The following is a 72,089-nucleotide window of genomic DNA, read 5'->3' on the forward strand; positions in this document are numbered from 1 at the left end:
ATTCTTGACTCTTCTTAGTCAAGACAAGTTTCTTTAATTCTTCAAGAAAAAGTAGTAAGTAAATCTTATCATTAGTTTTCTCAAAAAGAAAAATAACTTATCATTAGCTGGCTTCTCACTGTCTACCATTTTTATTTTATTTTTTGAAAAAATTCTCACTGTCTATTACTCCCTCCGTCCCAGCTTTTTGTATCCACTTTTAGTTATATTTACAACTAAAAGTGGATACAAACAGTTGGGACGGGGGAGTATATATGATATTGTCTACCATTATACATGATATTATCTTATTAATTTGCAATATATTTTTCAGCTCCTATCTCTTTTTTTAGATATATCATGGGAGCCCAAAATTTTTTTAGGCCAAATATAGGACAAATTTTTTTGGGCTGACAATTATAGGACAAATTTTCAAAAATTCGACATAAATAAAACAAATTGGAGCCCGAAAAATCAATTTGTCCTGCAATTGTAAGCCCGAAAAATTTTGTCCTACATTTGCAAAATGACCAAAATTACGGGCCTAAAAAAACGAGAGAGGTGATATAATTTTTTAAAAAATTTAATCTTTAAATAAATATAACTTTTACAATTCAAATCAAATATTTACATAAAATATGTCAAATTAAAGCTCTTATTGTGATTTGTAATTTGATATGCATATTACATATTTTATAATTAGTCAAATTTTACAATTTTAGAAAGAAATTAAATAAAATAATTAAAAGATAAAAAATATAGTTTATAAATAAACCTTGAATTTTATTATAACTCCAAATTTTCCACTCAAATTGAAATCTTGTCTTTTATTTCCTTTTTTCTTCCCCTATATTTTCTTTTCTTGCATGGCAAAAAATTTAATATCTTGTCACTCCAAAATTGCCACTCAAAATATTTAATACACATATCAAATTAAAGATCACAATAAGAGCTTTAATTTGATATATTTTATGTAAATATTTGATTTGAAATGTAAAAGTTATATTTATTTAAAGATTAATTTTTTTTAAAAAAATCTTTCTTCTCTCTTTTTATAGGACCGTAACTTTGGTCATTTTGCAAATGTAGGACAAAAAATTTTGGGCTTGCAACTGCAGGACAAATTTATTTTTCAAGTTCAATTTGTCCTACTTATGCTCAATTTTTGAAAATGTGTCCTACAATTGCAAGCCCAAAAAAATTTGTCATACATTTACAAAACAGTCAAAGTTATGGGCCTAAAAAAACTTTGGGCTCTATATTATGGTTACATTTCTAAATATGTAGAGACGGTGGACATGTAATATATTGGTTAGGTTTCAGTGAGATTGATATTTTTCGTGAGATGTGAGATTAGTGAATAAGTTAGTATATAGTGATGAATAAGATATATATAATATTGAATAATAGTATATTTAAAAATTAATAAATTTTTGCTATCTCCAAAATTCAAACCCAAATAAAAAAAATTCCCTCCAGATAAATATCAGTCATAGCATATATTAAATCAACAGCTACAAATCAATCTAAGATCTCACCATGAGGGTTCTCATTGGAATCATTCCATATATATGTATATATATATATATTGTCACACCCCAATTCTTGAAGGAATAAACTATAATCGAGGTGCGACTAAAATCATAGAAATAAACAAGGGAAGAACCTTGTGAAATTCAGATAATAGGATAAAAAGGTTGGGCGACGCCCTTTGAATGAAGAAAGATAGAAATCAAGTGATACTAATCAATCAACAACATTCTAAACTTCAGGATCACAAGTTTGGTTTCATGCTTCTGATAACCAACGTTAAATAACATAGAGCTAGAAGTTGAGAGTCTACGCTCGATAAGAAACATAATTCAGAATTTAACATAAAGGTCTTAAGTTAGAGAAACATAAGACAAATAAGAGCTAGTGCAACAGCGGAAGACAAAATACGGAGTTGAACCCTAGCCTCAGCTCTGCCCCGTCAGCACCGACCAATCAACCTGAAAACATTTGAAAGTAATTTTGGGCTAAGTACTAATGTACTTAGTGGGCTAGCATTTTTATAAACATTTCATAATCATAAGAGCAGTTTATCCAATTATACTTGACATGACTTAGAAGGTTTTAAATTGAAATAACTTCTAAGCATGTTAAAACATTTTATTATATTGCGCGCAATTGTCACACTCCCTTTCCGTTACTCGCTGTGATCCCGGACCTTTTAGCCACCGACGGATCCATTACTCCTGCTTTACTTGAACTGAGGGCGTAACCCAGCCAAGTTCCCATTTGGGACCCAATGCTCCGGAACACATCCCGTCGAGCACCCTTATAACGCCTCATACATGATTAGTGCCCGAATGGAGATCAACCCACCGAGTCAGCTAATAGGTGTACACAATTCTCAAATAACGTGTTAGGTCAAGAGAGAACCTCGATCGATTAACTTATGCGAGCCTTAAACAGAGCAGAGTGCACAAAATATTTTATCGGATAAACAGTTTTCATTTCATTGAAATATTTAAGCTCAATAGCTAAATCATACATTTGGAAAATAAGCCCACCTGTCTAGGCAAAGCCTGTCGTTTAACCTTATCTCTGAATCGGAATAGCAGTGCTAATCCTCCTGTTGCTCAAAGCCTACAAGAAATCTATTCTCAATAGGTCTCCTTGAATCTAATCTTAAGTCACGGTGAAGTGCTTAATATTCTATGATTCACTTAGCCAGGTTTTCAAAATTTAATGAATAAATAATGAAAACAATTCTCTTGAGTTAAGAACACCAACAATATTCTTACTCATCTTTCTTTAATAATTGGAATTATAATTAAAACCAATTAAATCATAAATACTCTTATTGCAAAATATAATGCAATTTCATGTCATGCTTAACATATAATAAGTAATTACTTATAATATGCACATAATAATAATTTAATATTATTATGAAAACTAGTCTTTGAAAATAATTAATTAAACTAATTAATAGCTCAATTAATTAAAATAGGGCAGCCCAATTAAATTAATTGAAGGCAGTCCAAAGTCCTTAAATAAAAATAAGGGCCCAACACCTTTATTTAAAACAATGGCCCAACTGAAGTTTTAAAACCAAGGAAAATCGGCCCAATAGACTCGGCCCAATTCGCAAGCCCACCCTCAAGCCCAAACCTAGCCCAAAACTTCTCCCTCTCCTTCTACCTAAGCTGCGCCCCCATCAGACGCACACACGCAAACACCAACGCATATCTCACTCTCTCTTTCCCTCTCTCTCAGCCATCAGTCCCGCCGCCGCGGCTTCGTCTCCGGCGAAGGGCCACCGGCCTCATCTCCCTCTGACCTAGCCACCCGTCGATCTCCCTCTGTTCTCTCTCCTCCTTGGCGACGACGAAAATGCCGCCGCCTCCCTCGGCCTCTCGCTCGGCGACAGCAACCCATAGCTGCCGCCGTCCTGACCTCAACGCAAATCAGCCCGGACCAGACCACCTCTCTCTCTCCAGCCGTGGCCGGGCAGCAGCGGCACCGCCGCCGTGCCCTGCCTCCCTCCGCTGAACCCACAGCCGCCCATCTCTCTCCACCCCCCTCACTCTCCGGCCGACAGCAGTAGATGGAGCAGACTGCCGCCGCCGTTCTCCCCCTCTCACAGACAGCGTGCCAGCAGCAGGGGAGCCACCGCCGCCGACCACAGTCGTCTCTCCTCGACAACGGTGAAGACCACCGCCGCCGCCTGAACTCCCTCAAAAAGAACTTCCGGCGACAGCAGCCATGGTTGTCGCCGTCGACTACACAACCTCAGTTTTCCCGACTCAAGCGCTCCAAACACTCAGATTCGACAGCAACAAATAAAGTTCAAGACTTCTTTCTTTTCTTTGAAAACAGAAATCCATGTACAAATGAATAGATCGTGCATAACGAAATGAAATCTGTACAAATAGATTTTGTTCGAAAACCTTGGTTCAATTCACATGAGTATGAGTGATGTATATACGTATATGTGTACATGAATGTTGGTGTTCTTTTGTCTGTTGCTCATTACAGAATTGATAAGGGTGATGAATTGAAATTCATGATGCTAACCGTGAATAAGAAAAAAATGGGTAGAGGTTAGCGGCCTGACCTGCTGTTGAATGAATCGAGCTATGTTGCTGCTCACTTGAATTCTTGCTGTGGAGAAAAGAAGTATGAAAATTCTGGATATTGAGAATGCCAACTGAAATTGGCTTGAACGTGCTTAAAGCAAGGGAATTTTGACAGCCTGCCCTTAGGCATGGCTGGAAAGTGAAATTTGGGGCTGCACTATAGTCTTGAGTTGGCAGAGGAACATGGCTTAAAGTTGGAGCTAGTAGCATAGTGTAGGGTGGCTGATGGGATTGCCTTCGAAAGCATGATTAAAAGTTGAGTTGGAGGTACACATAGAGTGGCTGGTAGGGTCTAGAGTATGGTGAAATGAGGTTATTGATTAGACAAATAAAATCCCTCAGGATAAAATTGTCGAAACTGTAATAATTCTTCAGAGTTTGCTAATTAAAAGCTCGTGAAAATACTTGAATGCTAAATTAAATAAATATGCAATGCATATAAATTTAATAACTAAATTTACAAATGCTTTTATAAATCATTTTTGTTGGAATTAAAATAAATTCATTTTCTTTTATCCGGCGTGAATCATCTTAAATCTAAGTTCAAAATTATTCTAAACTTAGCTCGAGGAAACGGGGTATTACATATATATATATATATATATATATATATATATAGGGAAAAGATCAAATGAGAATGAACAAATGTAGTGAGAATGGAGTGAAGCCAGACTTTCGGTACAGGGGGATTCAATTTTTTTTACCCGATAAAATTAATAGTTTAAAAAAGTAAAAATAAAATAAAATAATAACCATTAAGAATGTCATTTAAGTTACATAACAAGTCAAAAAAAATAAAATAAACATAACATTTCTTTCCTATTGTCCATGTTCTAGAACCTGTTTATAATAACTTCATTACTACAATAACATTTATAGATATATTTTGAGAGAGAACTTATAATTGGCAGAAAAATAGAACTTAATTCTGTGTAAACACTGAAAAATAAAAATAAAGAATATAGTACTAGAAAAAACTCATAATATACATATGTAAAAATTATTATTTGGCTGAAATCACGAATGGGTAGGTTAACAAATATAAGACCAATTCTGTTAAGTTCTAATTATATTTTATTTTAGTATTTAAGAGTATTATACATATAATTGAAGACAAATATACATATGTATATCGACATATATGCATAGCATTGCATACAAATATGCATAATATTATACTACCCGTCAAATGCCTCTCGTCGCTGCTCATCGCCCTATTTATAAATATAATTTAGCACAAATATGCAAATATATAGATACATAGCGCTAGGGTTGGGTTCCGGTGGATCCCTATGCTTATAATAGATCCGTAGATCCAAATCTAGACCACACATTTATGACATGTGGCGCATCAAGATGGTGACACGTGGCAAGGCATTTCAAGGCAAAATCTGGAGAGGGGTAAAATTGGAATGAAATTTTCGAAATTAAAAAAAAAATAGATTTTCTCAAAATAGGTATATTTTAGATGCATAAAGTTTCATACGAGAATGCATGAACTTTCATATAAAAATGCATAAAGTTTCATATAAAAATGCATAAGATTTCACCCCACCCCAACCCCACCCCCCACACCCCTGAACCCCACCCCACCCCAGAACCCCACCCCCACCCACCCCCACCCACCCCCCACCCCCCACCCCCCAATTTTTTTTTTTAAAAAAAACTGATTTTCTGACCACTGACCCACCCCTACCCCCCACCCCCCCACCAAAATTTTTTTTATTTATTTTTTTATTTTCTCAAAAATTGATTTTCTAACCCCCCCCCCACCCCCACCCCACCCCCCAAATTTTTTTTTTTGAAAATCAGTTTTTAAAAAAAGAAAAAAAAAATTTGGGGGGGGGTGGGGGGTGGGGGTGGGCCAGCAATCAGAAAATCAGTTTTTGAAAAAAAAAATTGGGGGTGGGGGGGGGTGGGGTGGGGGGTGGGGGGGTGGGGGTGGGGCAGGGGTGGGGTGGCGAAACTACCAGATTTATTAAAATGAAATGCATTTTTTGTATAATTTAATGCATTTTTATGTGAAAACTTTATGCATTTTTGTTTGATTTTATATGCATGTGAAACATGCCTATTTTTGGGGGGTGGTAATGGGGAGGGTTGGGGGTGGTGTGGGCTGGATTGGGGGGGGTGGTATGGGGTGGGGTGGTGAAAATACCAAAACTGGAAAAATTAAATGCATTTTTCTGTTCAAAGTTATGCATTTCATGTGAAAACTTTATGCATCTTTGTGTGAAACTATATGCATCTAAAATATATCTATTTTGAGAAAATCTAAAAAAATATATATATTTTTTTTAATTATTAAATCCGAAAATTACATTCCAATTTTACCCCTCCAGATTTTGCCTTGGAATGCTTGGAAGCTCCTTGCCACGTGTCATCATCTTGATGCGCCACATGTCATAAATGTGTGGTCAAGATTTGGATCTAGGGATCTATTATAAGCATTGAGATTTATATGATCCCATTCCCATAGCGCTATATGCGAACCATTAGGTGGGTGTTTAGGTTATAATTTTACACACGCACTCAAATATATATTTAAGATAAAAGTTTATTTTGTATGATTGTATCTGTAGTTATTCAAATTAAGATTTCCCCTTGAAAATTAAGATAACATTTATTTATTAGAGATTATATATATATATATATATATATATATATATATATGGAGAAGTTCAAATAAGAACCACTAATAAAATAAGAACGGAGAACCATTTTAAGTCATTCGATCATCAAGATCTACGGTGGATGTATCATCTTGGTGGATGGATGCAGGTGCTGGGTTCGAATCCTGAAGGGAGCAAAAAAATTATTTTTTTCGGATGCATTAAATTTAATAACGGATGCATTAATTTGTATAGCAGATGCAGTAATTTTATTGGTTCTTATGTTCTCACGATAATTGTGGTTCTCACTATAACCGCACCCTATATATATATATATATATATATATATATATATATTGTTTTAATTTGTAACTTTTACGCACCTAACATTTGGAATGAGATTCAGTATATCATACTTTATATTCCACTTTGTGCCTCACTTTCAATTTTATTTATTTATTTATATATTTTTTCTTCAATTTCAACTTTGTATGCTTTATGTCACAACCCAAATCCATTTGTTTCCTTTACTATTTTTATTTGAATTATTTAATTATCTGCTACGAAGATTTTGAAAAATAAAGGAATATTTGATAAATCAAATTTGTGTTAGTATAGTCGTATCCCTAATTAAAATAATAATAATGCGATGGGTCCAGGACATTAAAGTTAAGGTATGCCACAATGCGATTTCATGTTACATGTTACAGTTAAGGTTGCAACCTATTCGCCAGGGGCTTGCTCAATGGGTCCAGGACAATAAAATTCTTGGTATGCCACCGTGCGAATTTCAGTTATCAGTATTACAGTGCAGTACGTATGTGTTGACCATTTTATTAACGTGGACAATGATTGCATGTTCCCACACTGACTATATTATATATGCTCATCCCATATTAATCATTTTCAGGTATTTTAACATCGGAGGCGCGTGGAAGGTCGAGTAGTGCAATAAATTATTTTAGAAAAAATGATATTTTTATTTGTAATGTATTTTATAAAACTATTTATTTCATGATTTTCACATCAAATATTTGTTTTATATTCATGATTTTTCACATGAATATTCAGATAAATTTTAGATAGTTTTGGGTGTCACACTTTAGTTTAAATCTGTTATTATTAACTAGGTTTTATTCCAATGATTATTTTTATCATTTAATTTCACTTTTATTAGCTTAATAGGTTGATAAATTCAAAGTTATACTCCCTCCGTCCACGAAATGAGTACCCATATTTCCTTTTTCGTCCGTCCACGAAATGAGTACTCATTTCCCTTTTTGGCAAGTGTACCCCACACATTTCTTTAATTAATACACTCAAAAAGTGGGACCCTTAAACTAATTCACACTACACTCCATACATTTCTTAAAACCCGTGCCGTCCACAAATGGGTACTCATTTTGTGGACGAAGGGAGTACTAATTTATAGTATTATAATAAATTTTATTTTTATAAAAAATATTTTGAAAATAATACTCCCTCATTCCATTCTAATAGGCTCATTTATTTTGGACGCGAAGATTAAGAAACTTACTTTTTAGGAAGAAAGTGAGCCTATTCTAATAGGACGTTTTAAAAAGAAAAACGAGACTATTAGAATGAGACAGGATGGACATAAAGCCAAATACATTTAGCTATTTGTTGGCTTCTTATCCAAGGTGGCCATGGCACACCCTCGCCCTCCCAAGTCCCACCTATCAAAAGCCAAATACATATATCCACCCAAAAGGAGAGAAAGAAGTTAAGAAAAAGAGTGAGAATTAGTAGAAAAATGAGGAATATAGTATTATCTTTCATTACGTAAGAGCTCGCGTAAGCGTAATTACTCAAAATTAAGTTTATGGGAATTGACCTAAGATAATCGGATTAGTTATCAGTTAATAGGAAGTCGATCGACTAACCGATGGCGATGGGCTTTATAAGTACGTGAGCCACCTTCAAAATTGATTGCTAGGATAAGCCATTAATTTCTCTAGTTAATTATCAAATACGTATCTCATTCTTATGCTGGGTCCCCACGACTAGAATTCAAATATTTTATGCATTGAATCCCATGAAAGTTTTCAAGCCCACACTCTTAATTAGCTTTTAAAAAACATAACATAAGAATAAAGAATTCATAGAAATTAAGCTTGGGGCAGTATTATATAATTGCTCAGCAGGCAAGATATAAATAGTTAAAAAGTATAAAATGCATAATCTAACCAATAAATAATTTTCAAATGTACGGAAATACAAGACTTGTGGATCTCCTCCACTTATCCATTTTGTTATTCGATTTGGCTCCGCCTCTCTTCCTAAAACGGGAAGCCACTGATGAAACCATTAAATCAAGCATCCTCCTCTTCACCGACCGCCTCTTTGCCGGAAAAACACTCCCTTTCTTCTTCTTCTTGCCGTCAGCTGCCATGGCCCGCGTTTGATGGTTTTGCTTTTTTCGAGTGTTACTTGACTCAGGGTCTGGTATTTTATAGGGAAGAAACTTAGAATGAAAGGTTTCTAGAAAAGGTTGAATGACACGTGTCCTTCGATACAATCCAGTACGTCACACATCGTACCATACCACTCACTGTCTGAATCTTAGTATATACAGCTGGACTCATTAAACTAAAAAATCACTCAACTAATAGTCTAAGGTTTTTTTGGTTCAATGGATTCAATTAATTTATGGTAGATGTCCGTATTCGGAGTTCGCTCACAAGACTCGCAACTCTTTCAGAAGAACTGGTAATAGGCTAAAGTTTATACCTAAAAATAGTGTGCGTCCCCTACTTAAATCTAAAATTAGATTTTGTTGAGAAAAATGTCCATCTTCTACTACCTCCGTCCCATTTTAAGTATTTTTTTATTGTCTTATTTGAAATGTCACGTTTCTTTTTATGAAAAAAATAGTCTAAAAAATGAGTATTTTTGGAGTCCACGTCACCTTTTTAATTCTACATTGCACCACTTAATAATCTAATTAACATCTTTCTAAATAATTGTGTAAAAAAAAAAACACTTATAAATGAGGAAGTAATGTCGAATTGAAAGAGTTATCAATTAGCTAAGATCGTCCATTAAGAGTCAGTTCTATATTTGGATGCTCAATTGAAAGAGCTATTAGTTAGTTAAGATTATCAGTTAAGAATTAGTTGAAGTTAATTGAGACTCAATTGAAAGTAAAATTTTAACTCAATCTTGGTGGTTGAATTCTAAAAAGTGTTGTCGTATGTGGGAATCGATCAATATGGTTTTGACAAAGTTTGAAGTTGAAAAGTTCACTGAAAAAAATGGCATATCTCTTTGAAAATTAAGATGAAAGCTCTTCTAATTCAATAGGGTCTACACGGTGCGTCGATGGAAAAGAAATTGGAAGTATGTCAAAGGACAAAAAGACGACAATACTGGATAAAGCACATAATGTGATCATCTCATGCCTTGAAGATAAAGTCTTGAGAGAGGTAGCAAGAGAAAAGACTGGCTACAATTTGATTTAAACTTAATAGCTTTTATTTGACAAAATATCTTGCTAACCGTCTTTGTTTGGAACAAAGGTTATATTCGTACAAGATTACTGATGATGAGAGGAACATCTTGGATCAACTATTAATTTATTTATATATAGGGTATGGTTCTAGTGAAAATCACAATTTTCGTAAGAATTTTGAGAACTATTAAAACTACCGCATCTGTTGTAAAAATTAATGTATCTGCAAAATTTATTGCACTAAAAAAAAAAAATTCACTTCCTTCAGGATTCAAACTCAAGTGCTGCATTCATCCACCAAGATGATGCATCCATCATAGATCTTGATGATTGAAGGACTACAAATGATTTTTCGTTCTTATTTTATTTAGTGGTTCTTACTTAAACCTCTCTCTCTAAGGGGTCGAATATGATTCATATTTTTTTTATTCTAAAAGATGTTTTTATTTTAGCCCACCCTTGATATTAATATGTTAAAAAAGCAAAGTTAAAAATATCAATTTACATGTAATTAACTTGACGTAACAACTTTTCTCTCTCAAAAAAATAAGGGTTAAGTATCAAATAAGCCCCTAACGTGAAAGCCCTTATTACATCCAACACCCTATGGCAAGGGGTGTGTCAACTAAGCCCCTGAAGTACCTAATTTTCTCCAATTAAACCCTTTGCCCTAACGGATAGTTAACTCCATCAGTTTTTTTTTTCTTTCTAATTCTCTCCCCTCTTTTGTTTTGTGTCTCCGCCGCCACCAGTCTCCAGATCTCGGCCTCCCTCTCATGATTCCACCGCCGACTCCTCTCTGTTCTCTCCTCTCACTCACCTCTCTCAGATCACCGGCACCTAAATAGTGGCTACCACCGCATCTCTCCAATTTCCGGCAACCATAGTGGGCACCATGGCCGCCGCTCGTGGTTCAAGCCCCGCCGCTGCCTGTAAGCCCTAACCCCAAAACCAAGCGCTGCCATCTGTCTCTCTTCCTCTCTCCTTGGGTCCGACCGACAGCAGCGAGGATCGCCGTTGACCGACTCATCTCTCTCCCTGGCTCTGACTGGCAGCAGCACTTAGCCCACCGACGGTCGCTCTTGCTCTACTCCAGTAAGCAACAACAGACAGCCACCACCGCCATCCGCCGACTCCAAAATCTGCACTATCTCTATCTAGTTTAATAAAATCCGGGTTGTTCAACATAAGGAGGTGCACCAAACCAGACAACAAGTTTTCTAAAATCCAGGGGATGCTGATCCAGGGGATTTTCTAAAATCCAGACAAGAAGACTCCCAGGGGATGCTGATCTCTCCCAAGAACAACAAGTTTTCGATGCAGCAGATTCTCCTCATCCTGAAAGTTCCGGAATCCAAAATGAACAAGTTGATGTTGTTCTAGAGACCAATAATTTGGAAGAAGGTTTGTCAATTTGGGCTTTTGGGAAAGAAATTGGGCTCCATAGTCATTTAGAAGATGATGAAATGGCAAAAACTCTGCAGGGGAACCACGACACTAAGAGGGTCGAGGAGACGAAGACTCGTGATCAATGAAAGTTCTATCCTTCAACATTACAGGCCTGGGGAGTAAAGTCAAGAAGAGAGAGGTTCGAGAATTGACCCAGAAAGAAGACATTGACATTTGTTTCATTCAAGAAACAAAAATGGAAACTTTTAGGGATCAAGATCAGAAAGCGATTTGGGCTAAGGAGTTCGGAGGAAGAGCAACCCGAGAAGCTGAAGGTAGATCAGGGGGGATCCTTACAATGTGGAACCCCAAGAAATTTGTTGTCTCGAGTCAGTGGGACATTTCTGGGGCGGTGATTGTGAATGGTAGATGGACTACAGATACAGGTAATTTTGATTGATGTTTCATTAATGTTTATGCATCGCAAAATTTGGTAGAAAAGGAAGAACTTTGGGACAAAATCGGTTTGGTGGCTGAACAGAACAATGAGGCTTGTATATGTATAGGAGGAGATTTCAACTCGATTAGAACAAGCACTGAGAGAGCGGGAGCAGGCAGTCAATTCTCAAATAGAGACTCTCAAAGTTTTGATAACTTCATCAAAAGCTGTGATTTGTTCGAAGTCCGTATGCAGGGAAGAAGTTACACGTGGTATCAGCCCCAGGGGAAATGTAAATCCAAATTGGATAGGTTCTTGGTTAATGAGAAATGGATCAAGACTTGGCCTTTTTCGAAAGCAAGAGGTTTACAGAGGTCAGTTTCGGACCACTGCCCTATCGTGATGGACACAAAATCAGTCGATTGGGGCCCGAAGCCCTTTAGGTTTATTAATGCTTGGACCGACCACCAGGACTTTGAAAGAGTGGTGACTGAATCGTGGCAAAAAGGAGGCATTTCAGGTTGGAAATGCTTTGTTTTTAAGGAAAAACTTAAGAGGCTTAAGAAGGACCTCAAGAGTTGGAACAAAGTTTCTTTTGGTTTTATTGATAATAATATTGCAAGTTTAAAGGCTGCCATCGAGGAGTGGGATTATAAAGATGATTCAATGGGGCTCGATGACGGAGAAGTTTGTCAACGAAATGAAGCGACAGCCAACCTCCTTATTCAATTGAAGAATCAGGACAACTTGCTCTCGCAAAAGGCCAGGGACCGATGGTTGATTGACGGTGATGTGAACAACAACTATTTCCACAGAGTTATCAACGGAAGGAGAGCTAAGAACTTGATCTCGGGTCTCCTGGTTAACGACTCATGGATCGAATAGACAAGCGAAGTTAAAAAAGTAATCCGCTCCCACTTCGAAAACCAATTCTGCCAGAAAAGGGGCCCCAAACCGAGTCTCCCAGCGGACTTTGTGCACAAAAGAATTTCAAACGAGGAAAGGAAGAGATTGGAGCAACCTTTTTCTGAAGAAGAGGTTAAGGAGGCGGTTTGGAATTGCGAAGGAGGGAAAAGTCCCGGGCCGGACGGTTTCAACTTCCTCTTCATGAGGAAGTGTTGGGCAATCATCAAGGGGGATCTTTTGGAGGTTTTGACTGAATTTCACAAGAACGGAAAGCTTGCTAGAGGATGTAATCCTTCTTTTATCACCTTGATTCCAAAAAAGGAGACAACCTCGACTCTTAAGGATTTTCGCCCAATTTCTCTCATAAATTGTCTCTACAAGGTTATTGCTAAGGTGTTAGCCACAAGACTGAAACAGGTGATGCCAGGTATCATCTCGGACTACCAAAGTGCGTTTGTTGAGGGAAGATACATTCTCGATGGGGTTATCGTTGTGAATGAGATCATTGAGGAAGCAAAAAAGAAAAGAAAAGGAATGATGTTGTTTAAGGTGGACTTTGAGAAAGCTTACGATACAGTTGATTGGGAGTTTGTGGATTTGATGCTTCAAAGAATGAATTTCAGTGATAGATGGAGACGATGGATTAGAGGATGTCTCTCATCGGCTTCCCCTAATGTGCTGGTAAACGGTAGCCCGTCGGGGGAGTTCATGCTCGAGAGAGGCCTCCGACAAGGAGACCCTTTATCGCCTTTTCTGTTTCTTATTGTGGCCGAGGGGATTAATTTGCTTGTCGAAAGAGCCATCAACAAAGGCTTTCTTGAACCAATGATCCTCGGGAATGGAAGTTTGGCTGTCTCTCATTTACAGTACGCCGATGATACTTTGTTTGTGGCTCCTGGTAAGATAGAGAATGCTAGGGCGCTCAAGAACATCCTCAAATTGTTCGAAGCTCTCTCGGGTTTAAAGGTTAATTTTGATAAGAGCAGTATTTTCGGCATTGGTCTTCATAGTCCAGTTAAGGACCAACTGGCTGCAATCCTCAAGTGTCAAGAAGGAAAACTCCCAACAAAATATTTAGGAATCATGATCGGGGCGCGGTTGTCAAGGGCGGATGATTGGATTTATGTTGTTGAAAAGATCAAAAGGAAAATTGCAAGATGGAACAATCGCAAGATGTCGCTGGCGGGAAGGATTACGCTGCTTCGATCGGTCTTCTTCTCCATTCCGATTTTTCAACTCTCCTTCTCAATTTTACCAAAAAAAGTTCTGGCGGAAATTCGGAGTTTGATGAGTAATTTTCTTTGGAACGGAGAAGGAACAGGAGTGAAAAAGATCCACTGGGTCAGTTGGGCAGATATTTGTAAAGATTTGAATGAAGGGGGTCTCGGAATTAAGGATATTGAGAGCTTCAATAAAGCTCTTATGGCAAAGTGGATTTGGAGATTTCTCACAAAACGAAACTTGTTATGGGTTAGAGTGGTGAGAGCTTGTAGGGGCGAGATGGCGTGGGATGAGGACGGGTTCTGGTTTGGGAGGAATAGGGAAACATTTTTGGGGTGGTGGAAGAAAGTGGTAGTTCTTAGTCAGGGAGAGAAAGGACGATGGTTACGGCAAAATTTGGGATTGAGAATCGGGGAGGGAGATTACTTCCTGTTTTGGCACCACCTTTGGGCAGGGAATATGAGATTGAGAGATAAGTTTCCGAGAATTTTTCGCCTTAACACTTGTCAGGGGGGTACGTTAAATTCGATGGGGGAGTGGGAAGAGGGAGTTTGGAAATGGCGGCTGGAGTGGTCACGTGAACTGAGAGAGCGAGAGGTTGAGTAGGTGGCTGAGCTTTACTCCTTCATCAACTCTTTTTCTTTGAATGCAAGGCAAAGTGACGGATGGACATGGAAAGGATCTAAAGATGGCAAATTCTCGGTCAAATCGGCCTATAAAGCTTGTAGAGAGGAGGGGCAAGCCCGACAGAATCCTATGGATCAAGAGGTTTTTCAAAGAATTTGGGAAGCTCCGGTTCCGTATAAGATGAAGACTTTGGCGTGGAGAGTTATCAAAGGGAGAGTGGCAACTTGCGACAAACTTCAAAGAAGGCAGGTGCAACTTTCTCCCACAGACTCTCAATGTTTTTTCTGCCAAGACAAAAGTGAGGAGCTGAACCACCTCTTCTTTACCTGCCATCTGACGAAGGCAATTTGGAATGAGATCCTCTCTTGGCTTGGGCTCTCTTCAGTTTTGCAGCAAAAGGCGAAAGAACACTTCAACGCATTCACTAATCTTGGTCAAAAATCATCTCAAAAATTTCTCTCAAGTGTTTGGATAGCTACAGTGTGGAGCATCTGGAAAGTTAGGAATGAAGGAGTTTTCAGCGGAGCCAAGTGGAATAAAGGAAAGCAAGTTGCCGAGATTAAGTCACGACTGTGGAGTTGGAAGCAAGTTTATAAGACAGAGGCTCCTCCCATTGATTTTAAAGCTTGGATGCAATTCGTTCCTCTTTTTTGTCCCTGACTCTTGCTCTTGTCTGGTTTTCGGTAGCTTTGGAGTGGGCTTTGTGCCTTGGTTTCGACTTGGGCATATGTGGTTTTTGCTTCGTGGGTACCACTGGTGCCTCGCTGTTCTCTTGTCTTAATAAAATTATCTTTTTCCTGATAAAAAAAAAAGGAGGTGCACCAAACGTTCACCTATCATCTTTGGTCCATTTGGTTTGCTCGAAATATTCTCTTATTCCACGGGAAGGTGGAACGTGACTCTGGTCTGGGTGTTTCGTACTCGAGACGAGCAGATCCGTATTTCTTGCGATGCAGCGGTGGAACGTGACTCTGGTTTGGGTGTTGGGGCGTTCATCTCTGAAGGTTTTGTTGGAAGTATCTGCTGTCGTTTTAGTTTTATTCAGGGGGCTTTCTCGGCTATGGAGGATGAAGCATTGGCGATTCTGGAAGGTCTCCGGTCGGAGAGAGGAACTGGGCGAGTTGCCTGTTCAGTCTATGTCTTCCGACAAGTTGCCTTCTGTTATTTTTCCCTCAAATTAAAAAAATTAAAAAGTTAACGGTGTTAACTCTCCGTTAAGTCGGAGGGCTTAATTGTCCGAAATTACGTAGTTTAGGGGCTTAGTTGACACACCCCTTGCCATAGGGTGCTGGATATAATAAGGGCTTCCACGTTAGGGGTTTATTTGATACTTAACCCAAAAAATAAAAATAAAAATAACTTGCACCCTAATAACTAAGAGCGTGCGTATATTATAGAGAGTCAAGGTGGGCTCTTAAATGTGGTCCCCACTGTTTAAGAGCTCACTCTTCACTATGGGAGAGCCAACATCCCAACTCTAAAATTTTTGATTTTTTTTTTTAATTCAAAATATGGGACGTGATATACACGTGCCCATCACTTTTTCGCTCTGCACCGGATGCGTGGGAGAGGGGAGCTGCGGAATTTGGGGGGGGGGGTGCGTGTGGGCCTGGTGCGCACCCCCAATAGAGGGTGCCTAACACAGAAATAAATGCAATGACAATCTTAGAACTAGCAATGGAAGGATAACGAAAAGGCAGAAATCAAAGTTCATTTCCAAAATCTTCAAAAAAAAAAAAAAAAAAAAGAAGGAAAAAGTTGATTTCCAAGTTGCAAGTTGCAAGTGAATCTTTCGGAACATATTTTGTCGTCCACGTGCGATTGATTCACACCAGTTTTCATTACTTCAGAAAATTCATAGAGATTTTGATTCCTCCGCCACCCCAAGCCACATGATATTTTTGCTTATTTTACCCTGTAAAATCATTGGAGTAATTTTTTCGTTAATGTTTGTCATGTCCTATACGTAAATATAATATAATGTTTTTTAAAATTATAGTACGAACTTTAATCTCTATGAATTTTTAGTCAAATTTATAAATATTATAAATTGCAATAACTGGTTTAATATGCATTGAAGATTCTATACATAGTTCTCATTTTACTCACTATAATAAAATAATTAAAACATTTAATAAATTTACTACTTTATCCTCATAGCCCCAAATTAAAATGATATTAAATCAATCCTTATCATCGTACCCTATTTTTATGAATTTTTATGCTTGTGAGAGATCTCCAAATTTTCAATACGCAAATTCCTGATGATTATTGGAGTGCCCACAATTCGTGAGAAAAAGAATGGAGAATGTCATGTAATTGGGCTTGACAGATTTGGCGACAGCGTGGACTATCCCAAACGCCTCCCAAGTTAATGTGGGACACTTCAATACATCCCCGCACGCGCAGCGTGGACTATCCCAAACGCCTCCCAAACGCCATCTGTTGACAACGATATTGGGGCTCATTCCTCCCTTAAAAGGCCTGAGTTGCCTCACCATATAAAGTGGCTCATGCCACCATTGCCAATCCAATGTGGGACACTTCAATACACCCCCCGCACGCGCAGCGTGGACTATCCCAAACACCATATGTTGACAACGATATTGGGGGGCCATTATTGGATTGGGTTGGCTCTGATACCATGTTAGAAATGAATATTGGGTCCAATCCTCCCTTAAAAAGCCTTATAAAGGAGAGAGTTGCCTCACCGTATAAAGTGGCTCATGCCACTATCTCCAATCCAATGTGGGACACTTCAATATGCTGGTATGGACGGTGCCGCTTGTCCACTGATTCACCAATTTACAATCCCTTATTCCTCTAGTTTCCATAATACTAGCAGTGACCCAAAAGGAAATAAATAGGAGAAAGAAAATTCCAATCTTTCGTGCTTAAATTCTAATTCCCTTTTCTTTTATAATGAAATCTATGACACGCTTTAAGTAGTTAATTATCACCTTACATTACTGCATGTTGGGTGAGGAGATTTTGATGGTGGGGTGGTGCTTGATGAAGGTGTCGAGGTTGTTGGATCATTTGAAGTAGAATTCGTCGAGGTTGAGGTTGCAACGGCTTCAACAGAATTTCGATGGGGAGACAAGAGTCGAAAGTGGTAGCGAGGCGGTGAATGACAAAGGATTCACAGATATGAAAAATGGGGGTTATGGTGATAGTTATTATTTTAATAAAATTTTAATTTGGGGTTATGAGGATAGAATAATAAATTTATTAAATATTTTAATTATTTTACTCCCTCCGTTCCAAACGAAATGTCCTAGTATTTCTTTTCGACACGGAGATTAAGAAATGTGTATAAAGTAGATAAAGTGGGTTGGTGGAAATTATTTAAATATTAAGTATAGAAAGAGAGTATTGCCAAAAAAGAAAACAGGACATTTCATTTGGGACAATCCAAAAAGGAAAACAGGACATTTCGTTTAGGACGGAGGGAGTATTATATAAGAGCTAGAGTGAGTAAAATGAGGAAGAAAGGAATCACCCATAATCAATAGAAGAAGCCCATAAACCCAAGTATATTAAAATTAGGGAAAAGCCCAAAGCATATCTAGGGCTAATTGAGAAATCTTCTTGACCTAGAAATCAATCATCTAATTCTCTCAACCGATTCTGCCATCACTATTTTCGCTTCTCCTCAGATATATAATATTGGAGTATTTCTCTATTTCTTGAGATTCTGAAGCAAAGCTTACCATGTAGTAATTTTTACGATTTCTATGTTTGAAAACAAAAAAAATAATACTACTACTAATTATGTAAGTGTATAGTAGGAAAATCGCTGCTGCTGTTCTTTTGCATTTGTGGGTTGTCGAAATATTAGAATTATTTGTAAATTAGTGTGTAATCCGTTGAAATTTGACGGGAATCATTTGATATTATAATTTATAAAAAAAGGTGCAAAAATTATTTAATACTACTATATTTATACACTATAAAGACTTTTCACTAATTAATCATTCATTATCTAATTTAATCATATTTATATAAATTTTAAATATAAATTAGTACTCCTGGCTAAAAAATAAGTTTTTTGAAGTCAAGTTATTTAAGTAAAAAAAATGTTCTATTATGTACTGCTCTACATTAATTTTTTGCTACATATATCACGTTTACTTTTTTTCTTTTTAATTTATCGAAAAAAGAATATTCCATGATTTATTAGACACAAATATAGAGATCCAAGAAATTAAATCGTAAATTTAATAATTAATGATGGGGAAAAAAAGAATATTTCATGATTTATTAGACACAAATATAGAGATCCAAGAAATTGTAAATTTAATAACTAATAGTGGAGAAAGAGACCAACAAAATAAATCAATCTTAAAATCCTCAAATTACTCAACCACTCTCTTTTTGCAAGTCCTTAACAGCCAATAATAAGCCATTGCAAAAACATAGTACAAAGATAAATCATCTATAATACCTCTTCTCCATTTATGAACTAGTATAAGAAAAAGCTTCTTGTTTTCGTAAGTGCCCAAGAAGCCTTTTAGCCTGAAAAGAAAAATAAATAAAAATCAAACAAAGTAAGCAATTCATACTGTGAACTCCTTCCCTTCATTGCTACCATCCTCAATCGCCTCCATCAACGCCATGATCCCGTCTTTCTCAATGATCGCCTCTTGCCCTATCTCAATCGTTGTCAAGCTACTCAAAACAACCATCCCCTTCTCCACCAACACAGTCCCCTGTTCAGCCACCAGCCATACCACCAGATATAGATAGACAATAATGTCAAATGAATATGTATCATATTTGCATGAAAAGGCATTAATAAAAATAGCAATGCTAGAATGATACTTAAATTTAGGGGTGGGAAGTTCGGGATCGGGTACCCGATTACCCGACCCGAAAAAATCGGGTATCGGGTACCCTATACCCGAAAATAGGATCGGGGTCGGGGTCGGATATTTAGGGTGTGAAAAAATCGGATATCGGGTATACCCGAATTACCCGATTTTTTAATTAATATATTTTAAATTATATAATTAAATTTATATTAAACTTAGCAGTGCCCACTGCCGTTCCCATTTGCCATTTCAAAGTAAACCCAATCCCCAATCCCAACCCTAAGTAAACCCCCCCCTTTCCTGTCGCCGCCGCCCACCCGCGGCGCCCCTCGCCGCCCGTCATCGCTCCCAGCCCCCCCAGCCGCGACCTCGCCCAGTCGCCCCTTTGTTCCGCCGCCGAGCTTGTTGCCCCGCAGCAGCCGTGCCGCCAGTGGAGCCCCGCAGCAGCACGCAGCAGCTTGCTGCCCCCGCCAGCCGCGACCTCGCCCAGCCCCCCCAGCCGCTTGTTCCGCCGCCGAGCTTGTCTACGCCTTTTCTTCTTCTTCTTTTTTTTTTTTTTTTTTTAAATACAAATTTTCTATGTTAATGTTGAATTTGCTGCTTTGAATTTGGTCATTGTCTCATTGAATTGGAATTGATTTGTATGATTTTCTTGATCTGTATGAATTTCGATTGAATTGGCCCCCAACCCAGCGGCGCCCCTGCTGCTGCTTTGAATTGGTTCGGACTTTAGGGAAATGGCGTAAAAACTATCGGGTATTAGGGTACCCGAATACCCGACTCGGGTACCCGATTTCGTTTTCGGGGTCGGGGTCGGGGTCGGGTATAGGGTTTAGGGGATTTTCGGGTTCGGGTACCCGATTTTTTCGGGTAGAGTACCCGAACCCGACCCGATTCTCAGCCCTACTTAAATTATTATATAGTTGTAATTTACTGACAAGATCATTAGAATGATGCAACTCAAATATAATGCAAAGCAAGTAGTTTAAAGGTGTTAAAGAAAAGAAAACAGAGCAAGTAGTTTTCTTAGAGCACCTTATTATGACTCCAACAACAAATATAGCGTATTATATAATGATGCAATCCAAATATAACGTATTATATAATGATGATGTTTATTGAAGAATTGATGATATGATATTTATGTTAAATTCAACTATTCCTTTTCGTCAATTAAATAAGTGAACATTTGTTATGTAAAAAAAAAGTAAGCATTTGGAAATAATAGCAAAATTAAAAATAATTAATATAAGTAAATAAATATATAAATATTAGTATAATTATAGGAAGTCCGAGATGGTAGGCAAAATTTAAAATAAGGCAATCAAAAATGCTATACTTATTCCCAGGTTTACTGGTTGAGTAATGCTAAACAGCCACATTTTGATTGGCCACAATTTACTTAAGTAGAAAATAATTTAATTTATTTAACTTATTTTTTAAAATAAAAATAAGATTTAGTCATTTTATCATATTCTCTACATTATAGTAATTTTTTTGCAATTTTTTGGTAACTTTTTTATTTTTATTAAAAAATAAATTAAAAATAAAAATGCAAAAAAAATTTAAAAAAATAAGTACAATATAGAGAATATAATAAAATAACTAAATCCTATTTTTATTTAAAAAAATAAATTAAATAAATCAAGATTATCCTTATTATATTAGTATGTGGGTGGCCACAATGTGGCTGCATAGATTTATGAGTAAAATTTTGAAGTAGCCAAAATGAAGCATAAAATACAATTTATGGCCACACATTGAAAAAACACAAAATTTGGCCATTTTTATTGATTTGGACGTTTTTACCCTTAATGAGGCGGACCGGGTAGGATCAGGCACGCGGGTCGCGTGCCGGGTCGGGTTAGGCACTTATGGCACTATTAGTGCCATAAGTGCCAAGATTTTACTTTGGTTTTATTTTGGATTTCTGTTGGCACTTATGACACTAATAGTGCCAAAAGTGCCAACGGAAATTCAAAATAAAACTAAGTAAAATGGTCATTTGGGCACTTATGGCACTAATAGTGTCATAAGTGCCATACTGTTCGCTATTATTTTCACCACGCCGCAAGTATACGGTGTAGTTGCAATATAAGGGAAGCAAGGTCGTATTCCACAAGGATTGGTGAATTCAAACTTCTAAATACTATTAATAAGTTGTTTTCAATCTATTTAGACAACCAAAGATGAAGAGATATTGAAGCTTAAATCAAAGTTAAATTAAAGCAAGTAAACTAAATAACAATAATAAACTTAATTAATAAATTGGGGAATGACTCGAAGGAAAGTTATCCTAGGGACTAGATTTCGATGGATCGTAATGAACTTCAATCTAAATCAATATAAATCTTGATATGGCCTACTTATCTAGGGCAATCTCCCCACTAGTTTTAGCCCCCTCCCGGACGACTAAAACAGTAGATTACGGGTCATAATTGCCGTCCCCGGTCAATTTCTAACCTATAACTCCCAATAGCTCAAAAGATCAATAAGCCCTCACCCACCTCTCAACCTCCCGGTTTACTGAGATGATATGTATCAAACTTCTAATCTATTGTAATTATCCTCTCCCGATTCAAATCAAAAATTAGAAATGCATAAAAGGTGGCCAATCAATCATACAAGAGATAAATCTAGGACTTGAAAAGATAACAATAAGCACAATCAAGATATATATTAAACAAAGAAATCAATCCATTACAAATCCATCTAATCTAATCCCTAAGATAAGGGATTTTAGCCAAGCATATTCATAATAAAAATAAATCCCAAGTCATAAGAAAACATAAATAAAGATATAGAGAGATAGAGATTCATAGACAAATCCTATAATCTTGATCTTCAATCATGTAATCTTGATGAGCTCCTTTCCAAGCCTTCCCCTTCTTTCTTTGATTTTTGTGTGTGGAAGAGAGAAAAAATGGTAGAGAATGGAGGCTAGGGTTTGGAATTGGAGAGTTGGGGAAGATGGAGTGGGTGTGTGTGATGTTTGATATGAGAAAAGAGGGGAAAAATGGAGTTTTGGGCTAAAAATCACGTCTGAGCCCACCAAAAGGCGGATCCCCGCCTCTTCCCCGCAGTCACGGCATGAACTGCGGTTGAAAACGCGGCTGGAAGCAGGGAAGACCGCGGTCATGGGCCGCGGCCGCGGCTCGGACCGCGGGTGACTGTAAAAAACGTTCTGGACTGCTCTGAAGCAGAGGCCCGCGGTCGGGCCCGTGGCCGCGGGTTCCTAGGCTTTATGCGCAGTCCGCTTGTTCGGCTCCGTTCTACCTCGTCCGGACTCGGATTTGGTCGCCATTTGCGCTCACGAATTCCTATCGAGACGTACTTCGATCTCATATCTTCAAAATCCTCCAATTAATCCTTGATTTTCCCTGAAATCACTCCAAAACTACACCAAGTAATCAAATCTTCATACAACTCAACATTATGGTACAAACACGCATTGGCAAGCAAAATATGAAGGGAAATGACAACAAATCATGTGGAATTGAGGTACGAAAACCATGTTTGTCACATACGTGCAGCACAAATACAGAAATAACATCATTTAAACCCTAAATAGAAATCTAAACCCCAAATGGATAATCTAAATCTAAATGGAATATCTAAACCCTGGGGGGAAGTGTGCACTTATGGCACTTATGGCACTAATAGTGCCATAAGTGCCATACGTGCAGCACAGATCAGATCAGAACAAATCTGTCGATGGCTGAAATCGAAGGAGGCGGAGATCAGATCTGCCGATGGAGGAGGCGGCGCAACGATCAGATCAGATCCACCGCCGCCGCCTCATCAGATCAGATCAGATCCAAAAAATCATCCTAGACACGCCCAAAAAAATTAGAAAAAATCATAAACTCGAAATTCCCCCAATCGAAACGATGTCGTCGAACAACGACAACCCATCATCGCCCACTGCGGCAGCCACCGTCGACACTACGCCTTTGCTTGGCGACCAGAGCCCCAGCAATCACTCCCGCTTCCTCGGCCTCCGCGGCGCAACTCGTTTTCTCCACCGCGCTAGCAGCCACGGCCGCTCTATGTGAGAGCCCTCCGTCTGCGTCTGCGAAACCACACCGGAACAAATCGAGGAGCGCCAGAGCGATTGGGCCAAATCGAAGAGCTGCAGTGCGATGGTGGAAAGGGCAAATTAGGCATCCCACCTAATTAATGGCTAAATTTTGATGTTTTTAAATTTAGGGCTAAATTTTGATTTTGTATTCTGAATAGGGCCATTCGGCACTATTGTTTCTAGAGATTTATTGTTACTGGTTTCACACACAAACTAGGGATTTAAAAGAGTTCACCGATTCTCCGCCGTGTCCGTCCTTGGACAGACTTGCCCATGTCTCTTTATTTTCTTCAATTCTGCAACTTTGAAGAAATTTAGTTTTTTTCCTCTGGTTCGACTTTTTCTCTAGGTTTTTTCCAGTTTTGAGGGGAGCTTTTCGCTATCTTCTCCTAATTTTTTCTGCTATTGGTGTGTTGAGCAAGGAGCTTCTGTAAAATCCGTAGCCATGTCGGTGACGGCGGGGGTTAGCGATACAGTGATTGCGGTTAGGGATAAGCTTAGGGGTAAAATCGGGCAGACGAAAGTTAAAAGGTATTGGCCGGGAAAAGCTCCGGAGTGGGCGGACGACTACGATGAAGGCGACGATATCCGGATGACGCGGGCGGCCGCCCTCGAGAAAGCTTTCCCCATCAATGAGGGTTCCCACGTTACGCGGAAGGATGATCCTAGGTTGCGCCGTTTGGCCCAGAGTAGGATTGATAATCGCGATGAGGTTAGGGAAGATCATAGGAGGATCAGGCAAGCAGAGATTGTTTCGACGGTGGAGGAGGAGAGCAGGAGGCTGGAAGGGATGGATGTTGAGGAGGAGGACGATGAGGCATTGGAGGAAAGGAGGAGGAAGATTAGGGAGAAGCTGCTGCAAAGGCAGCAAGAAGAGGCGGCGCTGCTGCCGGAGGAGGAGGAGGAGGAGGAAGGCGAGGAGGAAGAGGAGGAGGAGTCTGAGTATGAGACTGATTCGGAGGAAGAGACGACTGGCATTGCCATGGTGAAGCCAGTTTTTGTTCCAAAATCAGAGAGGGATACGATTGCAGAGCGTGAGAGGCTGGAAGAAGAGGAGCGCGCACTTGAGGAGGAAGCAAAGAGGAGGATTGAGGAAAGGAAGAGGGAAACAAAGGAGATTGTGGTTGAGAAGATTAAGGAGGATCTTGAGATTCAGAAGAATATAGAGTTGGATGCCAATATTGCTGATGTGGATACCGACGATGATGTGAATGAGGCAGAGGAGTATGAGGCTTGGAAAGCTAGGGAGATTGCTAGAATTAAGAGGGATAGAGACGACAGGGATGCTATGTTGAAGGAGAAAGAGGAGATTGAGAGGGTGAGAAACATGACGGAGGAAGAGAGGAGAGAGTGGGAGAGGAAGAATCCAAAACCTTCGGCACAATCCAAGCAAAAGTGGAGATTCATGCAGAAATACTACCACAAGGGAGCTTTCTTTCAGACAAATGCTGATGATCATGCGGGAACAGCTGGGGCTCATCCCATTTACACTCGCGATTTCTCTGATCCCACTGGAGAAGATAAGATGGACAAGACTATATTGCCGAAAGTCATGCAGGTTAAGCACTTTGGCCGAAGTGGGAGGACGAAATGGACCCATCTTGTTAATGAGGATACGACTGACTGGAATACTCCGTAAGTACTTGTTCTATGCTTGAGATCTTGTTGGGTTTGAAATCTCTCAAATGTGTTTGTGCACCATATAATTGCTGCCTAAACTAATGTTGGTGATATAACCGATGGGTGACTAATATGAAACTTCTTGGTGCTAAATGAACTGCTGGAACTGTTTCTTTATATTAGTGCCCCAAGTTCATGTTGATCATAGGGCATAAATTTTACTTGATTGAACTTGTTAAATTGACACTAGTTGAGGGTAAAATTTGGTTCATGCACTATATGCTTTGCAACTTTTGTAAGCTGTGATGGCTCAATGATAGTTCAAAGAACTAAAATTAGGAAGATTATGGTCTTGGCTGACACCTTGAAACATGAGTATAAAGACCCACTAATGGGTTAATTGCTTTATACATTTCATTATAAATAGATGAAGCTTCCTGGTACTTCATGAAGTTGGCAGTAACAACCATTAATTTTTGTGTTATGTGTATAATGTTTAGTATTATGGGCCTTTTTGGTAAGCCAGCTTTGAGTTGTATCTGATATCTACTTTATGAATCTACTTCTAGAACTCATGTTACTAGTTACTTCACAAAAAGCTAAATCATAATTTGTATATGTATTATTGGTTATAGAGATAGACTTTGTTGTATTTTATATCTTTTATAATGCAACTTCAAAAACTCTTGGTTTGTAATGCTTGTGCTATCACGAAGGGCCATTGTAGTACCATTATTAATGTTAGCCTGTCATCAATTATTTGTTCTATGATATCCGCATCTTGTTCAGAAAAGTTGAGCAAGACCTGCAACTTCTATTTGTACATACTGGACTATAAATGCTGTGTTTCCCTCTTTCTTAAGTGAGAGTCGAGATCACCTAGTTTGTAGGGCCTTTACAGTGTAAATCTTTAGGAACATGTTCTTTGTTATTTTGTTTTTAAAGGATTAATGAGTTTTTACAATGATTGAGATTGGTATTTTTGGACTTTTAATGTGTTGGGTTGTATTGTTCCTGTTAATGCTACACGATACTACACTTCCTGTCTGCTAGTGACACAAAATCACTAATATTTTTTTATCCCCCTTCCAGTTTCTTCCTGTACGTTTCTGTTTTTGCATTGAACTATCTACCAGCCTTGAAATCATTTTAAAATATTGCTTCATTGAATCTTCAATTTATAAGTTTATTTTAAATTATCGTCACTTTGTTCTAGGGGAGTTATGGTCGCTTTTGGTCATTAGGCTGACTAGGGTGCAAGTGTAGTTATACTGACAGTAGTCAACTATTAATCGCTGGTGCATTTAATATTTGTTTGAGGATCTTTATTGACCTCTGAATTTTGGAACCAAAGCTATGTTTTTGGTGTATTGTTATTGTATCTGCAATTCTGCATTATATTGCTTTTTTGTTAACAAAAGCTAAACATTCATGAAAGAAATCATGTTTTTGTTATATTGTTATTGCATCTGCATTATAGCATTTTGATCAAGCATGATGTATTTGTTAATTTGAACTCTTGTGTGGATTATGTTATGAGGTATAAGATGATCTTTTGATGGTGCTTTAAATTCACTTTTCAGAACATTAGAGGCTGAATAGCAGGTATAACATGTATCAGAGCTCGACTAATGGTGTTTTGGTGATTATGCAGGTGGACCTACAATGATCCTCTTCGAGCCAAGTACAATCAAAAAATGGCTGGAATGAATGCACCTATAGCAAAACCTAAAGGGAGTAAAAAGATGAAGGATTGGGAGACGCAATAAAAGCTTCTGCAATTGTAGATTGCATCCTGCATTTGGACACAAGCAAGCAGCTAATTTGTATGCATGTCTTGTGCATCCGGGAGTGACAAGATATCGAAGCACCGTTTTCTTCCAAGATGAAGTCTCTGGCCAAGTGCTTCGAAGCGGACCTTTGTATCTCGACTTCCTTTACTGGCTCCATACTTAGGTATTGATTGAGTTATAACATTTTAGATGCACCCTCATTTACTGATATATTTAGCATTCGCCATCTTCTGGAATCTGGTGTTCGATACGATGAATTGAAGGCGTATAATGACTTGTAAACATGCAAGTCTTGTTCATATTGATGGTGTTTTGTATTGCTAGGACATAGGTTTGGAGTACCTCAGATTTATGGGGTTTTACATGATTTAAGGCTATTTTCACATCAACTAGTGTATTACCCGTCGAAATTCGACGGGTACATATTTTCTTGCAATTTATATATTTTATGTTATTCTTATGATAATTATATAAAATAATTTTTTATGTAAATTATTTATATAATTAATTAAATTATATTAGTAATACATTTTAAATTATATTAATCTCAACAACTTTTAGTAATTAAATTATTAATTTTGTTGAGATCATAAAAATACCCATTAGTTTTCATATGAAATTTTATAAAAAGTTGATGCGTAAGAAAAAAAAAAAAGTAGAAATACATATAAATTTGACATAGGTATGATGGAGGATTGATTTGTTGCATTTGTTGTTACAAGATTTATTAATTTTGTTCAATTTTTTTTATTTTGCCTTTTGACCATAATTTTATATGGTGTTTGAAAAATCATAATTGAATTGTGAGTATCATATAATTCCGAACTTCTAAAAGCATAACTAATTATGAAAATAATCTCGCCTTATATTTAAAAGACCATAACTGATTTATCAAACATCATATCATTTGGAGTTTTAAGACCAACCAAGTTGTGGGCATCATCTTGTCGCAAACTTGATAGATCACCTCTAACTTCTGAGCATCATCTTGTCTGAAACTTGAAAGAGAATCATCTCGTCTAAAACTTGAAAGAGCATCGTCTCGTCTGGAGTTTTGAGCATCATCTCATCTAGAGTTTGAGAGAGCATCATCAAATATGAAATTATATTCAACCATGTCTCCAATTGTCAACTATCTAACAAACATAACTCTAACAATTTAGATATTTTATTTATATATGTAATTTTATTAGTTCAAACTCTAGAGAGAAAGGAAAGAGAAGAGTTCTTAAAGCAGTAAAAGAGAGAGCGTGTGCTTTATTTCATCATCGTAGGTATTTATAGGCATTACAGTCGGGGTAAAGTAGTAAATTCGTTTGGTCATCTATTCTGCATGCTCGCCATTAAACTAATTAAAGCTATTATTAGATTATTAGATTATAACTTGTCAAGTCGTTGTCCCCTAATTACAGAGCTGGATTATGTCCTCATCATCCCGCTCTGTCTAGTAGCTCTGGATTTCCTTCCTTGGGGCAGACTTCTACTCTTTGGCTCCGCTCTGCTAAGTAGCTCCGCCTTCTGGCGAATTGTCTCTGGCGTGTGGCTCTGCGCTCTGGCTCCAATAGCTTAGCTCTGACTCTGGATCTGGCGATTTGGCTCTGACTTTGGATCTGGCGACTTGGCTCTAGCTCTGACTTTAATGACTTAGCTCTGTCAGCTCTGCTTTGGCCCTCTGCTCTGGAAGCTCTGCTTTGGTTAGCTCTGGCTCTGGCAGCTCTGCTCTGGAAGCTCTGCTCTGGCAACTCTGCTCTGGAAGCTCTGCTCTGGCAACTCTGCTCTGGAAGCTCTGCTCTGGCAACTCTGCTCTGGCAGCTCTGCTCTGGTTAGCTCTGGCTCTGGCATCTTTGCTCTGGCTAGCTCTGGCTCTGGCATCTCTGCTTTGGCAGCTCTGCTCTGGCAACTTGGCTCTGGCCTTCTGCTCTGGAAGCTCTGCTCAAGAAGCTCTGCTCTGGAAGCTTTGCTCTGCCAACTCTGCTCTGGTTAGCTCTGCTCTAGACTTTTCCCTCTGTTTATTTCTCACAGCTTCTTTGCTCCCTGCTGTTCATCTTTGGTATTCCACTTTGGTATTCCAAGCAAAGCCACGTGTCCTGATCTTAGGACCTTGCATATTTCACCCCTCATCAGAGTTGATAAATCATATTGCTTCCATGCAACAATCACAACACGCTTGATAGCAGATGGCAAAATTCTTCCCAAAATTTGCTCTTTCTAAAATAATAATCATTCTATATTTAAAATAGTGAAACACGTTATTAAATTAGGAAACTAATTTAATACTTACCATAGGTGTGTAGGAAGAATCACGACAGATCAGAAAATGGAGGTATCAAAATAGAGAAGTCGTCGGTGGGGTGGGGGTCGACGGCACGGTGGAGGAACTCCAGGGCTCAGCGGTGACTCGGCGGCGGACGAACCGCAAGCTCAGCGGCGACTATTTCGCCGGAGTCTAGTAGAAGGAACGACAACGGGTTATAGGAAAAAGAAATCTTAGGGCTCTTGTATTAATTGCTTCGAATGGAGAATTCTCATGGGTTTAAGAAGTGGAAACAGAATTGAACTAATTAAGGAATGGAAAAGGGAGTCAGAGATGAGGCGGAGCAACGCCGCCCTTAGGACGGCGGCGACGCCTGAATTTAGAGGGAGAGAAAGGCGGACAGTTTAAGGGGGGAATTAGGGCTCGATTTGAGTGTGCAATCGACTTTAGAGAGAGAAAATGATTGAGAGAAGACAGAGACAGTGAAGGGGGAGACGACGCCGACCGGATTCAGGGACGGCGGCGATGGGGTGAGGAAGAGGGAGGCGTGACTTTTGTTTTAAAAGTGAGAATGAAAATATATATATTGGATTCTCAAATGCCACGTTGGAGATTGAGATTGAAAAGAAAGAATTTGAGGCTTGCCACGTAGGCTAAGGCCTAATCGTATTATAAAATAGATATTATTATTATTATTATTATTATTATTATTATTATTATTATTATTATTATTATTATTATTATTATTATTATTATTGTAGTAATGGACGAACAGAAACAAATAAAGTTTGCAGAAATGAAAAATATATTTTTCTTCCCTATATAAATAAAATGTATGGATTTATTTTATAAAAAATAAAAATAAAATTTTAATTATTTTGATAGACATAAAATAAGATTTTGTTTTAAAGTAATTAGTTTATAGAATTTGTGCCTTATTATGCAAACATGTAAATCAATGACCGGACCCGTTTATAATTTACATATACGTGCATGTCTCAATTCAAACTTAATTTAAAATTAATTTTTATTGAAAATTAGAATATAAATATTATATATATATATATATATATTCATACAATATAATATATTGCAACATATACATATAATATGTACGTTATTGAGAAATATAAAATTAATAACAAATATACATCTAATCACTAACATTCAATTAAAATAATTTATCGTATATAGATTATAATTTTTTTTCTTATCAGACATGTAAATCTAATTTTTATCTTGAAAAAATAAATAATAAAATTTATTAAGTTAGATTATATGTAATGTTAATATTATTATATATATATATATATTGTTAATTATATTTATTATGATTAATGAATCTTTATATAGAATGTAATAGTTAATTAATTAATAAATAATGAAGATTATATATGGTAAATTTTGAAATGGTGAGATTTTAGATATGCCACATAGGTTAAGGCTTAATCCTATTATATAATAGATAGTTTGGTATTTTAGATTTGATAAGGAATGATTTCCTTGAAATCCTCTAGCCAAGTTTACTTGCTAATTGACCACAAATGCAACACAAGGATTACCGCGGATCAAAGTAGACTTCCAAGTTGCAAGTGAATCTTTGTCGTCCACGTGTTAGTGATTCATACCATTTCTCTCGGCTTCAGAATGATATTTTTTTCTCTTCTTTTACCCTGTAATAGTATAATCTTTTTTCATGATGTTTGTCATGTTGTAAATATAATTATTCCCTCCGTTCCATTAAAATATCTTATATTTTATTTTGAATTGTTTAATTATAAATAATTTATTTTCATAAATGATACTCCCTCCGTTCCACGAATCTTGACACGTTTGATTTCGGCACGAGAATTAAGGAGTTGTAGATTAGTGTTTTAAGTGTGTAATTAATAAAGTATAAAAATGATAAAGTAGGAGAGAGAAGATAATAAAAGTAATAAAGTCGGAGGGAGAAGATAATAAAGTATGAGAGATAAAATAATAATTATTACCCAAAATAGAAACGTGTCAAGATTCGTGAGACAGTCCAAAAAGGAAAATGTGTCAAGATTCGTGGAATGAAAGGAGTAAAATTTAATCTATATATCTTTTTTTATTTTACGTGCGATAAAATAATTCGTCATTTTTATTTGTGGAAAGGGCAAATTCATTCGAGTTGTATAGGAGTATATTCAATTCATTCATTTCATTCCAGTTGTAATATAAATCATATGTATGCATATAATAGGAATTTCCAGTTGTATTTGTGGAATTTTTTGTAATATAGGAGTATATTCAATTCATTCCAGTTGAGCTTTTGTAGAAAGGGCAAATTCATTCGAGTCTAACTAAAAGCCTAAAGATTAAAATCAAAACATTCTAAAACCCTAGAGAAGAGTGAGAACAGAAGTCTCATTATCTCAACTCACGCCTAGCCCGTAAGATGTTCAACTTATTTTCTTACCCAATTTCAAACACGCACGCACATTAGCTTCAAATAGAGTGAGCTAAAAATTGAAATACAAGGATATATAATCTGTTTTTGTTCTGAAAAAGAAAAGAAGCTCGAAACGTATAATATCCGCTTGGGTTGTGATTCGATTATTATATTTTGGCGAATTTCGAGTTTAGGTGATCGGTTCGGTTTATGAGCATTCAACACCCAATTGATATCCCATAAACGGAACCGAATAAAAGTCAGTGTTATGGAACCGCGGTTACGTTTAATTCTTTGGTTTACAATTTTGCCCCCTCACTAGTTCAAAATTTTTGTCACCAGCTCATTTCACTACTTCCCCTGCTTAGGGCGAAATCTTCACAACCCGCCATAGCTAATCCCAAATGCTCCTTAACTCCTTTTATCTTTTTTCCTTTTCTTCCTCCACCAACTGAATTTGTTTCCTTTACTTCTCTATTCTATTGAAATTTGTGGGGCTTTGTTTTCTCCTACATGCATGTATATATGTTTTTCGATTTTCATTTTCAAGATAATTGGGTTAATACATGAACTTGAACGTATTTAACTTTGATAAATTCCCTGTGATTTTATCAATATTTATATTTTAACTTTGACAAATCCCTTATGAATTTTTAAGTATTTTTTCTCTGTTATTTAAATTTTAGTTATACTTCTAACATTTCTTCATATAAAGAAAGATGATTTTTTAAATTATTACTATTATGCAGGATTTTTTTTAAACTTTGGCGCATGATTTTTGAAGGATTTTTTTTTTTTGAATGTAATTGAATCAATATATTTTACTTTCATTTTCATTGAATTATAGGTTTTAAATAATTAAATATTACAAATTTTAAAAATAAAATTTAACTAAGGTTTGAATTATAAAATCATAGTGGTAGCCATGAATAGACTACAATAATAAAATATTTAAAAAAGCAAAAAGAAAAAAAGAGAGAAAAATCGTAGTCAGTGACAAACAATATTTACGGCTAAAAATCGTACCATATTCATATAAATTGTAGAGAAAGTGATAAATACACAACAATTATGAAAATGAAATATCCCCGCAAAGATATTGATCAGATTTTAGGTAAAAAAAAAAATAGTGAAATGAATTGCAAATTCACAAAGGACACACTCGTCTTTTGAAAATATGTATGAGGATAAATTGGTAATTTTCTTATTTTTATCCTATTTGTAATTGTGTCTATCAAATACCCAAAACTAATTACCTAGATCTATAACATAATTACCAAACAGAACACCCACACTATGTATCATGCCTTGTGTACAACGGGTTCTTGATTTATCTATCATGCCTTATCCCATAGAGACTATCAAACATTTTTTCTCGCTTGCCTTTCTAGTTTTGTTGCACTGGTCCGACCTTTTCTCTACGTTTCTTCCAGTTATGATGGGAGTTTTTCGCTGTCTTCTCCTAAACCTTTTGCTTTCATTAAATGCAGAAATCATGGGAAAGAAGGGAAAAATCGAGAGAAATCATGGGAAAGTAGCCAGTGAGGTCTTGTTTCAGAAGAGTAAGTTAAAATTGCTTTAATGATGCCAAATTCCAGACTTTGCTTTTCAGTTGGAAGTAATGTAGTACTATATGTTTACTGTGCTAGCTTTGTAGAAAGTTTTGGTCTTTGTGATTTGGATATGCTTGGAAGAACTGTCTTTGCTGAGTATTGATATATTTTTCGCACTCTAACATTTATCACTAGATATTGCCAATAAAATCTCAAATTTCTGATTGTACTGTATAAAACACCTACAAAAATTTGTCTGAAATAGCAACGTTAAGTTGAACTCCCTTTACACACGTTGTAGTGTTTTATCAGAACTTGTGTTCTATTTTTCAAGCTAGCACTTTCTAAAGAATCACAGTAATATGGTCCGTGCATGAATGTATTTGTGGTGTAGAGTAGTTCTTATTGCTGAGTTGCCATATTGAGAGGTCTGCAGTTTGCATGTGAAACTGAGCTGCTCCATCATGATTTTCCCTTGTTACTGAGAGTGGTCAGGGTAGGGGAACAATCTTATGCTAGTTTCGCAAGAATTTTCCCAAAAATTATTCTCATTTCAGTTTTTTTGAAGTATCAGTCTGAACATTTGACAGGTTGATACTGATTTTCATTTACGAGTTACTTCAGGATGGTTGTTTGTTATGAAGTTATTGGAAGTTGCCCCCTCTTATCTATCTTGGCTCAAATGCTTTTACTAGTTGGGGATACTAATAGAGGGGATTCTACTTTTAAAGATAGATAGGAGTATACCTTTCTAGAACTTTGAAGGATCATCTAATTTCCTTGTGGGTCTAAGGTATTGGAGATAAAGATGGATTTGATGTTGTGGATGACTTGAGTGAACCAACCATGGGTGAAAAACTTGCAAGCCTCAACTTGGAAGGAAATGACAATGCCCCTAACCCTGAAAATGCAGACTCTTCTCTTCTGGCAAAGCCACCTAGTGCAGACTCGGTTAATATCTTAGTTAAGCAAGCACTGCATGCTGATGACCGAGCCCTTCTCATAGATTGCTTATACAGACAAGATGAGAAGGTTGCACTCCCTTCTCTTTATTGGTTGTTCTATTTTCACATTCTGTATGAAAATAGATGGTTAGAGCTTCATTTTTGCGTGATATAGTATAACATGAGTTGTATGCAGGTAATTGCAAACTCACTATCACTGTTGAATCCTTCTGATGTTCTAAAGTTCTTAAAGTCGCTTGTGCCAATAATCCAGTTAAGGTAAGAGTGCGTCAAAATTAATATCTAGCTGTGATTAAAAACTTGGGAATGAGTGTATATTCTTAGTATCAAAATTTGAGGATCAAACTATTAATAAATCTATGTCTTCCAAAAAGTTTCTTTGTCTAATATCTTCTGTTTTTCATTTAAACTATATATTTGTTTCATAACTGGATAATAATTTATTCTGTTGTTGAAAGACTTGATCCTGGCTGATGTTAATACAACTTATACTGCCACATGTCAAATATTTATATTTTTGGCAGATTCTGGAAGCCTGTTTCGTCACCATTCCGATTATTGGTTTTTGGCTGGGTGTATTTTGTTTCAAATTCTAGGGATACTAGAGATAGACGTACTTACCTAGTTGTGATTGTCCTCCGAAGATTACATCAGTAATTTTTATTCCTCACAGGAATAGGAATTTCTTCATCAATTGTGTAGAATGAACCTTGGTGGTTTTTGAGTTTTTTTTATTGGGGGGGGGGGGGGGATAAATTAACAATTAATTAAACAAAGAAATCTTCAAAACTCTTATTTCTTGCATATAATTTACAGGGGTGCTGTTTTGGCCTGTGCTCTTCCATGGCTCAAAAGTTTACTTCTTCAGCATTCTAGCAGTATAATGTCCCAAGAATCTTCCTTGGCCGTTCTAAACTCGTTGTTTCAGGTAAGAGGATTTCTCATGTTTGGATAGGAGAACGTCCTGGAAATGAGATTCTTAGGGTACATTTGCATGGATTCGGGAATAATTCCATTGAATAATTTAAGAATAATCTTTCACATATATATGCAGATAATAGAATCAAGAGTCTCAACCTTCAACCCTGCTCTTCAACTGTCATGTTGCTTGGACTTGCTTTATGCAGATGTGAGTGGACGCTGCTGAATGTTTTATATATTTCTATTTTAACATATGAGAACTATACGCTCAATACCAAATTCTTGGTGCAGTCTGTTGATGACGGAGTGGAGGAGAATGATATAATTGCACCTGTTATATATGAAGATGAAGATGAAGATGAAAGCGATGATGATGCATCTGAAGATTCCTCCATGGAAGTTGACACTGTAGAAGATGGTGAAGAGCCTATAATCTACAGCGATATCAGTGATGACGAAGAGGATGGTGAAATTAATGACTAAATTGATCATTGAAATTTTGCTGCCTGACATGTATGTATAAGAAAACTGCATCAATCTTAGTTGGCAAAGTGTAGAAAACTGAGCTTTTCTTTTATTTCTATCCCTATCCCCATGTTCCATTTTTGTCATGAGATTTTGTAATGTCAACGAGTCTTTTATGTTAATAGCAACTTTTGGTCTCGTTCAATATTGTCCCCTGTTTGGTCTAGAAAATAATTGACCTACTGGCAAAAAAGTCCAAATATTTTGAATTTCATATGTTATTACATTTGTAGGCGAACATGTAAGTGTATTTAATGTCTGAATCTACTGTGAGGAAATATAACATATGTCTAAAATTGTAGTACAACAAATTCTGGGAATTATAATATACCTTTCTAACATAGACAGTACAAACAGGAGCAGCCCATTTAACAGTAATCTGCTAGATATTGTGTAAAAGCACTTCAATTAGTATTTGAAAACACATATGGAAACTAGTGGAAACAGACTCCATCAACACATGAAGATAGCATCATATACTCCAACTAATTATTACTAGTATTAACTTTTGCTTTGTTCTTGTGATCCCCTGCAACTTTAGCAAGAGATTTCCCAGCTTTCCCAAAAGCTCGAGCCATTGTCTTGCCCATCATCGTTGAGACATGCTCCCTTTGTTTAGGAATAACACTTGCGTTTGTTCCCTGTTGCGGTGCATAGTTGTTGCTGTTGCTGCTCTCGTCGTTGTTGGAACCCATGCTGGCTAGCTCTTGAACGATGTTCTCTGCGTATTGTGTGTGTTTGTTATGCATATATATGTAAGAAGTGTGTTTTCTTTGATAGAAGGTTGGAGCTTTTATAGACTTAGGCTTGTTAAGACTTTCTCAACTTTATAAGAATGTGGAGAACAACACCCAGTGTGTGTATATGTGAGTGACTGACTGTGAAGAGAAACACTTTGTGTGTGTGTGTGAAGATGAAATAGGCGTAGGTCCGCGGTGATGTAAGGATGCGTATAATACATAATGTTGAGATTAGGAGTGAGCAAAATCCGGTTAAATCCGAAAAGCCGAACCGAACCTAACCGAAATACTAATTCGGTTCGGTTAATTTGGTTTTCGGTTCGGTTTAGGTTTTGAATTTTAAAATTTTCGGTTTTTCGGTTCGGTTATGGTTTTTATCAAAAAATATTTGGTTAACCGAAAACCGAACCGAAATAATAATTAATTTAATAATTTTTATAATATGTATATAGTATTTAAAAATTAAAATGATTATTTATAATTATTCAATAAAGTAGTTAGTAATTACTCTTTATTTGCACTCTTAATCTCGGTCATCTTTAAAAAAATAAAGAAACTTTTCATTTCCTTTCTCCACTTTTTCTCCGACTCTCAATTTATGTTTGGATTATTATTTTTTTGTGGATTTTGAATCTTGAATATTGAATGTTAACTAGTTATTTAAAATTTAGAAAATATATTGTGTATTTATTTTGGTTATTTGGTTTTAACCGAAATCGAACCGAAATATTTCGGTTCGGTTTCGTTCGGTTTTAGACATGTTCGGTTCGGATTTGATTATTAATTATATAATTCGATTTTAATTTGATTTTTGTTATTCGGTGACCGAATAACCGAATGCTCACCCCTAGTTGAGATGAAATTGTAAACACCAACATTTGACGTGTGGATGTTTGGGGTATTGAACATAGAGAGGGAGAATGATTTTACGCGTTTTTTGTTGCATCATAATTACATGTTGCATACTAACAACATTATAATATTAATAATTTAAAGTCTAACTAAGAAGACATAACAATGTTATCACCCGTCTTTGACGTTTTAGAACCATTAATTAAATCTTTGAATTTCATAATTCTAGCTTTGTGTATGTGTTTTGGTGTGATGTTTTTTTTTAATATTTTTTTTGTAATTATTTAATTTCAATGGGTAATTAGTGTCGACATTTATGGACAAAAATAATGTGACTTATTTCCACTTTTTCATTTCTCAAGTTCAAAATTTGCTCGCTACTGTTTTGGGAAGGGAGGATTTAGATATGGAAGTTCAAATATGATCTGTTATTTCATATGTTATTATAACCAAACCCTATAAATTTTTATGAAAAACAAAAAAGTATATCCTTGTACCGCTCGTATGGTATATTGATGAATCTAGAAATCAATGTTCGAAACCTTAAATATTATCCTGAGAGGTCTTCTCTCTCTCTCTCTCTCTTTTTTTTTTACACTTTTCTGTAAATTATTGTGTTTGCATATGCTGAAAACGACAAGTAATGTCCGTTGCGTTGAAATATTGCAAGTGCCCTTGAAAACAAGTCTCCAGTAAAATAATAGAAGTACATGCATTTGAATAAAGTACTCCCTCTGTCCGCCAAAAGTATATTTTGACTAGATATAATATGCTGAAAATACGAATTCATCGTGAAAAAAATGATGAATTGTCAACTTTCTCAAAATTTATACAAATATGTTACCATACATCTTCATCATTTAAAAGTTGAAAATAATTTTTATTTTATAATTTAAAAATGCTATGTGTGCGAGTGTATTTGTTTTGTATTCTCTTTATCACGTTGCAAATTTGTATCTTATTTTATTAACAAACATCAGACATATTTTTATAAAATTGTACATGTACACATGATACGACTTGACACGAATAAGGATATACTTATTTCCCCTTGCTTTTTCTGGAATAGTTGATCAACGAATCTACTATAGATCTTCACTACTTAGTATGTATTTGCATATATTAAAAATATTTATGGAATAAAAGATTCACGAAAATATGAATCTCTCTCTCTCTCTCTCATGTAAAGAGAAAAGGCAGAAAGTTAAGTGTGTGGCTAATAATCATATGTCAATTAATAGATGGCATTGACCGATTGTATGAAATGTGGATTAGTTCTCAAAGAAAGTTTTTTGGTGACTTTTTTTCTTTTTTCTTCCTTGGTTTTCTTTATTTCTCTGTAATTTCATTTCCACATCAAAGTAGTTTCTTTGTAATAAGAGAAGGCCCCTACAAATTAAATTGTCCGTGTGGGTCTCTACACTCTATGTGTTATTTTAGACGCCTATGATTGAGGTCGTCTTCTTCCAAAACAACGAAACAAATAAAATTAAAGAATGTATGAAGATTTTAATGTTTATATATTCTCGTATAGATTTTTGGTTTACGTAGTTTCTAAGAACACGAGCAGAAATTTTGTTGTAGAAATTTGGAGTTCTTGGCAACATTTTGAACAGTAAGTAACGAAGCTAGAAAACATTTTTTTCTTTATAATTCAAGTCTGCTAGTTAAATTAAGTATTTCGGGATTAATGGGCATATATCTAATTAGCAAAAGTATAAAAAGGCTTGTAAAGAAAGGATATTTAAAATTGTCTTATGCTATATATGTAATAAATAAATCAATGATGATTAGCTATTCGTGCCATATTTATTTTAATTTCAAGAACATGCAAGTAGTACTCCATATAGGAGCTGCAGCTATATAAGCGTTAATGTTTTGAGATGTGAGCGTTGATGAACGCACAATAGAAACAAAATTTTAATGAGAGAATTCATAAAATAACAATTTTAAAATAGTAGAGATAAAACAAGTCAAAAGATTCTTTAATTAAAAAAAAACATAAAAAAGAAAAAAAAAATCAACCTAACCATTTTATCTCCTAATTCACAACCAAGAATAGATTTACGTAAGAATAGATTTACGTGAATTAGTAAAGAAGACGACATTTTTGTGAGGCCTAAATGACACCGTTTCGTACAATTTCAATTAAATTTTTTCTCAAATTATAAAGGAACGATGTCCTGTATCTGCACCTCAATTTCTAATATTAAGCAATTTTATTGCGAACAATGTCGTAACATGAATATTAATTATGTGGTGAACTAATCCACATAAACTCCAATCCAATAATCCTGCATCCGAAAAAAATTGGGTGGACGAAATTACAAAAATTGAAAATATGGTGATCTAATTCGTCATATTTCAAAAGTCACTTTAAAATTGCAATCTTGAACTAGTTCGTGATTTTATTTGCCAAAACCCCTTTTAAATAACGCAATTCACAATCAAGGATAGATTTGGACCATCTTCAATTAGCCAATTAAGGGCAAACAATACTTTAACATCAGAAAATGACGGCTATTTTATCTTTATATCATAAAAATAGCAATTTTCATGATTAACTAGATACATGCCATAGCGCTAACTTATACATGAATCAAATGTATATTTTCTTAAATGGGAAGGTAAATTTTCGAAAGAGTACTTCTCAATAATTTTCTTGAATAATTGAAGTTTAATTTTACCGGTAAAGAGAACAAAATTACTGCATGCTAGTATTTAATAAATTCACAATCAATACATATGTTTTGATAAATGCACACAGAATTGAACCACTCTTAACGATTTGCTAGAATTCTATAAAAATACATTTGTGACAACCCTAGCTATTTTACAACACACAAATTTGAAACTAGTATACACACGAATTAACAATTAATCATCAGAAGGTTTAACTTTTCCTTTATCTTTGTGGTCCTTATAAACCTTAACAAGCTTGTTTGAAGCTTTCTCTCCCAACTCTACATATTTCTTCACCGCCATTTCTGTGATCTTTCCCTTTTTAGGAAAACCACTACCTCCCTTCTTTCCTGATCCATTGCTGCTCCCTTCGTTGTTGGGATTCATCTTCAGCCTTCTTAATTAAATCTACAAACACAAATCAAATAATATCGAAGAATTATAGGTAACTAAATTAAATTTTACTCAAGCATAAGTGGTGCATGCATGCAACTCATAAACGAGACACAAAGTTCAAAGTCAATGATAAAATCATAGCAACTCAAGACAAAGTGATAGATTATATATTAAATCACCCAAACTGAAACAAGCAATATTAATAGAAGGTAAATTTGAAAATCAAGACCATACCTTACTCTAATGAGATTTATTCTCTTGATTGATTTTTTTCTTGTGTTTGGTGTATATCTTTGAAGCTAGATTACCTATATATGTATTTATAAGAGCACTGCAAAGTACCCCTACTCTTTGTTTTAATTTCTTTTCTTCATTTTCCTACTAATTTCCATGCGATTTCCGACATTCCAAAAATATAGAAAAAATAATTTGATCATTTATGTATTTAGTTATGTGTGAATGTGTGGTACGGTACGTGTCCAATTCAAGCTTTGTTATAATTGTTGTATTTTTCTAAGTTAATAATGTGAAATTCCCTGCATGCAGCGTGCAATCAATTAATCTTGAGAATTTTGAATTGCATTATACAAAAAATGTATTCACCTACACATCTCTTGTGTTTTTGCACATGTGTGTCTGAGAGAGAGAGACATTAACTTTCCACACGTACACACACACATCACAGTTTCCACGAATTTGAAAGGAAATCATAAATAAAAAGAGGTCTCAAATTAACATGGACAAACATTATCAGTGTCGTGGATGTTGTTTTCCACCTAAATGGAATATTACAAATTATTATTAGAAATAATCCTAAGGCCTACTAAGATCTTTTATGAATCGCTAGACGTAATGTTAGAGTTATTTTTTTTAATGGATACCCATTTCAAAAAAGAAGAGGCTGTAAATGAATCAAGCTACTCAGAAACTATTCGAATATTTTTTTGTAAGCATATATCACTTTTAATCTTTCTTTTTTTTTGAAACGGAACTTTTAATCTTTCTTGTGTGCACTTTCGCTACCATTTCTACGTGATTTGACGATATTACATAAATATAGGTTGATGTTTCATGCAAAGACAGATTAATTTGATTTTATGAGTATTTATCTAATTGTGTGTGAATATGTGTGTGGTATTCCATTATCTTGGTTCTGATTTTCTTAGCTAATAATGTGAAATTCCCTGTAGGGTGAAATGCAATCTTTTGGTTTTTAAACTATTGCATCGCATTGTACGAAAATGTTGATAAGTACACATATCTTGTGTTGTGTTGAGAGGGAGAGATTAATTAACATTTTATATAGGGTAAATATCATGAAAACCCCTGAAGTATACCCGCTTTATCAAAAATATCCTGAAACTTTCAAAATGTTCTTTAAACCCTCAAACTATCAAATTTTTATCAAATATATCCCTCATTTATTTTCCGGTCACAAAAAACGTGATGTGGCTCACCGGATGCCACAATATAATTTATATTCTATTTTTTTAAAATGCAATGACAAAAACGACGTCGTTTCGTACCATATCATTTAAAAAAAATCCGCTCTAAAATTTAAAATTCACTCTTATCGTGTTTGAAATTCATGCTAATAACCTAGAATTAGGGATAAACACGATTGAATATAGTACGAAATGAAGTCGTTTTTTCCATGTCATTTTTTTAAAAATAGAATATAAATTACATTGTGCCATCCGGCGAGCCACATCACGTTTCTGGTAACCAAAAAATAGATGCGGGATATATTTGATAAAAACCTGATAGTTTGAGGGTTTAGAGAACATTTCGAAAGTTTCATGGTATTTTTGATAAAGTGGGTATAGTTCAAGGGTTTTCATGATATTTATCCTTTTATATATGGTGAAAAAATAATACATCTTTCATCCACGAAAAGTGATGCATAATTATTATTTTGACATTTACGAAAAGTGGGACATTTTTTTTTTAGTATATGGTCTCATATTTTATTCTTATATTTTATCTTTACAAATACCTCATATTTACAAAAAAAAAAGAAAAAGAAAAGAAACTCACTTTTAATTAATTTAATCACAGTTACTTATTTCATACAACGGTGAGACCCCAAAAAATATGCCCTATTTTTTATGGATGATGGAAGTACTTCAAAATTCACAGCTTTTATGAATTTTGAAAAAAAAAAAAAAAGTCCCATAGCTTAAGACCTTGGAGGTCTTGGACTCTCGACATGGACGAGTACTATCGTTATCATGAATGCTATTTTCCCCTTAATTAATGGAATATTGCTTATAATACTCATATAATTTGATAAAGTTACCCATTTTTATAAAAGTATATTAAAAATACTTTAAATTATTACATGGACACCACCAATGTTTCCTCCATTTCATCACAAGGATTGAAGACTCTGTTCAAGTTATTTACCGAGAATTCGGCTACGAATTTTATTTAGGATTAATGGTTAGAAAATTCATATACTTTTGTAAATTTTGATCTTTTTTATGATATTTAAATTGTCAAAAAATTCATATTTTTAATTAAATAATTACAGAAAAGATCATCTATCCATCATGAGCAAGTATAATGTGCCCACTACTGATGTGGTAATCTTAATTAGAATAACATATGGGCAAGTATAATGTGCCCACTACTGATGTGGTAATCTTGATTAGAATAAGATATGTTAATTCTCTTTTTTAATTAAAATTACCATATCAGTGGTGGGCATGTTATGCTTGCCCAGATGGATAGGAGATCGATTCTGTAAATAATTAATCACTATCTTCTCTCTCTCGCTCCGTTGATTTTACTTTTAGGTGGTGTGTGTTTGAAGATAGGTCCGATATTTGTTTGGTGTTAACTTTGTGTGTTTCATGTCCGGAAACAGGGGATGAAGATCGCAAAATTAAGACGAGACTTCAATAATTCAATGAGTTGGCATGGAATAGCCACAGACAATTTTCTCATATATTTGTCTTAAACAAAATCTTTTTGTAAGAAAACAAACCAAAAAAAAAAAAACAAAAAAAACAAAATATTTTATAAATACTAATTTCCTCAAATATATTCTCAATTGTGGGTGAAAAGAGCTTATAAGTTTTCCTTTTAGCTACATTCTTATGCATGCAAATAACTTCATGTATTATTTTTTTCGTATTAATGTAATATGTCAATAGATGCATAATGTCACGTAGCATACATTGCATAACGTATTAAAGGAAATATTACTAAAAATATATCTTCAAATGGGGAGTTTGGACTATTAATTTTACCAATCACTATCACTCCAAATTTTTTGAAGGCAGTGTCCTGCTCTTGATTTTCAAAAAAATTATGTTGTGCGTGTTTTTGGGCGTGCGCGTGTGGTTGTTTTTCTTTTTGTTTAATTTTATAAGAGTTCCATTTTTGGGAGAAATAATAATGCTATTTGGATATGTTCAGATAAAAGATAATTAAATTTAATAAATCGATTTACTTAAAAGTTTTGGTTCAAAATAAAAAAAGGATTTATCTAGGTTTGTTGTTATACCCACTTTATAGTTTTTTTTTCGAAAAATTTTAATTATTAAGTAAAAAATTATTAAAAATAATAATAATAATTATTAAAAGATTACCAAAAAATGACAATGTGGAGAAAACAATAAAATTAATTAAATATTTTTTAAATTTAAATCAATATTTTTAAATAATTTTTTTTAGTATTTAATGTTCTATTTTTTTATCCGAATATATTTTATCCAAATAGTGATATTAAGAAAACAGAGTTCACTTTTTTTTTATAAATTACACAATTCACTTTTTATTACTCCATTCGTCCATGAAAAGATGACCTAAAGGAGGGTGACACGAGTTTTAAGAAAACTATTGTGTATTTAGTGAGTGGAGAAATGAGCCCACAAATTAAAAAAAAATGAAAAAAATTAATTAAGTTAGTGAGTGAAAAAAGAGGCTACAAGTTAGTGAGTGAGAAAAAGGGACCCATAAATTATTATTAAAATAAGTTAAAATATTTTTATGAACATATCCAGAATGACAAATTAGGTCATCTTTTTATGAACGGAATGGTACATGTTTGTTGGTTATTGGGGGTAACTTGACTTTAACCATGACAAAAGGAAACACATCAGTTGTGGTAACCACTTCTAAACAACCAAATTTATTGTATTTCCCTAATCGGAAAATAATGGATAATGATCATTGTCTTGAAATTTTTTCGCATGTTCTCTCTCTCTCTCTCGCGCGCGTAAATGATGTGCCGGGGTTGTTGTGCGCACACAACCCCTACATTAATATCACCTATGTTTGGATAATTTTTTTTAAAAATATTTTAAAATTTTAATTTATTTAAAAATTTTAGTTTAAATTTATAAAGAATTTAATCAGTTTTATGGTTTTCTCCATATTGCAGTTTTTTTGTAATCTTTTAATAATTTATGTTAATAGTTAAAGCCAAAGATAAATAAAATTACACACAGTATATTAATTCACATTTGTCCAATGTACAAAATTACATGAAACTGAACCTCATCATCAGCTAGCTAGCTACCAATGATCAGTTTCTATAATTATTACATTGATATTTATGACAAACCCTATTTAAAAACAAAAAGTTAAGGAATACATAATCTGCACGTTTCTATATACTATATGTAACGCAATCAAGATCCTTTGGTCGAGACCATGTCTCTAAAAATGAATCTTACCTACGTATAGTATTTAATTTCAACTTTCCAAATATGAAATAAAATATGGAATCAAGTGTGGATAAAACTAAGCATCATCAGATGGTTTGATTTTTCCCTTGTCTTTGTGCTCCTTATAAACCTTGACAGCGGTTTTGACAGCACTCTTTCCAAGATCTCCGATTTTCTCAACCGCCATTGTTTTCACACTCTTATCCCCTTTTTAGGAATAACACTACCTCCTCCATTGCTCCCGCTCCCGCTCCCTTCTTCGTTGCGATTCATCTTCAATCTTTATTTTTTTGCAAATATATATATGTGATATTGATTCTAAAGTATCTAAAGATCTCTCTTGTTTGATCCTTTTTGTTTGTGTTTGGTGTGTCGTTGAAGCTAGATTATGGTGTATTTATAATGGAGTGCTTGCATTTTGCCCCTTCTTTATTTTTTCTTTACATAAAAAAAATGGGCAATTTCGATGCTAATTTCTACGTGATTTCAAGTGAGAAATGAGCAATCTTGCTCATGATTTTTCAAAGATATCAATGTTGTAGGAAGAAATTGATTTGATTATATTAGTAATTAATTAATTGCTTTTTAATTAATGTGAGGTTTTGATGATTTCAAGCTTTGTTATTGTATATTTCGTTGTTAGTAATGTGAAATTCCCCGGTGCTACTACCTTGTGATGTTCGAAATTGCATCCACCACACCTACACATCTCTTGTGTTGATGTGTTGAGAGAGAGAGAGAAACATCATAATTCATACATTCAGACTAAACAAAAATAATACTAAAATCCATTTCCTCCAATAATCTTAGCTTGATTTCTGTAAATTAAGGTTGAAACCCATATTTCCCCATCCCCTATTCTTCTCCGGCGACGCCTCCGTCTTTACACTGTACGATCAACATAGTCTTGTTTTCTTAGATTACAAAGAGAACTCCTTGTTTTGATTTTTGGTTGGGTATGAATATGATATGAATATAATTGTGTGGTTTTTTACTTAATTTGTTGTTATTCCGGCGGCGGCGCGGATGAATATGATAGTTGCTAGTTAAGGAAGAGGACGCGCGCATGCCCAACTAATTTAGTTCTTAATAAGTTATCGTATTAAACCGTGGAATTAGTTCTTCCTCCTGCTAAGCAGCCTAAACCACTTCCAGTTCCTGATTCAGAGCCTAGAAAGAAGAGAGGTGGTCGGCGATTAAGGAAGATGAAAGAAAGGTGGTTGAAATTTGCTTTCAGCTTATTTATTTGTTAAATTTTATGCTTTTCCATTTTTAGTTGCGAACCTAATGCTATTGCAATTCCATTAGATATGCTCACTACCATTACTGTTATGTTGGTACATTTTCATTTTGAAAGTGGTAGTAGGCTGTGGATATGGGTTCAATCCTTATAGTTTTGTGATATTTGTTGAAGGTGAAGGATACGGAATGCTGGTGGAAAGCTTCGTGTATCTGTTGCTTGCTGCTAAAGTGGCTAAGAAGTATGATTTCTTTGCTAGTCTTTATGTTTAATCGATCCAGTTTGCTTTTTGTTAGTATGCTTTGTTATAGAATTGGAAGTGCACAAGTTTTCTTAATTGATGTGATATAATTTTTTCAGGTTTAACTTTCAAATCCTCAGGCTCAGGCCAACCAGTTTGGAACTACTTATTTTTCCGAGACTGGAACCTTTTCCAACATCAACACAACCTAAAACACACTTGCTCCTCAGATTTGGCATGATGCACCAAATTCGCTTTGTTTCTTCACTATGCTAATCATACACACAAAATGTATTTGGCCTATTCAATTCAAAATACCAACCAAAGGAGTATATATTAAAAATCATAATTTTTTTATATCAATATTTTAATAATTTTATTCACATTTACTGAATATATATGATTATTTTAGCAAAAATATTTCATTACATATTAAGAAAAATTAACTTGTACTAATTGGGGCTTATAAATTCATCAATATAATAACCTTGCCTTAATTATTATATCTTATTAATTAATAGCCTATTAATTCATCAACATAACCTGTGATAAATAAATATTACCACCATTAATAGATGAAGTTTTGGCGGAAAAAGTTTATTAGTAGGTTTAGCTTTTATATATATAAGACAAAGATATAAATATAGATTTAGCACAAGATTGAAAAAGGGGCCATTATACAATAGGCCCAAATAAAATAGTTCAGAGCCCACAATTATCCATAGGCCCATTGACTCAAGTTATATATAAACCTGGCAGCACCTCTAGGGTTTGCATTTGCAAACTCGGATTCTGATCGTTGCAGCTACTAGCAGCAACAATGGTGGAGAAGATTAACAAGCCAAGGAAAGAGGAGGTCGTCTCCAGAGAGTATACCATCAATCTGCACAAACGTCTCCACGGATGGTATTAATCCTTCTCTCTCTACGACTACTCATAGGCGTTATATCGAATCTGCGTTTGGTTTAGGTATTCTTTAGCTGCGTTATTTTTCTAAGGCAGCCTCTAGGTTTATAGATGAGAGGACTCTCTCGACGAGATTGGTCTAGGGGAGAAATCTTGGGAGAAGGCAGCTTGACCTTCAGTTTGAGGCGTTCTGTGATTATCTTTCTGACGCTCCCGCTTGCTCAGCCACGGTGTCTAAGCCATTTGCTTTCTTCTTTCATTATCTTTTGAATCTGGAGTTGTTTGGTTGCTTTGATACTGGCATTTTATCAGATTTTCATTATTTGTTTGTGATCGTGTATGCCTGAAGGTGATGAAATGTGCTGTTCTTCAAACAATTGTAATTTGAAATGGTTTAAGTGGTTCATTATTTTTTTATCTCTTTTTTCTTATTAATGTTAAGATTATATTTTGGTATTTGTGATCATGTCTTCCTCTTTATAGATATTATAATATGTACTTCAAAGAATTGTCAATTTGAATTAGTTATAGATTGGCTGTTGAGTTTCTATGGAGGTCTAGGGGAACTGTTATCTACAAGAATGGTTTGTGCTGTATTTGCTTATTTGGTCGGAATATCTGTGTTTTGATTTTAATTTTGGACCAAATTTACTTCAATTAGATGATCTGCTCTAAATTATGTTTGTTATAGTTGAAGTGAAACTTTGATTCTGTAACTTTATGTTGCTGCAAGTAGATATCGTTATATGCTGGTCTACATTTCTTTTGTTAATGATGATGATGGTATACTATTCTAAGTTTCTAACCATTGCTTCTAGTTGAAGCAGTTTAGCTGTGATCCAAATAATGTGTATGTTTGTTTGGGAAGTCAACTTCTTGTTGAAATAGGTTAGGTGTGATCAAAGAGTGTTCATGAGTTCTAAACAAACCAAATTCTAGTTGAAGTAATTAACCTGTGATCTGAAGAGTGATCATGTGTAGTTTGAAATGCTATTGTAAATGATAGTTATGTTGTTGACATATACTGAAGCTGACCTGTGTGAGGATTTTTATGCAGTACCTTCAAGAAGAAGGCACCAAATGCCATCAAGGAAATTAGGAAATTCGCCCAAAAGGCCATGGGAACAAATGACGTAAGGGTTGATGTCAAGTTGAATAAACACATATGGAGCCGTGGAATCCGGAGCGTGCCAAGAAGAATCCGTGTTCGCATTGCACGCAAGAGAAACGACGATGAAGATGCCAAAGAGGAGCTCTACTCTTTGGTCACTGTTGCAGAAATTCCAGAAGGAGGATTGAAGGGGTTGGGAACCCAAGTCATTGAGGAAGAAGAATGAAAATTTTACTTTTACAAGTTTTATTAACGTCAGTTTTTTTTGTTGTTACTTGTGAGCTTTTGTGTTTTGGAAATTCAGAACAAAAGATATTATTTAAATAGTTTATCTTGAGACAGTTCTCGTATTTTTGTTCACTTCACCTTTTCCTTCAAAGTAACTGAGTTAGTTTTCTTACTTACATTTTGTTCGTATTGCTTATATGTATATAAATATATAATGTGTAATGATACTAAATGCAGATATAGGAATAGTTTTTGTATTTATTGGATTAATGCTGCCAACATATCTTGTGTATAGCTATGGCGACGGCAGAGAAGATAGAGTGCTTTTTGCGAACGGATGATGAATGATGAGTTCATCGGTATGGATGAAATCATTGTAGTGAAAAGTCTATGGTATTAAGGAAAAAGTTAAAAGTGAATAATGTTATATTTTATGTATTTTATTGCATTAATTTGCTCACCGTCTAAAATTTTGTTTATCTACATTTTTAAGGAATAAAGAGAATATCAAGAGAATTTCAACGATGAAGTGTATTATACTTGGGGCTAGGGTTGTATACGAATCAAATAATTTTGTTCAATTCGGTATTCGTGTTCGAATTTTGATATTTGTATTCGAAAATTTACGAATCGAATTCAAATACAAATAATATTTTTGATTCGGTTAGTTATCAAATACAAATTGAAAATTTTGATATTCGATTCAATATTCGTAATTATTCGATTCTATTAAATATTTATTATATATATATATATATATATGTATATTATAATTGAATAGAGATAACTAATGAAATAAACGTATAACAGCAACCAACCTAAACCTGATGATTAAATAGATAAGTTAATAAATTACTTCATCCGTCCCATTAGTAGCGTCCCACTTTCCTTTTTGGGCCGTCCCATTACAAGTGTCTTACTCTCTTTTTGATAATTTATTCTCTCTCTATACCTAATATTTAAATAATTTCCACCAACCCAATTTATCTATTTTTTACACATTCCTTAATCTCCGTGTCCAAAAGTAATGAGACACTACTAATGGGACGAAGGGAGTATAATTAAATGAATTAAACAAAAAATAAAAATAATTAAAACTAAATCTTAATATCTCTAAGCCATAAACTTAAGAGCAAATGCTTACCTTTCTTTCAGTTTCATATAATTCTAGGTTGAATATAGAATCTTATATTGTTTAGAATATTATTTTAGATATTAAATTTTTTTTTTGAATTGAATCGAATATTCGAATCAAATACGAATAGTTTGAATATTAATTCGAATCGAATACGAATCAGATTTATTATTCGAAAAGTATTCAAATATTGATTCGAACCTTGAATAATTTTATGAATACAAATCAAATACAATGATATTCGCTTCGATTCGATTCGTTTACAACCCTACTTGGGGCTTGTTTGATACAGCAAATAAGGCTTGGATAGGGCACATATATGCCCGATACTAATTATTTGGTATATGAGATTTGTAGTTGTGAAAGTCCTAAAAATCATAAATCACATATTTGCAGTTTTTGTTTATCTTGAAGTTGTAAAAATTGAGTGCTATTTCATTAGCAACTAGTACGCCCCATCCATACGATTCACGGCGAAATCCAAATTAAATTATATTTAAATAAATAAATATAAATATTAAATAGAATCAAAATATAAATAAATGTAAAATATGGTTTACAAATAAAATATCAATTATTCAATAAAATCTCAAATTTAAAGATGCAATTTTAAACTATGTATAAAATGTAATGATAATTATAGTTATTAAATAATTTTAAATTATTTGATAATGAAAATTAACATGCACATTATTATTATAGAGTACTCCACATAATAAATAAATATTTTCATACACAAGTATAAATAAAAAAAAGTTGTAAAATATTAACAAAGAGAGAAAATAAAATATTTTAAAATTTTAATAGCCTATTCATTTTAAATTCATTTTTGACGATTTTCATACCATATTAAAGATCTTGTTACGAATTTAAACTTAATATGCATATTGAATACTTCTTTATAAATTAAATTTGAAATATATATGGAAAAGAATTAAAATTATAAAAAAGGAGAGAAGAAAAAATAGTAAAAACATTTATGGAAGAAGGGAGAAAAAAATGGATGGAGAAAATTCCTCATTTATATGTATTACATAGATAATGCATTAGACCGAGTCTAATACAATTCTCTTTTTCTGACAAAAATTCTAATTTTTAATAATAATGAATATCAGCATATAAACTGTTAAAATATGCTTCTTATTTAGGGTATGTTTGTGTGACTATTCATGTCTAGTAGTCGGTGCGGCAAGCAATCAGTGAACCTAAGTGGTGGTAGGCTATGGATTCGTGGATTATTTGTTAATGATGGGTCATTGTTGAAGCAACTTGAAGAGGACAATGGCGAACTGTTTGAGAAAACTAAGAAGGTGATTGGTACGATGAAATATAGGTGAGAATGGAATGATGATTTTTATTTTTATTTAATTTCTTTGCTTGGTATATTTTCTTTGTAGAAATCATCATTCTTATATTCACATGAATCACCAATCCTTCGACCTACCATAATATTAGTTTTGATATATATATTTGTATTAATCATTGTATTCTATTTTTAATCCTTTTAAATTTAAGTTTTGACATGCATATTTATATGAAACACATTATTATTAGGGTTAATGACATGTAAAACCACGAACTTTGAGCGAATTCTGGTTTTAACCTCCAACAAAAGATTATGTCTGTAAAACCACAAACTTTGAAATCTTTCTGATTTTGACTACGAGATAAATTTCTGGCAAAAAATAGGCTGAGTTGGCAGCCTGAAATCCAGCATGTCTTAATCGGCGATGATACAAAAATGACGTCGTTCTTTTAAAAATACAAAACAGAGTCATTTAACTTAAAGACAAGCATGAAGCAATATATAGGATGATGTTATTGATTCCATCGAATGCCAAAATAATTTAGAAATAAATAGAGCTATTATAATAATAGGATGGAAGATAATAGGTTGAAAAGATAAGAAAGCAATTAGAAGAAATGACCGAAATGATTCTTACTAATGACCTAAGCAATTGCCCAAAGATTCCACCGAATGTTGAGGATTTCTCACTTGAATGCTCCGTCCAACTCTGAGGAGATTTTGAGGGAAATGACTAAATAAAATAGATTTTGAGAATCAGGGCATTTAATTAAAATATTTTGGGGGAAATTACTAAAGGAAATAGATTAAAGGGAAAAAGTGCAGATAAGTCCTCCTAGGTGTAGCCCTTATAGTGTATACCTCCCCATTCTCACTGTGCGTGCAACTAAACCCCCCAACTCAAGAAAAAGGGTGCAAATACCCCCCCTCGCCCTAACCTCCGTTTTCTCACCGTTAGTCAGCATTTTTTTTTATTTTCTGTGGGGCCCACCTTCTTCACCTTCTTGAATCAGCCAACTCAAGAAATTCAAAAAATTAATGACGGGAGTAAAACTCTTCCAAGAGATCAGCGTATACAAAAAATTCAAGTGAAAAAAAAGATGAAATATGTCATCATATCAATAACAGAGATTACCAAATACAGATGAAAGCATAAAACTGAAATCAGTTCAAAATTAAATCACATCACATAACAACAATAATTAACAGAGAGCAGTATTCATGTTTTACTACCTGCAGAATTTGCCTATACGCAAAAGCCCATCGGTAGAGAAACCGGGCACTTATCCAGTCTCAAAACTTCCAGAACCTTGTCGAGCGACGTCGCGAGAAGCTCGAGATCTGAATCCTTGACAATCATCTGCCGGAAGTGCATCACCTTCATCCTCCCGAAGGACCTGATAATCTCCTCCACCCAGGGCGTGACGAATCCGCCCCAATCCTCTGGAATCAGGTTGAACATGGCGGCGCGTGGCTTGCCCTTGAGCTTCAGCGACTCCAGATAGGGGAACCGGCGCGACAGCCGCTGCGGCGTGGCGGTGTAGCAGAGCGCCATGATCACGTGCTTGCGGGTGATGGCGTCGATCTCGTACCACCGCTTGCACACCAGCGACACTGCGTCCCGGTCGCGCAGGTCCTGCACGTACGGGGTCACGCACTCCCATACGGTGTCGTACGCGCCGCTGCTACTTCCGCTGTTGCTGCTGACTCCGCAGCTCCGACTGCTAAAACCATTCGGTCTCTTCGATTTTCTCTCATCCATTCCTCGCAATTACTCTCGTTTACAAATTAAGCATAGCAAAAAAAAAACACAATAAATGAATAAGAGAATGGTTTGGGTGTGAAAAGTTGTGAAATTGATGAATTCGGAGACTGATCGAAGAGAAAATAGTGGGATAAACGAAGGGTGGATCCTAGGGTGGGGTAAGGGGGGCGTCAGGAGTAGGGTAGGGGTGGTTTTGGGACTGATTGTGGTGTTGATGGAGGGCAATAGGGAGATGGTTTTGAGTTTCGGCATCGTAGCTGTTCTTCGCCCTTTTTCTTGAGTTAGCTGTATTCAAGAAGGTGAAAAAGGTGGGGCCCATAGAAAATAAAAAAAATGCTGACTAACAGTGAGAAAATGGAGGTTAGGGCGAGGGGGGGTATTTGCACCCTTTTTCTTGAGTTGGGGGGTTTAGTTGCACGCACAGTGAGAATGAGGAGGTATACGCTATAAGGGCTACACCTAGTAGGGCTTATCTGCACCTTTTCCCTAGATTAAAATGTCACATAAGCCGCCAGAAATTTATCTCGTAGTCAAAATCAGAAAGATTTCAAAGTTTGTGGTTTTACAGGCAGAATCTTTTGTTAGAGGTTAAAACCAGAATTCGCTCAAAGTTCGTGGTTTTACAGGCCATCCCTTCATCCCATCTCACGTGGCCTAGTGCTTTTCGGCACAGTTATTAACGAGAGTAAGATTGTAATGTAAAGTTGTCTAAAGTATGTGAGCCCATATATATTGTAGGGAAAATTTTATTTCTCAAAAAGGAAACGGGCCAAATCAGGTGGGACGACTCGAAAAGGAAAGTAAGCTAAGTGAAGTGGGACGGCCGGATGGAGTATTATTTTATCAAAATATAAAAAGTATTTTTTCAAACAAAAATAAATAAAAATAAAATATTATCAACTTTATATAAGCAATAGTCTAATATATGGATTGAAATTGATGCAACACATTACATACTCATATATATAATAAGATTCTACGTATTTATTTTATATAATTTGTTCTTCTTCTTTCTTTCATGCATGATTCTACTTTATATATTTTCTTTTCTTATTTATTTGTACATCAATAATTACAGTAACTAATTGATTTTTTTTCTAACTTATATATACTAAAAACATTAATGGATCCAGATCATTACAAAAAAATGCGTTTAACTAAAGTAATTAACTATTTATAGTATAACGAATACAATAAAAAAATATAATTTGTGAAATTTATAATATATATATATATATATATATATATATTATTTCTAAAATAATATTATTTTTAAATGAGAATTGATATGATTACAGTTTAACTACGTATATAAACATAATACTATGTGAAGGTTATGCCAAATTTTATGGACCCCTTAATAATATTTAGTCTTAACATAATCAAATATTCATTAATTCAAACTTTTTCGTTATTTCGTAATCTACAGGGTAATAAATATATATATATATATATATATATATATATATATATAGGGTGTGGTTATAATGAGAACCACACTTATCGTGAGAACATAAGAACCATTAAAATCAATGCATCTGCTATATAAATTAATGCATTCGCTATTAAATTTAATGCATCCGAAAATAATAAAAATTTTGCTTCCTTCAGGATTCGAACCCAGGATCTGCATTCATCCACCAAGATGACGCATCCACCGTAGATCTTGATGATCGAATGGCTTAAAATGGTTCTCCGTTCTAATTTTATTTAGTGGTTCTTATTTGAACCTCTCCCTATATATATATATATATATATATATATATATATATATATATATATATATATATATAGAATTACAAATACTTAAATCTATAAGAAAAAAATGTATATCCAATAGAACTATATGAGTCAGAGGATTTTTTAGGACAATAACTTTCGGACTTGTAAAAAGAGGATACTAATTAATAATTGTTGCACCCGCAGGACATTTATGGGCCAATTATCAAATTTTCGGACTTTTCCGCACATACCAAGCACATGAAAACCCGCACAGAGGGGCTGATTATATGGCAAACACATCATTTTTACGGCTTGACATGTGCTTAGTTTGTGCGAAAAAGTCTGAAAATTTGATAATTGCCCCATAAATGTCCGGCGGGTGCTACGCTTATTAATTAGTGTCCTATTTTTACAAGTCCGAAAGTTATTGTCTTAATTTCCAAATCAACTTAAGTTACGGTCCTAAAAACCCTCTGACTGAGAACTATATATTACATCTATAAAATTACCATTTTAATTTAAATTTTTGCAAATGTTCTTCATGAAATACATCAATAAATATTTATTTGCTTAATTATATTTATAATGTTTATAATTTTAAAGTGATGTAAAAAGTAAATTAGTAAAATAAAATAATTTTATTTTATTCCTAAACTTTATTTCTAGCTGCCAATCATAAAGAATGGAATCAAACAAATAATCACAATTTCATTCCTTTTTGGTATTCCTTGTGCATGCATGCCAAGCATAGGAATCACCTAAAATTTGTCAATCATTTTCCATCTTCCATTCCTATTTTCATTCCATTTCACCATCATTCAATTCCATCGTAACAATCATCTACTAACTGATCAGGCTCAAAGACCTATACCTGAGTCAAACTTGAAAGACATGAATTCTAAGGCAACTTGAAACAAAAGTCGAAACTTATTGCATCCCCTGTTAAGTTTGGCGAAGATAAAGCGACCAAAATTATGAAATGCTAATTAGCCATAGATACGTACAGTCATTCGAAAGTTAATACTACATGTATATATATAAGATACAATAATAAGTTTACAACAAACTCAGTATCACGTGTCACTAATTACACAACAAATCTTAGCACCTCTAATCAGCATAATACACAAATGAAATGCCAACATTATTTACTTACTCACTCACCAATTATCTGCTACATTTTCTCACTAAAACATCAAAAAAATTAAAAAACTTGTTGGCATATATTTGATTGATTGAAGAGTTACTTCCCCTTGTTCTTAACAGCATTGGCAGCAGATTTCACAGCTTTCACCGCAGCTGTTCCAATCTTCTTCCCCACCATTGTCGAAACCTTGGGCATCTTTTTGGGAAAAATACTTCCCGATCCCTTGCTCGAACTCATCTTCGATTAATTCCTCAAATGTGTGTGTGTGTGTGTGTGTGTGTGTGTGTGGATATTTTCGATTGATATTTGGCAGTGTGTCATTGAAGATACGTAAGTTGGTATTTATAGAGCTTGAGAGTTGTGAAATTTCCTGAATAAACCTTACTTTTGGGGTATTTTCGGCGTAGTTAATTAGGCGCTAATTTCTGTGTGGTTTCAAGGAAGAAAGAGGAGATATTGCTGCTGATTTTCCGATCATGCATCATGTTTTGTGTATGTACAAGTAAAAAACACTTGATTTTTTTAGGGTTTTTTTCGAAAATATTGCAGTATTTTTGAGTTGTTGATGGATGAAATTTCGAGGCACTATCTTGTGAAACAGACTAATTTACACTTGTGTTGTATATGGAGTTGAGATCAACACTTCGGTTGTGTTATTTTCGTAGGAGAAGACAGACACGTCATGGGAGACTTGAATGAGACTAATTCGTAGGTTTGTGTTTATGTATTTGGGTGACCAATTCGTGAGAAAAATCGCAAATTCAGACACGACCTGACTTCGCGTGAGACTATATGGAATTCGGAGGGATATTTTTTTTAATTACCTGAAAATTAATATCGGTTGAGCCTCAACAGATCTCTATATTTTTAGTTTTTGTTTGTGTGCATGTGTTAATTTAGATACTGTTTTTCGTACAAAATTGATACGTCAATTAGTTATTACGTGTGGTAATGTATCAAATAACATTATATTCAAATTTACAATCCTGTATTGTTAAAAAATAAAAAAGATTCTCATCCAAATTCGGGAGAAAGAATCTTTTAATTTCATATATAGTTTGGCTAATTTTATTCCTTACGGATATTAATGGTTAATATAATTCTAATGCATTTCTTACACTTCCAATAATTAGTTTTGATATATTGCTAGTATTAATATTTGTGTGTGGTAATATTCAAATGAAATTAATTACACTTCCAACTAAAAGTTTACAGAAATAAATCAAGTTAGCAAGTAAATCGTTTAACTTCGATTTTGCTAATCAAACCTAAGCATAACAAAGGAGTAAAATTAAAAAACTAAAGTAAATGTTTCCTCTTGAATCTCAAAATTGTTGTGTTTGTCCGAATTGAATGTTGTTGTGTTGTGTCTGCTGCGTGTTGAAAGCGCGTAACATTTTCCCTTTCGCCTTTGATTGAAGTCGTTAAAGTAGCCGTGTGTGTGTGTTTTGGGTAAAAACAACAAAGTTCAAATTTGAGTAACGTGTTTATTATAAGACTTTTTGTCTCGTGTTGGAAAAGGCTGACTTGATTATTTCAATTAATATAGCAACTACCTTAATTGATCAATCACGCTCAGGAATCATAGGACAATGATTTCCTTTCATCATTTGCACTGTTCTTTCCTTGTCATCTTACCTCTTAATTTTCAGGTTTTCATTAAACTTATATTTTGAAAAATAAAATCTTTAAAAAATTACATTAAAAACAATTCTAAAGTTATACTTAATTTAAAATATATCCTAAAAATTCAACTAGATATTCCATCATCGACGTTTCACGATCTCCTCCAACAATGGATTATGCATGGCTAATTCTCGCGGCTCTATTTTATACTCCCTCCGTCCGCCAAAAGTGGGGCACAATTACTATATCGGGCGTCCGCAAAGAGTGTACCACTTTCCTTTTAAGGAAATGGTCCCACCATCCACTTTAATCTTTTAACTTTACAAACACTCTTTATTTACAAAAATACCCACTCCAAATTCAATCTCAACCATATATCTCATAAAGTGGTGAGACCTTTTCTCCACTACATCAAAATCATCACCAATTTTATTAAATCCCGTGCTCAACTAAAGTGCCCACTTTTAAAAATTTGGGTACGTATCGACTATTTTGATTTTATTTTTGTTTAGAAATGACGCGTGTAATGCACGCACCCCACATAAAGGGCAATGACCCGGGATTCGAGCCTGGGAGATCGACAATGGGGCGGGGCTTGCTAGCATGAGGCTTGAACCCCTCCCCCTCCCCCCTCCCAACAATGCCCATTGTGGATGCTCAAAGTAACGAATGTCTATCTCGAAATTAAAGAAATTCATTATTCATGTCATACTATCTAAATTTAATTTGTCATACGATTTCAAAAAGAATCATATCAGAATCGGGGGACATTGGATCCTTGGCACTTAGAGTGGCATTTGACCACATACTACTTTTTAAGCATTATTAACCCCGATGAGTATGAAAAATTTGCGTTCCAAAAAATCATATCAGAATCACGGGACATCGGTTCCTTGGCACTTAGAGTGGCATTTGACCACATATCTAAGTGAACCAAGAATAAGTCAATATAAAGAAGAAGCAAAGGACCGCAAAAAGAATGAATCAGACCTGAAGTGCGAGTTAAAAGTCTGGAAAATAAACAGAGATAAGTTTTTAGAACCGAAGAATACAATTTATACGCAGAGAAGAAGAATTAAGCTCTGCCATTTACAACAAAAAACGACAAACCAGTCTGTTTCAACATCAACACGTGACGGTCAATGATTTGCACTTCAGAAGATACGTCAATAGATTATAATTAGAGGAAATCTTCACATACAACGACATGCCACATCACCCAACTCATACTGCAAGCGTGAGTGATGAAAAATATGGAGACACCCTTTAGTTTAAATAAAAAGAGCTTAAATAACGAAAATATCTATTCACGCGCATAGCGCAAAAATGTCTGTCGCTATAAAAATTATTTAGTTTTAATTTTTATCATATTTAATAAAAATAATTACTATAAATTTATTTTATTAAAAAAATTACTATTTTGTTTTGGTTATGAGGTGCCAAAAAATTTATTCTATTGTTAATTTATGAAAGAAAGTTACTCTCGGTGTCCCACTATAAGTGGCTCAAAACTTTTCGGCACGGAAATTAAGAAGAATGTGTAAATTGGTTAAAAGTGGTGGGACCTATACTTTTTAAAGAGTTAAACTTTTCTCTTTATGGAAACAGATCACTTATAGTGAGATGACCCAAAATGAAATACAGACAATTTTTAGTGAGACGGAGGTAGTACAACATAATAAAGACAAATTTTATCCAACAGTAAAAAAAAAAAAAAAAAAAAAAAGACATCTTCTATCAAATAACGAACCAATTTTTGTCTATGTTTCCTTTTAGAAGCCGAGTACTACACATCGTTAAGATATTATTTCTACTTCTTTCTAAATAATTTGAATTATTGGTTTTATCCGTCAATCTTAATTAAAATCAAAATTATATGTTTAATTATATATATATGTATATATATATATATATATATATATATATATATATAGAGAGAGAGAGAAGGGTTCAACAGAGAAGCTAAATATTGTGGAGAATAGAGAATTAGTAAAATAAAAACAAACAGATCTATAATTTTAATGAACAGATCAATGTACCATATGAACAACAATTTGCCAAGGGTTCGAATCCTGCTAGTGGCGAATTTTCCTTTATTTTTACTAAATACGACTGTTCATTACTTATGTTGATCTGTTCGTAAAATGAATAGATTTGTTCATAATGAATAAAAAGATAATTCTCTGTTGAACTCAATCATACATATATATATATATATATATAGGGGTGGGCTAGAATAAAAACACTCTTAAGTGTATAAAATATAAACATTTTTTAATGTACGAATTTTATCCAACAGGGTTACGAATTCATCCAACATGGTTACGAATTGCGAAAAATAAATTTTTGTTACCTTTGGGATTCGAACTCAGGACCACGAATTCATCCAACAGGGTTACGAATCAACCGTAGATCTTGATGATCTAAGGGCTGAAAATCATTTATATTTTATACACTTAAGAGTGTTTTTATTCTAGCCCTCCCCTATATATATAGGGGGCCGCTCCAATAATTTTCGTGTAATATGAGGCACGATCTGGTGCGTTTATTTTATCAATCCTATGACTGATATTATATCTGGAGGGAGATTTTTTTTTCAGGGTTCGAATCCTGTAGGGAGCGAAATATTTTAAATTCCGTTATTCATCAATATATACTGTATTGTTCATCAGTATATAATGTCTTGTTCATCAGTATATACATGTTGTTCGTTAGATATACGTTTTGTTCATTAGTATTATATGTCTTATTCATTGTCCTCATGTTACACGAAAAATAGAGAGTCTCATTGGAGCGCACCCCTATATATGTGTATATATATATACACACACACACATAGGGTTGCCTTCGATAGTACCATGTTCTTAGAGATTATGTAGTAGCAAATCTGAACCATACATTTTGTACATATGACGCATTAAGAACGTGACACGTGGTAGATGTTTCCAAGGCCTCCACAATCCAAAACAAAATACACGCCAGGGTAAAATATGAATAAAAAATAGATATTAAAAAAAAATTATTACTGCTACCTAAGATTTGAGTAATACAATTTTATTCATATATATATATATATATATATATATATATATATATATATATATATATGGTGCGGTTATAGTGAGAACCACAATTATCGTGAGAACATAAGAACCAATAAAATTACTGCATCTGCTATACAAATTAATGCATCCGCTATTAAATTTAATGCATCCGAAAAAAATAATTTTTTTGCTCCCTTCAGGATTCGAACCCAGCACCTGCATCCATCCACCGTAAATCTTGATGATCGAATGACTTAAAATGGTTCTCCGTTCTTATTTTATTAGTGGTTCTTATTTGAACTCTCCCTATATATATATATATATAATGTTCCTTCCCTCCTGTAAAAATAATCCTAAGAGAAAGTAACACAAATTTTAATAAAAATAATTAATTAGAACTATTTTTTTACACGACAAAGGAGTAATAAAATAAAAACAGAATAAATGTGGCAACATATGAAAATGACCTAAGCACATCATTGTCGTTGACACTGAAAGTTGTTGCGAAATTAAATGAACTGAATTGTCTAAGTCAACCCTACCACCATATTAGTTTATTCATTCAAATATGACAATGACACTTAAATTTTGTTTCGAAGTATTTAATTTCTACGCTTCTCAAGAATTAGGTAAATTTGATTTAGTTATCAATTTTGTTCCAATTATAATTTGATTTTATTTTTCACGTCCAGAAAGTTTAAGTACGTGGCTTGCCGTATCCGATATATATATATATATATATATATATATCGCAAAATCTTGTGTCAGGCCGGTCGGACGGTCAGACCGGGTCTGACCCGCTTTGACCGGACCCAAATATTTACATAAAATGTGTTTTAGTAATTAAATATAAATGGAGATAGTGGTGCAATGGTTTGCCCCTCTTTAACTGACCCTTTTCACAAGGGTTCGAATCCCATACCTGACATTTATATCAGCCTTGTTTTTTGTAGAATTTTTATTTTCAAATTCTCTGTGCGTTACCTTTTTTTTTTCATTTATGTTTTGACATTTTATTTGGGTGTTTTCAGTTTTCAGATTTTTTTTTGTTTTTTTTTTCCTTTTTTTGTCCGTTTATTTTCTTTTCGATTTGTTTGTGTGTTTGTTTGTGCTTTTTTTTTTTTCTTGTTCTTCTTCATTTATGTTTTTGCATTTTTTTTTCTTTTTAATGATTTTATGTGTGTTTTTTTCCTTTTTCATTTATATTTTTCTCTGCTATTCTTAATTATTTGGTCAATGTTGTACTCAAAAGTAATTATTGTTACTGTGAAATGTAATATTTTTAAATTATTACATTTGTTACGGTAATTATTACTTTTATTCATGAGAATTTGTACTTTTAGTTATTTGAGCAAATAATTATCATAATAAGAAAAAATAATTATTGATATGTATAACATTTTATATCGAATGAAGTTAAATATTTATATTAACATAAGTATACATTTGTGCGAATAAATGTATATCTTATAGTACTTATTAAAATTAAATATTCCTATTACGTTTCAAACTTTAGTGTTTAGGGTTTAGTTTTCAGGGTTCAGAGTTTTATAAATATAATACTTTATATTGAATAAAGGTAAATACTTATATTAACATAAGTAAATATATGTACGACGAAATGTAAATTTTACTTTCTTCAAATTTATTTTGATTAATAATTTTCCAGTTTTTAATTAATGATGTGAAAAATATTAGTTATTCCCAATGAAATTAAACATTAGTACTAGAAAATATTCATTCATCTGGGAATATTAACACAAACAATCAAGTGTTTAGTATTTAGTATTTAGTATTTAAAACTCAAGATTTAGAAAATGTAATACTTTATCTTCAATAAAATTAAATTCTAATACTAATATTAATATACATTTGTGCTAACAAATTTATACCTTATATTAATTGAAATTAAATATATCTATTATGAAATGTAAGTTTTATTTCAGCATTTAGTATTCACTACAAAAAAACGCTGAAATACCGGCGGAATTACCGGCGGCCCAACGACGGCAAACAAGGCGGGTCATTTTTTGACATGCCGCCGGTATTTATAAAATACTTTAATTTAAGTTTAATTTTAACTATATATACACATTAGTGCCGTAACGCCGCCGGTAATGCCGCCGATAGTTCATTTTCCAGTGGCCGCCTCGAAATTACCGACGGCAAACGCCGCCAGTAATCAATTGATTTTTTGAAGTGGTATATCTTAGGCTAAATAAAAGTAATATTCTCATTAGGGTCTAGTTTTCAAGGTTTAGGGTTTAATAATCAAGGTTTATGGTTTATTATTCAGTGTTTAGAGTTTACAAAATATTGAATTATAGGAAATACTTATATTAACACAGGTATACATTTGTACAAAGAAATGTGTATGTTAGGCTTAATAAAAGCAAATATTCCTATTAGGGTTTAGTATTCAATGTTTAGGGTTTAGTATTGATTATTTAGAGTTAGTCTTCAGGATTTAGGTTGTAGAAAATATTGAAAGATAAAAAATACTTATATTGACATAAGTATACATTTGTGCATACAAATGTATATCTTAGGATAAATAAAAGTAAATATTTCCATTAGGGTTTAGTATTCATTAATTATTTAGGTTGTAGAAAATATTGAATGATAGGAAATATTTATATTGACATATATAAGTATACATTTGTGCATACAAATGTATATCTTAGGATAAATAAAAGTAAATATTTTCATTAGGGTTTAGTATTCATTATTTAGGGTTTAGTATTCACTATTTAGGGTATATTATTCAGTGTTTAGGGTTTACAAAATATTGAATGATAGAAAATAGTTATATTAACATAAGTATACATTTGTGCATACAAATGTATATCTTAGGATAAATAAAAGTAAATATTTCTATTAGGCTTTAGTATTCGTTATTTAGGTTGTAGAAAATATTGAATGATAGGAAATACTTATATTGACATAAGTATACATTTGTGCATACAAATGTATATCTTAGGATAAATAAAAGTAAATATTTTCATTAGGGTTTAGTATTCATTATTTAGGGTTTAGTATTCACTCTTTAGGGTTTATTATTCAGTGTTTAGGGTTTACAAAATATTGAATTATGGGAAATACTTATATTAACATATATAGGTATTTATACAAATAAATGTATATGTTAGGCTTAATAAAAGTAAATATTCCCATTAGGGTTTAGTATTCATTATTTAGGGTTTAGTATTCAAAGTTTAAGATTTAGTATTCATGATTTAGGTTGTAGAAAAATATTGAATGATAGGAAATATTTATATTGACATAAGTATACATTTGTGCATACAAATGTATATCTTAGGATAAATAAAAGTAAATATTCCAGTTAGGGTTTAGTATTCATTATGTGGGGTTTAGTATTCAGTGTTTAGGGTTTAATATTAATTATTTAGTGTTTAGTATTCGATGTTTTGGGTTTACAAAATATTGAATGATTGGAAAATACTTATATTATTAAAATGCGGATTTATTAAGAAAAAGAAAAAGAAAAAACCTAAAAACCCTTGAAAGCACAGAGAAGCAGACTAAGGGCCGAGCCTCATTAAAACCTCTTCAAAGAAAATCCAGTGGGAAAAACCTTGAAGAGGAAAAAGAGTACTCGTCTAGAGACGAAAACACACAAAAGGGAAAAGAGCGGAAAAGACTACTTCCAGAACTCCGGCCTAACCATCGCCCTGAAGTAAACCTGGCCCTAATCCCCAAAAAGAGAACACAGACGGAAACAGAGCCGAAACAAAGTAAAAAGGCAAGAGGAAAAACCAGCCCCGAGACGCAAAAAACAGGAAGAAGAAACCAAACAGCCAGAAGGCCTATGCAACAACAGAGATAGCTCGAGAAAGAAGGCGTCCCCGCCATCATCAACGAAGGAAACGACGAAAATAAAGGCAAAACCAAACGCCTCGCCAAAGAACTCATGTCGCCAGCAAAATAAACGCCACGACGCAACCAACGGAACCCGACCTTATATGACCCAGAATCTAGCGTACCAGAAAACTGTAAAAAGCCATAGAAGACGTTCCCACACCACGACCACCAAAACAAATCCATCATCTCAAACGAATGTGACTATGAGTAGCCATATCAAGACTTACAGCTATTTTAATATCCTCAATAACATAAGGCCACCAACCCTCCTCTCTGCTATAATTTGCCATAATATCTGCCACTTTGTTACCCTCACGAAAAATGTGAGAAACCTGAAGACAAAAAGCAGGAAGAAGACGAAGAACCTTATTCCATAAAGCAACAAAACGCCAAGGCACAGCAGTGGATCGCTCCTTAAGCAAGTGAACGATATACATCGAATCCGACTCAATCCATAAATAATTCCATCCCCTATCATGAGCAATAAGAATGGCTTTGATGACCGCAAGAAGCTCCGCTTCAAAGGCAAAGCCCACTCCTCCTTTATAATGAAAGCAGCCACGAACCCAACTAAAGTTATCACGAAAGACCCCACCAGCACCAATATTACCCGGAGCTCCCATCGCAGAACCATCCGTGTTAACTTTAATCCAAGGAGACACCGGAGGCCACCAATGAACATTGATAAACTCCGGCGGAGGAGCCGCACGAGTAGCAACACCAATGGCTCTGAGAATAGTATAATCTTTCCAAGAATTATCCATATGACCAAGCTTAAAATTATTCTCCATCTCCTTAAAAGAAACCTTGACGATATGGATGATCCGCCTATGATCAAAACTTTTATTGTCATAAATGCAGGAATTCCTTTGAATCCAGATAGCCCATAAAATAGCAATGATGCCAGCTCTCCAATAACTATCCAGCTGAGAACTAAACTTATAGCCCCAAGCCCCGACTAAAAAGCTGTGAATGTCAATGGCAACAACAACCCCAGTTAGCTGGAACCAGCTCAAGAACTCCATCCAAATAGGCTGAACACGGCTGCAAGACCAGAGAATGTGATCCATTGTTTCGCCAGAAGCAAAACAGAAAACACAGTGATTGGGCATAATCATACCATGTCTAATCAAACGATCATAAGTAGGAAGTCTATCATGCAGAATCCGCCAACATATCAAAGACCGTCTAACAGGGATATACGGTTTCCAAATCCAAGAACCCCAGCTGACACGAGGAAACCTATGACAATTGTTAGTAAACGCAAGCGCAGCAGTGACCGTACCATGCTGAGAAGGCTTCCAGTACCGAGTATCAGAATCCTCACCAATAGGAAGAATCAAAATGTCCCCAACAATCTCAGGATAATTATTAATAAACTCCTGAGTGAAATGCCAGACACCATCATAAAAATAATCAGCCACAGAGTGAGCAAGAAGATCAGCAACATAATGAGGAATTTTGCATTTATCACTAATCTTGTAACCCAACCAGTCATCACACCAAAAGTTCGTGGTCGTTCCATCCCCAATGTAGCAATAAGAGTTATCAACAAGATCACTCACCTCCTCCTTCAGTCCGAGCCAAGCAGAAGAAGAAATGGAATTACATCTCACCTGGCTAAAATCGTCCAAATAACGGCCATGCAACATCGGAAAACCGAAGCCCTTTCCACATATAAGCTTCCAAGCCATCTTCATTAAAAAGCATTTGTTCATTAAAGAGAAAGATCGAACTCCAAGACCCCCCTCTTCCTTAGTGGCACAAACGCGACTCCAACTCACTGAACAATATGGCGTCGTTCTAACATCACCAGTCCAAATAAAATTACGGCATTTCTCATCTAACTCTTTAAGCAAAGATCTAGGCCATTTATACACCATCATAGAATGTGTAATAGAACTCTGAATGACCGACTTGACCAGACAAAGACGACCCGCCATAGAAAGAAACCTCCCACGCCATCTAGAGAACTTCGCTACAATTCGATCATAAATCGGCCTGAAGTAAGAAGCCTTGACACGTCCCTCAAAGATCGGGACCCCCAAGTAAGTAAACGGAGCCGCCCCATTAACAAAGCTCAACTCCCTCAAAATGGAACGTTTAGTCACGGTGTGAACTTTAGCCGAGAAATAAATATGAGATTTTTCCGCACTGCAGACCTGCCCAGACACCCAACTGTAGTAATCAAGAATTTTCTTAATCGTCTTCGCATTCCTGACAGAAGCTTTACAGAACACCAAGATATCATCCGCATAGAGAAGATGTGTGGGAAAAGACTGAGAGCGAGTCATAGTCATGGGAATGAGATGACCAGAAGTAACACAATTATGAAAAAGAGCGCTCAAAACATCCTCAGCAATCCCAAAAAGAATGGGAGAAAGAGGATCACCCTGTCTAACGCCACGTGAGCAGCCAAAATAACCACGAAGCTTACCATTATAAAGAATAGAAAGCCGAGCCGAATCCAGGATGATCTTAATCCAGCCAATAAAACGCCCATCAAACCCACTGGCTCTAAGAACATTCAACAGAAAATCCCAACGAAGAGTATCAAAAGATTGGAAAATACTTATATTGACATTTTTTTATTATTATAATAATATCTTTCAATGTTTTTTATTATTAATATATAAACATTGGAAAATCTTTCAATGTTTTTTTATTATTATAATAATATATTTTCTTTACTTTCTTTTATTTTTTCGTTTAATTTTTTATTCTCAACATTTTTTTATATATTTAATATTTTTTCACCAAATAATGGTAATATTTACTTATATAAAGCCTAACATATACATTTGTGCTAACAAATGTATATGTTAGGCTTTATATAAGTAAATATTACCATTATTTGGTGAAAAAATATTAAATATATAAAAAAATGTTGAGAATAAAAAATTAAACGAAAAAATAAAAGAAAGTAAAGAAAATATATTATTATAATAATAAAAAAACATTGAAAGAAACTGAAAAATAGAAAGAAAAAAAAAACGAAAAACATAATTAATGTACAGAAATAAATAGATAAGAAAAATATATAAAAGAAATAATAAAATATAGTAAAAGAAACTGAAAAGAAGAAAAATGGAAAAAAAAAAACTGTATGGAGCGGGGTTTGAACCTGGGTGAATACAATTTAAGAGTAAGACTTATCCATTGCACCATAAAAATCTTTGAAACATATTTAAAATAGTAACGTTTATATATGTGCCCAGCCCAGCGCATGCCCAAGCCCGTAAGCCCGCGCCCTGACCCACCCGACCCGGTCTTATGGTCAGACCCGCCTGACCCAAGACTAACTCTATACTAGTATTATTTAATTTTTCAGATTCGATTTGGGTTCCTAAAATTTAGATTCCCTTCTTTTGTCGGCCTCCTTTAATTTCAACTACTTCCAACTTGAGTTAATGCGATACGTTTTTTTTTTTTGGTACAATTTCATTTTCTTGTTATCGTTTTAGCCCACGTTTGGTTGGGTGTTTTTAGAGGTAGGAAAGGGAATCAAGTAATTGAATCCATTACTTGTTGTTTGGTTTGAGTAATGAGATAATCATTACCCTTACTTGAGGGTATTCCAATCACCCAATTTGTTACCCCTTAAAATAGAGGGGAAACAAAAGAAAGGGAATCCCTTACTAATGATTCCTTTCCATTGTTAAACCAAACACTCAATAAAAGTAATGGTTATTGTTACCATTCCACTCCTTTATTTGATTCCATTCCATTTCCATTCCTCTACTTGAACCAAACGAGCACTTAGTGTAAAGCAGTACATAGTTCCTGTGGCCACAACCACAAATAGTTCTGCTCTGGAATGTTTATTGTTGTGATTCCCAATATTACTTGTGCGCACAGAAAAGGTTTGATCCTATCTGCTTCAGCCCTCTCCATTCTAGATATGTGCCTTCAATGGATACCACTCCTTTTTTTTTGTTTTTATGAGTATTATTTTTTGCCCGTGTATTTAGGCCTATGAGTTTAAGGTTTAATAGAATTACCCCAATATTATTGGACCAACAAAAATCCCAACAATACGTAGAGTAGTTTTCAGTTATTACAATTAATGTTGAAGTTTTTCCTGGTTAAAGAGAAAAGGCCTAAAAAATTATTGATTCTTAAACTTGAAAAAAAACAAAATAGCTCTCAAACATATGGAATGGTTTTACTTGTTTCTTTGTCCTATTTTTAGTTGAGGATTCGAGAGAATTAGTTGACTCGGTATGTGTTTGTCGAAATAATTACGTTGACTACTTCTTGTTTTTGACTTTTAATTTGACTAGATCAAAACTCAAAGCTATTTATGTTGGTTTTGGAATTTGACGTAATCTCCTCTTCATTTATTAAAAAAAATACAGTACGATTTTTATTTTAAGTAGACATGCACGGCTGAATTAATTGAAATTAAAACACACGTTAACGCGCTAGCGCGTCTAATTTGAAAAATCGTACTTAGGAATCTTTCAATTGCATGAAATAACTCAAAAAGTAATCAAATTACACGTAAATTTGAAAGGAAGTTCTCTATAAATACCTCACAACATCATCCGTAACAGCTCATTCCAATTCCCAATCAATTGTTTCTTAGATTTATTATAAAGTACTTAATTATATAGCTATATATATCGTTATCGTGTGGCAAAATAATCGAGGTCGTGAGTAGACATCAATATATAGTAAAATCAGAAGAACAAACGATCAAACAAAAATGATGATGGAGAAGAAGGGCAATGTGTTTCCTAGAAGAAGAGAGCATGTTTCAACGATGATGGGGAAGAAAATGGCTAAGGCTTTTGGCAAAACATGCAAATCTATTGCTGCCGCTTTCAAGAATCATGACAATAATAAGGCAAAGAATAATGCACGTGAAAAATATTAGAGTTAGGTTGATCGATGTTGTAAATAATTGTAATATTATTTCTTATCCTATTTTTTTATTTTCTTTTCGTATAATTGTATGTAAGTAGGTTTTGCGCAGCAATTTTTGTATTTGTTGCGAATTGTAATGGCTATGGATGTGAGAGTATATATGCATGTTAATTTGTTCATCTCTACATGTAAAGCAGATTTGTTACTTTGAATTGTAATATCTTGTCATTAATTTGTTATTATTACTACTTTTAATTATGCATTTTTCATGTCTAAATGGCTAGAACATGTGTCAACAAATTTGACGATACTGAACAACATTTCTGGTCGGGTCGCAGGCTGACTATGATAGGACTTGGAAACTGGCTCAGAGGCTAATTTTAAAGAGTTTATGAGCTCCAACAGCTTATAAGATGTTTCAAAAGCTTATACGTTATAATTTCTTATGAGCTTATAAGTTGGCAAAGTGTCTTGATAATTAAACTTATAAGCTAGAGAGAGAATTTTTTTGTTAGAGATAGAAAATACTAGTATGTTTTTAGAGAAAGAAAATAGAAGAGAAATGAACTTGAATGATTTATGATGAAAATAATAAATTAGAATTGAAAAATATTTGAAAAATGATTATTGCATATAAGATTATAAAAAAATAAGTTGGGGTAGAGGAACTTATTTTTTGGGGAGCTTATAAGCTATTTAGGAACTTATTTTGCCAAACACTTTGAAGGACCTTATAAGCTCCTAAACAACTTATGAACTGATTTGAAGAGCTTATAAGCTCAGCCAAACAAACACACAGGGGCGGGGCTAGGATAACGTAGGCCTTGTGCAAATTTTAAAAATTGGGCCCTTTATTTATAGTTAAGAAAAAATTATATTATGAAAAATATTTGATTAAATAATACATTTTTTGTCAAATTACTTTGTAAATATATATATATATATATATATATATAAATTATGTCATTCATTTAAAAATATTTAAAATAATATAAGAATTTAGAGAGGAAAGATCGCACCAATAATCTTTATATGAATATGATGAATATCTATATTCACAATTAACACATACAACCTAAATACAAAATTAGAATTTCATCAATTAAAACTATTAATAATAATTAATAAAAATAAAAAACTGATTGGTATAAAATACAATTAAAAGTTTTAAAGAAATTATCTTTTTTTACTCTCTAATCCCTAGAATTGAAAAACCACTAAAAAGAAAAGGAAAGATAAAGAAAAGAACACAGTATTGATTAGAAAAGAGATTGTATTGATTAAAAGAGTGTGTATTTCTTAGAAGAGCCCAAATAAAAAGCATATCCATCACAAAAATTTCGCTTGCCAAGGTAAAAAATGGTCGGCCATCAAAAAAATTCGTCAAAATTTTGCTTTCAAAAGGAATCGCTTGCCAAGGTAAAAAATGGTCGGCCATCAAAAAAATTCGTCAAAATTTTGCTTTCAAAAGGAATCGATCACAGGTGGTTAAAGTTTGATAGATGGCCCTTCACCATTGCACTAATGTACACAATTCATTAGTTTTATAGGTTTTATTTTTGATATACATAATATATATGGATCTATATATTTCGCGGCCCCTATTTTTTTGGGGCCCTGTGCGGTCAACCACCCCGCACACCCCCAAAATCGCATGCAAACACACCCTCTTAGTCTTGGGCTAGTTTTTTTTTTTTAATAATTAATAATAATTCTTTATTTTTTTCAAGGGTAAATGAAATCCTTTATCCACTATATACAAATCACCGAATAATTATCCACTATATACAAATCACCAAATAATGAAAATTGCCCCACTTTTCAACGGAAGGTAAGTATTATACTCCATCCATCTTTTGTTATGGTTAATACTTGCTATTTGCAAACAACTAGTATGCCCGTCCATGCGATGCACGGCGAGCATCCGAATTAAATAATATCTTAAATAAATAAATATAAGTATGAAACATAACTTATAAATATAACTTATATATTTTGAGATGTATGCTATAAAGTATATATTTGATAAAAATAAAATTAAAATATACTCGAAGAATCCAAATCCATAACATAAAACAATATGGAGTAATTTTTAAAATTTCAAGAGTAAGTACGGCTTCTATATTGACAAAAAAGAAGACATGTGTTCATTTAGAAGTGGACGAAATATTAATTGTTAACATTCTTTTTATACTTTTACAATCACATATATTTGTCAATATTGCACAATGGATCATTATAATTAAATATACAATCAATATTTTATACTAAATAAAGTATTACTTATTAGATGATTTAATTATTAAGAAACAAATTTCAAATCCTAAAATTAACCATTTATTAAATAAAAAGAATAATTGAAAGAATCCTAAACTCCTAAAGTATTAGATAATTTCATTATTTTCAAATTGATTATGTAGTATACATCGTTGTTATTGTTTTGAATTTGAAATTGCAGTATGTCATGTACTCTTTATATTATTAATATCTAGTTTAATTTAATGTTGTAATATGAAACTTTGTAGTATTATTTTATTTCTTTATATTGTATAATTAATAAAATAAAATGAAAAGGTCATATTTTAATTTAATTTTATTTTTTGAATTGAATAGTCATATTTTATATGATAACTAAGAACTATTTAATTAGTTTAAATAATTGTAATTAAAAACTCAAATTAATTCTCCTCAAAATAAGGCTCATCCTAAACTACCGGTCCATATTAATAAAAAAATAAGGCCCATCTACCATCTATCATCATCTACCAATCCATAATTAAGAAAAGAAAAAGAAAAAAGGGTTTAAT

General features: G+C 34.3%; 4 protein-coding genes and 2 long non-coding RNA genes across 8 annotated transcripts; 5 read left to right on the forward strand and 1 right to left on the reverse strand.

Annotated features, from left to right (window-relative positions):
• Positions 1-1,707: 1,707 nt before the first annotated feature.
• On the reverse strand, positions 1,708-2,646 carry LOC131011801 (uncharacterized). The gene is made up of 2 exons (XR_009097115.1): positions 2,535-2,646; positions 1,708-1,970 (listed from the first exon to the last, which is right to left on the reverse strand). It is a non-coding gene; the product is annotated as an uncharacterized LOC131011801 (long non-coding RNA).
• Positions 2,647-18,287: 15,641 nt separating this feature from the next.
• Positions 18,288-35,859, forward strand: LOC131011803 (uncharacterized). 2 transcript variants are annotated; one of them, XM_057939649.1, is made up of 7 exons: positions 18,288-18,488; positions 33,241-33,312; positions 34,097-34,335; positions 34,444-34,526; positions 35,085-35,196; positions 35,323-35,397; positions 35,481-35,859. In XM_057939649.1, the coding sequence occupies exons 2-7, from the start codon at positions 33,246-33,248 to the stop codon at positions 35,670-35,672; spliced, it is 768 nt and encodes a 255-aa protein (XP_057795632.1). In that variant the 5' UTR covers positions 18,288-18,488; positions 33,241-33,245; the 3' UTR covers positions 35,673-35,859. The 2 variants fall into 2 exon arrangements, with proteins under 2 accessions (XP_057795632.1, XP_057795631.1); XM_057939648.1 differs by lacking the exon at positions 18,288-18,488 and adding an exon at positions 32,713-33,154.
• LOC131011802 (uncharacterized) lies at positions 23,857-27,379 on the forward strand. The gene is made up of 2 exons (XM_057939647.1): positions 23,857-25,302; positions 26,942-27,379. Exons 1-2 carry the CDS (start codon positions 24,113-24,115, stop codon positions 27,054-27,056), a joined length of 1,305 nt encoding a protein of 434 aa, XP_057795630.1. The 5' UTR covers positions 23,857-24,112; the 3' UTR covers positions 27,057-27,379.
• Positions 27,343-30,306, forward strand: LOC131011804 (uncharacterized). 2 transcript variants are annotated; one of them, XM_057939651.1, is made up of 3 exons: positions 27,343-27,436; positions 28,729-29,059; positions 29,367-30,306. In XM_057939651.1, exons 1-3 carry the CDS (start codon positions 27,432-27,434, stop codon positions 29,475-29,477), a joined length of 447 nt encoding a protein of 148 aa, XP_057795634.1. In that variant the 5' UTR covers positions 27,343-27,431; the 3' UTR covers positions 29,478-30,306. The 2 variants fall into 2 exon arrangements, with proteins under 2 accessions (XP_057795634.1, XP_057795633.1); XM_057939650.1 differs by lacking the exon at positions 29,367-30,306 and having other exon boundaries at positions 28,729-29,310.
• A 9,980-nt stretch (positions 35,860-45,839) lies between the features above and the next one.
• Positions 45,840-46,857, forward strand: LOC131011806 (uncharacterized). The gene is made up of 3 exons (XR_009097116.1): positions 45,840-46,276; positions 46,475-46,541; positions 46,661-46,857. It is a non-coding gene; the product is annotated as an uncharacterized LOC131011806 (long non-coding RNA).
• Positions 46,858-47,220: 363 nt separating this feature from the next.
• On the forward strand, positions 47,221-48,923 carry LOC131011807 (60S ribosomal protein L31). The gene is made up of 2 exons (XM_057939652.1): positions 47,221-47,447; positions 48,505-48,923. Exons 1-2 carry the CDS (start codon positions 47,362-47,364, stop codon positions 48,782-48,784), a joined length of 366 nt encoding a protein of 121 aa, XP_057795635.1. The 5' UTR covers positions 47,221-47,361; the 3' UTR covers positions 48,785-48,923.
• Positions 48,924-72,089: the final 23,166 nt, after the last annotated feature.

Source organism: Salvia miltiorrhiza, chromosome 2 (genome assembly GCF_028751815.1).
Source record: "Salvia miltiorrhiza cultivar Shanhuang (shh) chromosome 2, IMPLAD_Smil_shh, whole genome shotgun sequence".
Lineage (NCBI taxonomy): Eukaryota > Viridiplantae > Streptophyta > Magnoliopsida > Lamiales > Lamiaceae > Salvia > Salvia miltiorrhiza.

Bases quoted from the DNA above. Each gene is read 5' to 3' on its own strand.
- LOC131011807 (XM_057939652.1), top strand. From the start codon at position 47,362: ATGGTGGAGAAGATTAACAAGCCAAGGAAAGAGGAGGTCGTCTCCAGA. The intron at 47,448-48,504 runs GTATTAATCCTT...ATTTTTATGCAG, and splicing joins CACAAACGTCTCCACGGATG to TACCTTCAAGAAGAAGGCAC.
- LOC131011802 (XM_057939647.1), top strand. From the start codon at position 24,113: ATGTCGGTGACGGCGGGGGTTAGCGATACAGTGATTGCGGTTAGGGAT. The intron at 25,303-26,941 runs GTAAGTACTTGT...GTGATTATGCAG, and splicing joins ACGACTGACTGGAATACTCC to GTGGACCTACAATGATCCTC.
- LOC131011803 (XM_057939649.1), top strand. From the start codon at position 33,246: ATGGGAAAGAAGGGAAAAATCGAGAGAAATCATGGGAAAGTAGCCAGT. The intron at 34,527-35,084 runs GTAAGAGTGCGT...TATAATTTACAG, and splicing joins GTGCCAATAATCCAGTTAAG to GGGTGCTGTTTTGGCCTGTG. The intron at 35,398-35,480 runs GTGAGTGGACGC...TTCTTGGTGCAG, and splicing joins TGGACTTGCTTTATGCAGAT to TCTGTTGATGACGGAGTGGA.